The 72,089-nt window shown below is 39.7% G+C and overlaps 1 protein-coding gene across 1 annotated transcript; it reads right to left on the bottom strand.

Moving 5' to 3' along the window:
- Positions 1 to 38,168: 38,168 nt before the first annotated feature.
- slc22a5 (solute carrier family 22 member 5) lies at positions 38,169 to 57,047 on the bottom strand. Its single transcript, XM_051680592.1, has 10 exons — positions 56,658 to 57,047; positions 56,377 to 56,480; positions 55,711 to 55,865; positions 52,924 to 53,095; positions 52,651 to 52,777; positions 52,463 to 52,560; positions 42,910 to 43,124; positions 42,010 to 42,192; positions 41,274 to 41,409; positions 38,169 to 38,500 (listed from the first exon to the last, which is right to left on the bottom strand). The coding sequence occupies exons 1-10, from the start codon at positions 57,042 to 57,044 to the stop codon at positions 38,401 to 38,403; spliced, it is 1,677 nt and encodes a 558-aa protein (XP_051536552.1). The 5' UTR covers positions 57,045 to 57,047; the 3' UTR covers positions 38,169 to 38,400.
- Between the last annotated feature and the right edge of the window lie 15,042 nt (positions 57,048 to 72,089).

Raw genomic sequence — 72,089 nt, 5'->3', positions numbered from 1 at the left:
AACACAGGACAGAGACGTAATCATAGAAGCAGGCAAAGTAGTCGTTATCAAGTAATCAGTCCAACCAGGCAAACAGAGCAAAACAGTAATCCAAAAATCAATAATCCAATAAAGCAGGCACAATGGTCATAACAAGAAGGCAATGAAACAGGCAATGGGAAAAATGCTTGGTAAGACAGTGAGACTGGCAATACTTCGCAAAGTAACAATGGAAGGCATGGCTATTTATATAGTGTAAACAGGAAGTCACCATAGAAGAAATGGTTCAATGTTAGTATTCGGGAGAGGGCTTCCTCTGGTGGTCGGCTAAATGAATACCAGCCTCATTCGTTACAAGAATCTTGGCTGAGTTCGACCAGCAAAATAATGTAGGGAAATATATGCAAGATAGATGACACCTGAGTAGATTAGAAATCTGATAAAAATTCTCCACCATTAAATATGTAATACAACAGGCTCATTGTATCTTCTTGTCATGTATATTGTGTTGATTCATGTCTTTTATTTTGAAATTCTAGTTCCTGGTTCATGTCATGTGTTTCTGTTTCCCTTGTCATGTGATTCCTGTTTTCCCTCCATGTTCTTGTGTCATGCTTTCATTGGGTTATTGTTTAATTAGCTTGTTATGAGTTCTGTTTGTTCATTGGTTTATGTTCTCCCATGTCTTGTATTTAAGCCTCATGTTTTCCATTGTGTAGTTGTGAAGTATTGAATGTGAATGTGTATGTTTGTAGTCAAGCCATGTTTGTAGTCAAGCCATGTTTGTAGTCAAGTCATAGTCAAGTTCATGTTTATGTTTCACGTTTGTAGTTAGGGTTTATTGGTTATATTTAATAAACTGCACTTGGGTTCTTCATCTCATCATCATTTTCGTCATTGCCATCATTGAAAGCAGCCAGCATACGTTACACTTCTGATAATTTATATGCCAGGAATTTAGTTCAATAAGGGAATTAGCAATTAATTTTGGGAATATTAAAAGAATCAATGTTTACATCCAATCAAAGTCTTCAGCCAGCGATGAACTGATCAGAACGTAAGATTAATTCTTACAGTAATACTACTTTCATGGCCACTGAAAATAATATCACACATACTGTAGATTGAAATACTGTTTATGAGCATGTAGTTTAGGATCAACAGATTTCAAGGGACCAATATAATTTAATCAAATGCACAGTTAACTTCTCTTTGAATACAAACAAGACTTTATTAACTAAACTAAAACATACAACTAAACTAACAAACCACTAAACCAACACATAGACAAACAAACATAAACATGGATTGGTAAGTGAACTTTGACAGAAGATGAATGGAAAATTATCTGTAACAGAAAAATGAACTTTATTTATTCTATAGACCTTGCCTTGAACAAACCCTGAGAACTTAATTTAGTATGCCATGATTTGAGATTTGGTTACTCAAATTACAGTATATTAAAGAAAGCACCAGATTTCAGTGAAAGTCTGGAGGTCTGTACTTGCGTTGTGTGCGTTGTTTGGCATGTGGAGTTTGTTAAAGTCTTTTGGCTTGGTTCAGTTCCAGGAGGACTTTATTTGATTCAATGGATGGGTGATGGAATGATCAGGCAGAGCCTGTGAGGACTCCCTCAAGGAAGAACTCTGGACTTCCCAGGACAGAGGTCAAAGTGTGTGAAGGCCATTGAGAAGAGAAGAGAGAGAGAAGGTTGTCCAGGCTGGTCTTTTAACCCTTCGGTTTGTTCACACCCCAAAGAAGGCTCTAAGCCAATCAGAGAAGGCTTTCAGAGGGCCTGTGGTCAAAGTGTCCTCACCTCAAGACAATTAATTTATGGCCTTTTTTCTAAGGTTTGTCAGTTTCCTGCTCAAAATGTGAACATTTTAATCATGAATTTCATAAGAAAATTGTAGCTGCAAATGGCCCGAATATACTTTACATCATCATTCTGGAATTTAAGAGACAATCAATTACATAACAAACACTTGTACTTTCTTATTAAATTACAGTTATAATTCAGTTATAATGCATGATAAAACTTCCTACTAATTAGTTGTTAGTTTTAAACATGGATAATACATTACATGTTATGAGAAACATACTTGTCAGGGTTATCATCTGCTTAAGATGCATTTGTCAATTTTTGGTAAAATCCTACACACGGCTGTATATGTGGATAGTAGTGAAATAAGAAAAGTCCAAAGTCCATGTAAATTGTTCGTGAAATAAGCCAGAAACATGCATTAAGTGTCATGATTAGTATAATAATTTTAAGTGTAGAGAGTTATATTGAAGAACAACCGAATGTCTTTATTTTGAAATTCCCATGGCAACCATGGGGAAGTTTCTTCAGCAAATGATCTGATCAGTCTTATCAAAGAGGAGAGGTTTTGTTGTGATTATCACATTAGGAGTGTCAGGTTTTGTGGAGGAAATGGCAGAACTCAAACACAGAGTAGTGATATGGCCTTTTATTAATACAAAAATATAACAAAAACAAACAAAAAATGCCCCGAAAGGGAAAAACACAGTCCAGGGCGACAAACCAGATGTCGGGCTGGGCTGGAGTAGGGCTGGAATAAGACAAACAGGACAGGACAGGAACCAATTAACAGGCACCTAACTGGGAAATATCCACAGTGAAATGGCACTTGACAAAAAACACAATGGGGTTAAACAGGGAAGAAAACAAGGAGATAACGCGGAGGGCAAGTGAAAACAATAAACTAATAATCAGACAGATAACAAGGCAAACGAGAGAGTGGGGTTATCACTGAAGACAGACACGAATACACAAGGGAATGAGAAAACACAAACCCAAGTGCATTCACACAGCACGAGAAAAAACACAAGTACCTGGATTCAGCCACAGAGTAAATAAATCAAACCAACTGAAGTGGCTGAATCCAGACACAAGGCATAAAACAGACATAGAACACGTACATGTCAGGGCTCTGCCACAAAGGGGAAACAACCCAAATCTAAGGGCAGAACCCTGACAAGGAGAACATAAACAAATTGGAATTGGAAGGCGAAGTGGTAATTAAATAACGGGCCTACTGTATGATGTTGCAGTTACATTGCCAATAAGTCATTGAATTAACCAAATATTACGAATACTTTACATAACTTAACCATTTTGGGTAAGCTTGGGACTTTAGAAGGACATAAAGACGACATTGTGAATTGGTCATTAATTGGAAATTAAATTACGGGCCTGTGACGTTACAGTTAAGTTATCAGTAAATCACAGAATTACCCAAATATTACGAATACATGACTGGACCATTCTGGGTAAGCTTGGGACGTTAGGAGGATATAACAACGATGTTGTGATTGGTCATATATAGATTGGTAATGAAATAACGCGCCTGTGACGTTGCAGTTACGTTGCTATTTAGTAAGTCACGAAATTACCAAAAAGAATGAATAAGTTACGTACTGGTACGTCATGTGCTAGCAGGGATGAGGAGATTGTACAACTGAAGGAGAAGATGAGAATGCAACTTCAAATGGACTTTGATTCTATCCAAGTTTCCATAAATTCTTCAATTGCTAAATATTGTGAGAAACTACAAGAAATAAAATTGAAAAAATATAAACAAGACACCGAGGGGATGAGGGGATCTTCGTGTGTTAAATCATTATCTTTCTGGCTGAGGAGATGCGATTCCACCTTCAGAATTTCTAATAGATATGGCTTCACATGTTTTGAAATATAATTATTTTAGTTTTGATTATTATATTTATGTACAGTTGAGTGGGATGGCAATGGGATCGATTTTTGCCCCTAATTATGCTAATTTGTTTGTGTAGCATTGTTGTGTTTAACAGCAATGTTAATCCTTTACATCTTGAAATGGTATAGATACATTGATGATGTACTTTGTATTTTGGGGGGATCTAAGCAAAGTTCATGATTTTGTATAACTTCTAAATGGTTTTGTGGAAAATTTGGAGTTTAATTTGGAAGTGAGTTCGGAACGTGTCCATTTTCTTGACATGTGGGTTCAGAAAAACGAAGGGAGTCTCATTACCATTTTATTTACAAAAGACACTGACTGAAATACTCTTTTGCTTGCCTCCAGTTTTTACCCTAGTCCTCTGAAAAAAGTCTTCCTAAAAGTCAGTTTTATAGATTGAGGAGGATATGTCACTCTAATACAGATTTTATTGATAAGTCAGAGATAATGAAAAATACATTTCTTCAATGGGGTTATCTGCCTGATTTGGATTGAAGAAGCATTTAGGACAGCTCTTCATAAAACTTATTTACTTAAGATTTATTTCAAACAAATACAAAGAAAGGGAAAAAAATCATTTACTTTTACTATGACATATTCACCTACATCTTATTGTATAAGATCTATTTTCAAAAAACACTGGCATTTGCTAACATTTGATCCAGAGCTAAATGCTTTATTCCAGCACCCTCCTCTTATTGTGTTTAAACTGGCTAAAAATGTAAAAGATCACGTAGTCCATGCCCAACTCCGCAGTAGGGTTTCCACACCGTCTCCCAGGCTGTTTAGTCCGAATGGGAACTATCGATGTGGTAACTGCGCACAATGCAATAATACTTTTAAATGATCCTTTTTTTTGTCATCCGCGAACTGGTAAAAGGTATTCAATTAACTCTGTGATCACCTGTTCCTCTACCCATGTTGTGTATTTGATTCATTGTCCTTGTTGTCTTGGATAGATGGGTAAAAGATCACGTCAGTTAAAACAATGAATTAGTGAACATAAGTGTTTGATCGGGAGAAAAGATATAAATTATCCTGTTGCAGCTCATTTTGTTGTATTCAATCATGATGTCTCCTCTTTGTGTTTTGGTGGTATTGAGAGTGTTAAGATGCTACCAAGAGGAGGCAACATTGAATTGATTTTAAAGAGAAGTGAGAATTATTGGATCTATAAACATCAAACATAATCAGCGAGGGGACTTAATGATGAACTCTTGTTTAATGTCATGCTGTAGATATACTGTAGGTTGCAACAGGGCTAAAGACACCCCTTAAGGAAACTGTGCTTTTTTCTGGTCACAATATGTATCAAGGTAAAAGAAAAAAAGAAAAAAGAAAAAAGAATATATATATATATATATATATATATATATATATATATATATATATATATATATATATAATGAGAATTGATGGATCAACATTATTTGTGAGAAAATAAATAATATCAGAAAGTTGTTTTGATTGAAATTCTGTTTTAAAAAAAAGGTGGTGAGGGAGTTTTTTACCCCACACTGGGTGAAAAAGGCTCCCTCACTTGGGGTAAAAGGCCCCTAGGGGGTTTAAAATGATATTGTGTAGATAACGGGGCAATAGTTAAAGGGCACAATTTGTCAGCTTATGTAAATTATTTTGAGACAGCAAGATGCTTTTTTGAGTAACAAATTAAGATGATGCTCAAAATAACCACTTCAGAAAAAGTCAACCATTTCCTGTTAATTTCAAACACATTTGACATTTTATTACATCTCAATTATTCTATAAACAAACTAATCTCTATTATGATTGAGTCATTGTGAGCCCACTTTCAACATTTTTCATAACAAATCTATTCCCCCCACTTAAGAAAAACAATGTGTTTAATAGGGGCCTTTAGCCACTGCAACAGGGGGGCTTTTTACCCCAAATACTATCCTTTCACTTATTGGACATTTATTGAAAAATGTTTGGTTTAAATACATTAACCTATAAATACAGAAAAGAGAAATATATACATCACATATATACACATGCACATATAATAAATTACAACTAGAAGATAACCCACAACATTATATACAGATCCTTTTCTTTCTCATATTTATTTATTTATTTATTTTTACATAGAAAAAAAAAAAAAAAAAAACTATACATAGGGTACAATGGGACTAATTTTATTTTCTCTCAAAACACTAAACAGCAACAACAACTACCACAAGACTTTTCTAAACACCAGTTTGTCAATATACACTGGAAAAATTTCCTGATCCATGAGATCTTTGCATTGGTTGGTAAAGGTTGATTTTAAGGCAGTTTTATATAATTTTTTTTAAATGTTGCAAATTTATGTAGCTAATGAAATTAATTGAAAATACACATTTATTTGAGACAAAATATGTATTTATCATTTTCAGTTTTGTTTAAGTATTTTTCTTGTCCTATTTTTCTTTGTTTCAAAACTATTTTGGAATGAGTTCGCTAGTAGGTGTTTGTTGTTTTCTAGAGGTCCTCTATTTAATTGATTTTTATTGGTTTTATGTTATTTCATGGTCATCAGATGCATTGATTGGCTGTGACGTATTTTAAATTTGGTGTCATTGCACTGTGTTTGCAAATGCCTGATGAAGGTTGTGTGACCGAAACGCTGCCATAGATACATTTTGTAATACTCCTTGCAAGCTAAGATATTGTGTTGGATTTATTATTTTTTATTGACTTTGCTAAAGGTTGTACAAAGTAACATTTATCTTTAAAGAATTAGTTCACCAAAAATGACCTTTCTCTCATCATTCACTCACCCTCATGCCATCCCAGACCCAGACGTGTATGACTTTCTTTCTTCTGCAGAACACAAATAAAGATTTTTAGAACAATATTTCAGCTCTTTAGGTCCAGACAATGCAAGTAAACGAGTACCAAAATCTTGAAGCTCCAAAAAGATTTGTATTTGTATCTGTTTCTTTTTCAAGATGGTGCTTGCGTGTGATTTTCCTAGATGCCTCAACTTACTGAAAAAAGTTAGATTACATCCACAGGCATCATCACAAGAGGAAAGGCTAACTTTTCACAGATTCCCTATCAATAATCCCGAGCGACTGAAGCTATGGCTGTTAGCGGTTCAATGGGATATCAATACACCCATCGAGTCACTCAAAATATTGAGAGTGTGCAGTGAAAATGTTTCCAGTCGATTTCAGACCAGCTGAGGGATCTGATGATCCTGACATGCCAACACGCTTAAGTTGCAGCTTGAACTCGACCCTCTCATGAACGTGCATACCACAGCAGGCCAGAAGTGAAGAGTTATATATATATATATATATATATATATATATATATATATATATATATATATATATATATATATTTATTTTATTAATCTATTTCTTACACAAACCTAGCGTTTCACATCAGAAGACATTAATTAATCCACTGGAGTCGTATGGATTACATTTATGATGGCTCTATGTGCTTTTTGGAACCATTCACTTGCATTTTATGGACCTACAGAGCTGAAATATTCTTCAAAAAATCTTCATTTGTGTTCAGCAGAAGAAAGAAAGTCATACACATCTGGGATGGCTTGAGGGTGAGTAAATGACGGAAGATCTGTTCTTTTTGGGTGAACTATCCCTTTAACAATGCTATCAAAGAGGATATCAGGCACAACAATACAACTGCAACATGGGCTGCCATGGGCCGGAATTTATTGATGAGCAGAAAATGCTTCGATCTGAGAAGAGGGCCATGCGGTCTGCTGTAGGTAAGTGAATGTGGCCAAATGCAGGAAGAATTGTTACAGGTGTGATGTAGTAAGTGGCTGCTTATATGTGCTTGCATTGTGACTGACAAGCTTAACAAGATCTTCCTGAACCTTCGTTTAGAACTGCATTACAACTCTAACAAGTTTTTTTTTCTTTAAAGGGTATAAATATTTAATTACATAGACAGTAGCTGTATAAACAATACATACAGCAATTATCAGAAACACTTACAGACAATGCTTTCTACAAGTGATCACAGAAAGAATGGCTTCAGTAGTCTAGCTGTGAAAGTAATTTAAGTACTGCACTTTACTGATTAAAACTATCAGAATATTTGTTGGAAACCATTAAAAACTGCATGACAAGGTGTAGAACTGATAGCGACTAACAAGCAATAAAGCATTATATAAATTGTTAAATATATGACCCATAACAATACTCAAGTCTCATTCACAGGTGTTCTTATCATTTTTATTTTTCAAGTATAGCCTACAGTATGTACAATGACAAAAAAATCATCCACTGCACACACCAAAGGCATGTCCAATTCTGTATTATATATTATATAAATGTCAGTCCCATGAAATAATGTTGCCATAGCCTAATAATTGAGGAAGCAGCCACAATGAGCATGGCTCTCATTGGAAAGATAAGGAAAGCTTCAAAAACATTGAATGAAACACAAGATTAGCAAATGTCCCAGAAAATAGTTTATTAAAACAGGCCTTGGCACACTGGACAAATAAAAATGGCCTCCATATTTGCCTGGATCACACATTGCCAGCCACTGCAGCTCTCACATTCAATCTGAGTGTGCCAGAATGTTTGTGAGGGGTCGCGTGTGTGTGTGTGTGTGTGTGTGTGGTTAGTATGAGAGAGAGAAGTAACAGCCCTAAAGCTGGTTTCGCGATCGTGGGAGAGAAAGCAGCTGTTAGTTCATCGCTCAGAGATGCGGTGGACGGCTCGTAAAAGTCCCGTGTTCTTTGACTCTTTAATGGATGAACTCAGTTTACCTGTCTCACCCGCGATGGCGAAATTGCACAACAGTCCAATTTGGTTGGACCACAATACAGCAAAACAAATTTGTGATAATTAATACCCTGAGTATTAATAATGAGTCCGTAAACTGTACAAGCAAAAACCTTGAAACACAAGAATAACACACTATAATATTCTATCTCTGCCCAGACGTAAACCTCTTACTTGAATTGCATGAGGACACAGGTAGAATGTGTTTTCCTCCGTCCTTTAACTCTGAGCCGGTTCCTTGAGGCTCGGGTGATGACGGGAGGCCGTTTCCTCGCTCTGTCGGCGGGCGGTACGGCTGTTGATTCTCGGCGGGCTGGCGGAGAACTCAGAAATGTCGACTTGATTGAAGATGGAAGAGAAATCTTTAATCTCTTCACTTCTGTAGGCAAACGGATGAAGATGCAGATTGCTCGGCGGGCTCCTTCGGATCCGTTAGAGTGTTCGGTTGAACACAGAGTAATCTCAACTCATCCAGCGAGATGGAGATTGTATGGCCACAGTTTCAAGTCGGACGTTACTTCCTTGTGCCACGAGGTTGCACCTGAGAGCAGCGATGAGCTGTGTCTATACTCGGTGAACAAAGTTGCTGGAAGCAAATCCCTGAAGCATTTCAGAGGTATTTCAACTCCCTTTGTTTGATTTTGGCGCGATTTTTATCAGTATAATTTACGACTTGGAATGTGGGGGCCTGAGTTAGGTTTTTACGACTGTGTTAGGCCTGCCTTTGTCTTCTGTCTGAATACATGAGGCCCAACACAAGCAACAAAATGGTTTAAAGAACAGTAAAATGGAATCACAGCGTAGAATCAGTTTATATGTGTAAAATAAACTACTGCAAATGGGTAAATGACTTGTGTTTGTGGCATAAATATTTTCCAGAAATAATCCGATATACATTGTTCCATGTTCCCTTTTGTTACGCTCACACTTTTGGCACGAATTTCTCACTGAAAAGAGTTTTGCAAGCATGAGGGGGAAGGCGGTTCTACCTGCTTCTAGTAACCAATCAAATGAGGTTTTTCTTGACCAGTTTACTCTGACCTGATTGGTTTAACAACGTGACAGACAGCTTCTTCTTCATAAGGCTCAGCGTCATTCCTCAGGGTATCTTTCCTCTCTTAAATATTAAACTTAAATATTAATACATACACATTCTTTTTTTTTGTGAGAGTAAAGTTGAGCAGACACCGTTTATTGATATAAATATGATTCTCAATCTGGTGTTCAAATGTTTCTTCCTTGTTGCTGTTCATTATTTTAATTATATTTACTTTTAATTATCATTGGCAAGGCATTTTGATGGAACAGATGGAATTAGCTGGTATCATGGAACTCTTGTTAGAAAACAAATTAATAAAGTAAGCCATATAAAACTAAACTCTCTGAACAGATAGTGTTATGTGTATTTTGCTGATTCATGTTTTTCATGTCTTTTATTTTGAAAAGTTTAGTTCCTGTTTCATGTCATATGTTCCTAGTCATGTGATGTCCTGTTTTCCCTCCATGTTCATGTGTCTTGTTTTCATTGGTTTATTGGTTGATTATCTTGTTTAGAGTTCTGTTTGTTCATTGTCATCTTTGTCATGTGTTCTTCCATGTCTATTACTTAAGCCCTCATGTTTTCCATTGTCCCTTGTCAGGTATTGTGAATGTTTGAACTTTGTTAGATAGTTCATGTCAAGTTCATGTCAAGTTTATGTCAAGTCAAGTCAAGTTCATGTTTATGTTTTATTCACGTTTATAGTTAGGGTTTTTGGATTTCACATTTGTTAATAAAATTGCACTTGGGATCTTCACATCATCGTCATCGTCTCTTCGTCATTGCCAGCAGCCACACGTTACAGAATACCTGACCTACAATGAACCCAACAATCCAGCATACGTCAGGGAAATCATACCCTGGAGGACTATGTGGAGGACTTCTGCGCTCTGGCCTGCCGGGTGGACTTTAATGAGGTAGCCCTCAAGGACATTTTCCGGGCAGGTCTGAGTGAGTCAGCTTCCTCCCTGATGCCTGACGGTCAGAGCACCTACAGCCTGACTCGGTATATCGACCTTGCCCTTCTAATGAGTGGTTCACCATTCACTGTGGGGGAGGCGGATGCCGAGCCAGAGTTCCACGACATGGACGCCGAGCCAGAGTTCCACGACATGGCCGCCGAGCCAGAGTTCCTCGTCATGGTCACTGAGCTAGCACCATCTTTTGCTCCTGATCCTGAGCCTGCTCCATGCCACGTCACAGCAACGCCTCAGACTGCTCCATGCCATGTCACAGCAACGCCTGAGCCTGCTCCATGCCACGTCACAGCCACGCCTGAGCCTGCTCCATGCCACGTCACAGCCACGCCTGAGCCTGCTCCATGCCACGTCACAGCCACACCTGAGCCTGCTCCATGCCACGTCACAGCCACGCCGGAGTCTGTTCCACGCCATGTCATGGCCACATCTGAGCAGTTGGACTTGGAGATGGTTCCCACCCTTGTACTCACCCTTAGTTCTCCTGAGCAGGCAAGGGGAACTTTCAACCCTCCGACCCCGCCTGGACCCTCCGAGCCCTGGACTCCGCCTTGGCCTGTCGGTCCCTCGACATTGCCTCAGGTCTGCGTTCCCTCGGCTCCACTGCGGTCCTTCAGCCTGATGGCTTTGCCGGGGTCCCTCGTCCCTCCGGCTCCTCCTTAGTCTGTCGGTCACCTGGCTCCGCCTTGGCTGTCCAATCCTCTGGCTGCACCTCGTCCCTCCGATCGTCCCTCCGCCTTGCTCCACCAAGCCTCCAGCACCGCCTTGGTCCTCCCTGCCATCGGCTCCACCCTGGACCTTCGAATCTTTGGCTACTCTCCAGGCACCAAGTTCCATGGTGTCACCCTTCAAGTTTCTCATGGCTCTGCTTTCCATGGCTCCGCCCCTCAAGTCTCTCACAACTCTACCTTCCACAGCTCCACTCCTCGAGCCTCTCAGGGCCCCACCTTCCATTGACTCTGCCCTGGTCCCATGCCCCACGCCATGCCCTTCCAAGCCATGCTTCAAGACCACCCCAACTCCCTACAGAACTTTGTGTTGATTCAAGTTTTATGTGTTTGTTCATGTGTTGGGGCATCGGGAGCTGCCTCTTAGTGGGAGGGATATGTCATGTGTATTTCATTGATTCATGTTTGTCATGTCTTTTATTTTGAAAAGTTTAGTTCTTGTTTCATATCATGTGTTCCTAGTCATGTGATGTCCTGTTTTCCCTCCATGTTCATGTGTCTTGTTTTCATTGGTTTATTATCTTGTTTAGAGTTCTGTTTGTTCATTGTCATCTTTGTCATGTATTCTCCCATGTCTAGTATTTAAGCCCTCATGTTTTCCATTGTCCCTTGTCAGGTATTGTGAATGTAACTTTGTTAGATAGTTTATGTCAAGTCAAGTTCATGTTTTATTCACGTTTATAGTTAGGGTTTTGGATTCACGTTTGTTAATAAAATTGCACTTGGGTTCTTCACATCATCGTCATCGTCTCTTCGTCATTGCCAGCAGCCACACATTACAGATAGATAGAGTTTACTTATATACTTTTCTTTTCTTGAATTAGTTCTGTGATACCAGCAAGTTCCATCCACCCATCCACCCATTTACCATGCCAATGATAATAGAAAGTAATTAAAATATAATTAGAATAATAACCAGCAACAAGAAGAAACATTCGAAAACCAGATTGAGAATTATATTTATATCAATAAATAGTGTTGGCTCAACTTTACTCTCACAATAGAAGAACATGTATTAATATTTAGCAATTTAGAAATGTTGAAGTCCCCTCGCACCTGTATGTTATTCTAACTCTTGCAGTAATCATCTATCATAGTCATGCAGCCTGTTTTATTCAGTTGTGTGCTGAATGGAATGTCAAACCATTGACGAGACCTGCATCATGACCCTTTTAGTGTGTAAATGGGTAATGTTTTGAGAATAAAATAAATAAACTCACCCGCTTTGCGACAAACATTAAAAAAAATTATTATAACATTATGATTTTTTTATTTTTATTAAAACAGACCCCTGATGTAGAGAGTGTTAAATTGAATAATAAATTAACAGGGAAGTAGAGATGGTAAAATAATTTATAATAAGCTCAGCCTTTATTCGTTTTTTAATGCCTGATAGAAAGATATCTACCTTTGTAGAGCAATACAGTACTTTTTAGGCAATTGCAGAATAGTCCCATTAGTCACACATACACTTCAGAAAATTGAGTACACAACTATTTCTGGGCTTAAAAACTACAAAAACCAAATTAATGTGGAACATTGTATCTCAAAAGGAAAATAACGTGGCCCCCTATGCACTACATAAAGCCCAATGTGTCCCCTTTACCAAAATAGTTGCCTACCCCTGCTCTAGAACATATCATCAATTTCCCCGTACGAGCCACCAAGTTTGTTGCACACTTGAAGAAACTGCGTTCCAGGCTTGGATAGATTCTTTTAATCTTGACAAGTGTTTACATTGGACATGTATTCATTTTTGTTTTTCACACAACAATAGTTCTCTACTTGCTCTTATAGTAGATTTTTATATTAAAATACACTAAATTATAGAAAAGAACTAACATAGAAAACCTGGACTGTGTATGACCCAGGAAAGGGCATTTGAGGACACTGAAAGTGCTGATGTTGCAAGAATGCTCTGTGCACTCAGCTGTGGCAGAGACATTGGTACTAAGACATGAGAAAACTCTGGGAAATACAGCAAAGTTATAGATTAACACAACCAATAATCAAAATAATGCTCAGATTGTGATGTACTGATTACTCAGAATGTATACTTTCATAATAAATGAAGGTTATTTTTTAAAAAAGGAACTAAAGGCCAGGTTTCCACCATGAAAACGAAGTCAGAGGCTCTGAGAAATAATGGTGGCGAGCTGAATCCATTTGATACAATAAATATTTAGAGGGCGTAAGCATGAGGTAATGCTAGATAACAAACTGTATAAGACAGGAGGGTTTTGACTGAGCAAGTCAGATCTCAGCTGACATCTCAGGTTTGTTGTTTTGCTCAATACACCTGGAACTCCTGACTTCGAGAGTTTTCTTACAGAGAGGGGAGAAAGATCTTCCATGCTCCACAGCATATTTTGGCGACCATGAAGGGACTGGCACAGGACCAAGGGAACTGCTGTGGGCTTCCTTGCACTGACTGAACAGACTAACTGGCGCCAAAAAAAAAAAAAACCTGAGGTAAGCATTTTGCTTAAATGGTGTGTTTGTGCAGTCTGTTGCAAGGTTTGGCCCAGGTGGTAACTCTAAATAAGGCCTTTCCAGTCTCTAACTGAATTAAATGACTAATTGGATGAAATAGAGAACTGGGTTCCAGGTTTCAAAAACTATGCATGCAAATGTAAATATGTCTTGTAAACAAGTTGAAGTGCACACAAACTTTATGGATACCACTCTCAGTGGAGCGCCAGCAACGAAGGGGAGCCTGCAGGGAAAGAGGCCCCTGAGCTGGTAGAGAAGCAGTGAGCCCACTTTGATGGTTGGCACTGCTTGTCAAGATAGCAATATTGAGAGTGCTGAATAGGCAAGTTTGAAAAACCTACGGATACCGCACCCCAGGAGTCTGGAGGTGGGCTGAATTGGTAGGTCCTGTGGATACTGCACCCCAGGAGTCTGGAAGTGGGCTGAATTGGCAGTGTTAGATATCCTGCAGATACCGCAAGGTTGCAGCGACACCAGTAAATGATAAGGAGCCCACATATATGGTTGGCCTTTGACCTGGCTGAGAAACAGGGAGCCCACATTGGATGGTTGGCCTTGTTCTCAAAATAGCGCTGCATTTTGGGCTGAATTGGCAGGCACACAAGAGGCTTGGTTGCCCAAGAGGGGCATAGTGATAGTTAAGATATTTGGATATTTCAAATGATGTGCTGAAGATTATAAATATGTTTGTGTTGAATAAGTGGCTGTAAATACATATATTGGTTGTTAAGTTGTGTACAAATCAATTATATTGATGTTGCATGTTGGCTGTTTTTGTTGTTGTGTTTATGTTGACTGTATTGTGCTTATGCTGGTTGCACTGTGCTATGTTGTATGTGAATGAATGAGCTGATATGTGTCTGTGTAATTGTTTGTCTCCTGAGAAACGTGTTGAAAAATCACAAAAGATATGAGGTTTAAATTGATAGCTAGAAATGAATGATAAACAATATGAATAATAATTAGAAAATCATTTAAGCAGTAAAATATTCTGAGACATTGGTTTTGTTAATTATCTGACACCAGTCATTATAGTAAAGGTGATTCAGATAAGAAACACAATTGTTAAAAAAAGGAATGGAATATAATAAGAAAAAGCATTTGTTTTTCTCTCTCTCTCTTTCTCTCTTACACAGTGAAACGGAGCATTGTAAGGCTGCATTGTATTCAGTGGAGCCCAAGAGTTAAAAGTCGGGGGTTGAGTGAGGCAGACAGAGAGAGTGAGAAAGGGGGGCAGTGAGCAAGCAGACAGAAACACACAGAGACACAGACAAGGCTTTTTTCTCTGTGTTTTCCCCTAAACAGCAACCAAATGTGGCAGCAGACTAATACTGATTCTGAATTACAAAGCAACTTAATGAAACAGACCATTAATAATTTTGAATTAAGAAGCGACCTAATGTGGAAGCAGGCCCTTTCTTACTTTGAAATACAAAAACAGCTCATAGAAGAAAGAAAAGAACTAGAATTAGAAAGACTACTAATAGAAACACGGGGAATTAGTACTCATTTTTGGAGAGAATCTGAATACATATATTGTGCAGGAATAGATAAATGGGATCTCACAGAACAAAAGAAAAAAGCATTTATGCAAAAATGGACTACAATCACTAATTTGCAGGAAATAGAAAGGGAGTGGCCATCTGTAGATTGGAAAGCCATTGTGGATAAACATTTGACCTTTGAACCATTGGTTCACCACCTACCTGGACTTTATATGTTGAGTCCTTCTCAATTGGGGCAATTACGTGCAGAAGTAAAAATACCTATTGACCCAGTATATGTGCCTTATATCAAAAAGGACTCAAATATCCCATGGCCAAAAGGGATACAAAGAGTGACCATCTGAAGTGGTGGCTTCCTTTGGACAAGCACAGACATACGTCCAGTGCAGTGGAAGAGCAAGGTGTTGTTTCATAGAAACAACAATGGAAAATTAACACCAATTTACACAACAAATGGAACTGTGGGAAAAGTGAATGTAACAATTGTTGTAGGCAGAGATGCAGGGCGTAGCCAACAGCTGTGAGTGGAAGTATATTGGTGTTAAAACAAAAAGAAATAACACAGATGAGGGAAAGGGAGAAAGAGAGGAAGAAGAGGAAGGGGACTTTTAAACAAAGTGGAAAGGGAAGCCCTGATTGACTTCCTTGAACCTTTTCATTTAGAATATTGTGATAGAAGTGAATTAAATGTTTCTGTAACTGTATTGGGAGGGTGTCAAGTAGAATTAACCCCATCTCTCACTTTTATGCATTGGGAAGGAGGTGTATCTGCTACAGGTCGCTGGTTTGCTGCAGATGAACTTTGGAGTTTTGACACAATTAGCCCAGGAGGAGACATTATCTGGATGCAGAATAATTCACATTGGCCAATGTTAGATGAAGAGGGGGAAACGCCTGTAAAACCATTGAATAGAAAACAAATAAATACTATTCTGAAATACTTGAGAAAGACCAATAAAATACTTTAGCAATTGAAACAAGTCCTCCACCCAGCACAAGCCCAGGGGAAGTCAGGGGTCAGATAGTTTTAGTGATCCTTGTCTGACCAGCCTGGTGAAGACTAGTTAAGGGTAAACATGAGCTGGGGTTAGAGAGGTGCATTAAAAATACAATATGCACTGTCATAATAAAAGTAAGCAACAATGACATCAACACCAGTAGAACAGATGTGCTCAATGTATCCAATATGTAAAGACATCATAAGGGAGCATTGATTAAAAATCACAAAGCAAAAAATAAAAGTAAAAAAAGAGAAGATAAGAGAGAAAAAAACAAGATGTGTTGCAGTTGTTTAAAAATCATGGGATAAAATTAATAAAAGCTGAAAGACAGACAAAGAGACCAGCAGATGATAAGTGAAAAAATAGAGAGACCACCTCCCTATGCACCACCTCTTGACCAACCTGTGAAACAAATGCCTGCTATATCAGGAACTGTAGAAATAAAAGGGAACATAGACATAAAAGATGACAGTTCTGATAGGGACAGTGAAGGGGCAAGCCTGAGAGAAGACATGGGCAACATAGCTTCAGAAGGTATGGAGACCCTGAACGCCTATCAACATGTGACATCAGCCTTAGCTGAAATGCAAGAAAGACAAAAAGAAGAACAGCGAATGTCACAAAGACAAATAGACCTGTGTTCTGAACAAGGAACAGAAGAGGAAGAGAGGCCAAGGGCTAGAAGTACACCTAAGAGGGATTTAACAAAAAAGCTAAAGGCATTGGAGCATGAGGTATTAGAGGAGCAACTAGCTAAGGAGCAGCAAAAGAGAAGAGAAGAAAGCCATAAAGCACGCTCAACCAGCCCTAAGAGAGAATATAAATGTCACAGGCAACCTGGTCCTTGAAGATGTTCCAAAAGAAAAGCCAAGTTGGACAAGAGACCAACAAAGAAGACTGGTAAGAACAACAAGCATGCATCTCCCAAGTGCATACCCAAGCAATGTGCATCTGTCCAAGGAATGGTTAGACAGACTGAGACTGCCTAATGTCCAGCCAAGAGGTAGGGATATGTTTGATGAAAAGCAAGGCTATGAACATCAATTCAGAAGATATCCAAGCGACATGCAACCATACAGTGAAGAGCAACAACAACATTTCAGTGCACCAGAAATCTCCAGTTTCTATGAGCAAACAACACAGTGTCTAATTTTAATTAAAAAGGCACACAAGGGCAGTATGTGCCATGGGCCAATCAGGACCTTGATGGACTGATAGCTCACCTTCCAGACATCCATGAGGAGGCTGGAAAATGGATCAGAGTTGTTGAAAATGAAACAACAGGGAACCTCCTAGCGACTGGCAACATCAAAGCATTATTGGCCAAATGTCTAGGGGGATGCAAGATGAATGAGATCCTTAAAAAGGTGCATCTAAGAGGAGCAACTGATGATGATACGAAGATGGATGGATTTGCATTTGACAGATATCGTGCTGACATGTGGGGAGAATTGAGGAGAGAATACCCAACACGAATGGATCCAAGATCTCTGAATGGCGAACCAATAGGTGAAACTGAAAATCCTACAGCATACATTCAAAAACAGCTGAGAAGATAGAAACAAGAGCTGGAGAAAAACCCAGAAACAGACCCAGTAATGACTATATTATTCAGGACAGCTATAGTGGATGCTATGCCAACCCCAGTGAAGGAAAAACTGGAAGATGTAGTTGGACTGAACTCCAAATCATACAGGGAGTTCTGTGAACATCTGACTCATGCTGTAGAACAAACACAGGAGAAATTAGTTAAGATTGAAACATCAAGAAAGAGAACTACAGAGAAAGCTGACACAACTGCAGCTCGAAGAACTAACTGGGAAAAAGAAGATACAAGCCACAGTCAAAGAGAAAGAAGAACCATCAGTAATAATGGCTCCTGTAAACGTGCCTAGATCTACTGCCCAGCCTGCCCTGATATCACCTGTACCTGTAATCCAGAATACAATGTCTTCAGTACCTGTTGTCCAGAACACAATATCACCAGCAGGACATGCGTCACAGCCACCAGCACCGCTTGTAATCTATGTGCAACCAGAACAACCAGGAAACTGGAACAGACCACAACAGGGAGGAAGAGAAAGAGGCAAACAGAAGAGTGGCCCTAGAAATAATGGCCCACCAATAATATGTTGGGGCTGCAATCAGCCTGGACACAACAGAAGAAATTGCCCTATTAATCCATGGCAAAACAGTCAAACCCCTGGTCCGAGCAATGCCCCATGGCAGCAAGAATACCAAGCTCCAGCAACAGGTCCACTCAATCCATGGCGTGGACAACACCAGGGCTATGGAGGCTGCCCAGAGGATCCTACGGGAAGGGGTCAGTTTCCAATGATATTATCTGATGCTGATCAAGAACCTATGCTGCAGGTTAAAATAGAGGGCAAAACAACACCAGTCATACTAGATACTGGAGCTACGTTTACATGTATAAATCCAAATTATGCCTCTCACCTCCCCAAGTCTGGAAGATATGTAAAGACAGTAGGATTCTCGGGACTTACGCAGCTAATTCCAATGACAGGTCCAGTCAGCATAAAAGTAAACGACGCAGAGATAAAAACTCCCATTCTAATATCAGAACAAACACCTGTCAACTTGTTAGGGAGAGATGCTATATGTAAAATGAATTTACAGATTTGGTGCACTCCAGAAGGCATTTGTATAGACAATAGGGGCATCAAACAAATGAATGTCACAAAGTTTCAAGAACCTCAAGAGCCACAAGCAAACATATATTGGCTAGGAGATGTAGGAAAGGATGTAGAAAAAACAGTAAACAAATGGGGAAAATACATTAAAGAACAGCTCTGTGAATCAAGCATGCCAAAAACTGAGTTCCATTGTTCCACAATATATGATTCAGAAAGGGACCCAGAGCTTGAAAAGAAATGGTTAAATGACACCAAAGGACAAGAAGTGCTTTTGAGCTCACAATATATAATTGTAGGGCCAGAAGGTGCAGCACTACAAATTGAGACATGCAACTTTATTGAACAACGGTTTCAAGTACCAAATTCAGTTCCACGTGTTACATTATATGTAAGTAAGGGAAGTCAGGCAAAAGATTTATGACCAATGATGAAAAGAGCGGAAAAGAAAAAGTGGGAAGCCACAGAAAATCCTTTAATCTTTGAAACTGCAGAGAAAACATACCTAAAAATTCTGTTACACAGCTATGGAAGGCATTCCAAGGGTTGTAGTGACAACTAAAGAACAAAAGAAAAAGACAAATTTGATTCAGAAATGGAAAAACATGTGCCTGCTGAATTGTGGTCTCAACATGATACAGATGTAGGTCTAGTAAAATCTGGTAATCCAATTAGAATCAAACTTAAACCACAGGACTCAACGCTAAAGATTTTTTCTACTGGCCTGGTCGGGCCAGTGCTTCAGATTTTTACTGGCCCTGCCAACATTTTCACTGGTCCCAACACAAAAATGATAAATAGCTGTTTTTACCATCATGGCTTTAAAAATGTGTCCAAAGGGCCTGGGTAGCTCAGTGGTAAAATACGCTGGCTACCACCCCTGGAGTTCGCTAGTTTGAATCCCAGGGTGTGCTGAGTGACTCCAGCCAGGTCTCGTAAGCAACCAAATTGGGCCGGTTGCTAGGGAGGGTAGAGTCACATGGTGTAACCTCCTCGTGGTCGCTATAATGTGGTTTGTTCTCAGTGGGGCACGTGGTGAATTGAGCGTGGTTGCCGCGGTGGATGGCGTGAAGCCTCCACACGCACTATGTCTCCATGGCAATGTGCTCAACAAGCCACATGATAAGATGCGCGGGTTGACTGTCTCAGACGCGGAGGCAGCTGGGATTCGTCCTCCGCCACCCGGACTGAGGCGAATCACTATGCGACCACGAGGACTTAGAGCGCATTGGGAATTGGGCATTCCAAATTGGGAGAAAAAGGGGAAAATCCCCCCCCCCCCCCAAAAAAAAGAATGTGTCCAAAGATAAATATTTTTTACATATGTTTTTAAGACAATGCCCCCCAAACTGAATCACATTTGTAATTTGCAAGATATGATTTATGCCTTATGTAATCCCATATAAGCGCTTTACAGTTATAAATTCATAAATACATCATATTAACCTCAGCTGTTCTGCCATTTACACATAAGTTTTTAAGCCAAGAGTTCTGTGGAGGAGATGATGGGCTTTCGGTCACCCGTGTAGTCATGTTGTCATGCAACTTTTGCCCATGTGTACTGTATTCACACACAGGATCAAAGATTTAATCACTGAGTTAAAGATGTGATTATTGGCTGAATGTAATAAACATATGAATCCCTGAGAAGAGACTTGCTACCAAATCGGTTGTGATGTGTAATATACATTAGAGAGATATTAGACCTAATCTGTGAATTAAGAATTTGTATATAACATGAAATCAGACAACCTAAAGACCAACACAGACTGATGCACAAAGCACAAAAACAAAAATACCTGTACGGTCCAGAAATGAGAAATGTAACTGAGGACGATATGAAGTAGACCGTTTTGAATATTCATCTTCACCCTGCAACTGAACAGCTCTGATAATAATAGCCTAATAGCCATAGCGATCTTGCTTCTTTTCATATCAAACGCCATTATAATGTCGAATTAATAATTACATTTTGAAACTAACCTAATTAAATGTATACTTACATTTTGGATACTGAGCAGCTCGTGATTTCCAGGCACATGTATAACTGGGGTTTAACAAAATGTATTACGTTTCATTCAGCGCTTCATCTCTAAAGGCAAATTAATGAGAGAAAATTTGCTTTTTTTACAGTGGGAATAAAACTAGCGCTCTGTCCCTTTACGAGAGCACATGCATGTTAAACAGTCTACGCTGCACGGAGAGAGATGATGATGAGACATATGCACGGAGACATGGATTTTCAGTCCTATAGAATGAAACTGTTGATTTTTACCAACATGTAAAAATGAAAAATGTGGGGATTTCGCGCACTATGAACACGGAATGTGCGGGGATACTTAAAATGTTGCACAAGACGTGCAATCCCGCTACGAAATTCATTAAGTGTTTTCTTTTTTCCTTCTATTTTCTACACATTGGTAATAGCTGCTGCTAAGACAGTACTAGGAGAGTGCGCTCGGTGTCTGCACGATCTTGTTTTTTGATACCCTGGCAGAAATTGTGAAATTTTGGCATTGATTTTGAAAATATGACTCATCATGCAAAAAAAAAAAAAAAAACTGTCTTTTATTTAAGGAAAGTGATCATATGAAGCCATTTATTATCACAGTTGTTTGGCTCCTTTTTAAATCATAATGGTAACAGAAATCACCCAAATGGCCCTGATCAAAAGTTTACATACCCTTGAATGTTTGGCCTTGTTACAGACACACAAGGTGACACACACAGGTTTAAATGGCAATTAAAGGTTAATTTCCCACACCTGTGGTTTTTTAAATTGCAATTAGTGTCTGTATATAAATAGTCAATGAGTTTGTTAGCTCTCACGTGGATGCACTGAGCAGGCTAGATACTGAGCCATGGGGAGCAGAAAATAACTGTCAAAAGACCTGTGTAACAAGGTAATGGAACTTTATAAAGATGGAAAAGGATATAAAAAGATGTCCAAAGCCTTGAAAATGCCAGTCAGTACTGTTCAATCACTTATTAAAAAGTGGAAAATTTGGGGATCTCTTGATACCAAGCCAAGGTCAGGTAGACCAAAAAAGATTTCAGCCACAACCGCCAGAAGAATTGTTCAGGATACAAAAAATAAAAACCCACAGGTAACCTCAGGAGAAATACAGGCTTCTCTGGAAAAAGACGGTGTGGTTGTTTGAAGGAGCACAATACCTGTTGACCCCTCTCCAAACATAGCGCTTATGGTTGTGACCATAAAGCTCTATTTTGGTCTCGTCACTCCAAATTACAGTGTGCCAGAAGCTGTGAGGTTTGTCAAGGTGTTGTCAGGCATATTGTATCCAGGCTTTTTTGTGGCATTGGCTTCTTTCTGGCAACTCGACCATGCAGCTTATTTTTGTTCAAGTATCGTCGTACTGTGCTCCTTGAAGCAACCACACTGTCTTTTTCCAGAGCAGCCTGTATTTCTCCTGAGGTTACCAGTGGGTTTTTCCTTTGTATCCTGTACAATTCTTCTGGCAGCTGTGGCTGAAATCTTTCTTGGTCTACCTGACCTTGGCTTGGTATCAAGAAATCCCTGAATTTTTCACTTCTTAATAAGTGATTGAACAGTACTGACTGGCATTTTCAAGGCTTTGGATATCTTTTTATATCCTTTTCCATCTTTATAAATTTCTATTACCTTGTTACACAGGTCTTTTGATGGCCCAGTTTTTAGCCTGCTCCATGCATCCACGTGAGAGCTAACAAACTCATTGACTATTTATACACACTAATTGCAATTTAAAAAGTCACAGGTGTGGTAAATTAACCTTTAATTAACCTGTGTGTTTCATCTTGTGTGTCTGTAACAAGGCCAAACATTCAAGGGTATGTAAACTTTTGATCAGGGCCATTTGGGTGATTTCTGTTCCCATTATGATTTAAAAAGGAGCCAAACAACTATGTGATAATAAATGGCTTCATATGATCACTATCCTTAAATAAAAGACAGTTTTGTTGCATGATCAGTCATATTTTCAAAATCAATGCCAAAATTTCACAATTTTGCCAGGGTATGCAAACTTTTGAGCACAACTGTAAGTCAAAATGGTGCTTAGTGCATGATTTACGAGCATTTAATGAGGTAACAGAAGATTGGCCTGCTGAAGTTCCAAATCCACATACGCTGTTGACTAATGTTCCACCTGCTGCCAATTATTTTACTGTTATTGACCTCTGCTCTGCTTTTTTCAGCATCCCTCTAGCAGAGGAAAGCAGACACCTTTTTGCATTCACCTATCAAGGTAAACAATATACATACACAAGAATGCCCCAGGGATTTAAACATTTCCACACATGTTCAATCAAGTTTTGAAAACTGATTTGGAAGATCTTAGATTGGATAGCACACTGATACAATATGTAGATGATTTGTTGATTTGTTCAACAACACTAGAGCAATGCCACCAAGACTCAATGTGCTCACTAAATTAGCTAAAGGAGGTCACAAGGTCTCAAAGGAGAAATTACAATACTGCCTACCACAGGTTGAATATTTAGGACGAATCATTACGCATAAAACTAAAGCTATAACACCAAGCCAATTGGAAGGTATAAGCAAAGCACCCCAACACAAACAGTGGAAGAAATGATGACCTTTTGGGGCATGACAGGTTTTAGTGCAGATTGGATAGAAAATTATGCCATTAAAACAGCTCTCTTAAGAACACTGATAAAACAGACAGGGCATCAAAATCTCAGAGCTCGACTAACATGGGATACGGATGCATCGATAGCTTTCGAATCATTGAAAAAAAGAGCTTCAAACAGCTCCAGCATTAGCAACCCCAGACTATACTAAACCATTTCATCTGTATGTAGCAGATAGAAGAGATGAATATGCCTCAGCAGTCTTAATGCAGGAGACCTGCAGTGGAAGAAAAAAAGCAACCAATAGCTTATTATAGTACCAAATTGGACAATGTAGCACAAGGCTACCCACCATGTTATCAAGGACTTGCAGCAGTGTATTTTGCTTATGATAAAGCTTCCACTGTGACAAAGGGATATCCAGTGATAATTTATACACATCACAAAGTGACAGAGCTATTGGAACAAGGTAGATTTGTTCTAACGCAAGCCAGATGTTTGACATATTCGACACTATTGACTTACCCAGACATTACCATAAAACGGTGTACAACAATAAATCCAGCAAATTTAATTCCCCTATAAGGGGAAGGAACACCTCATGAATGCGTAATATACTCTTTAGATTTCACTCGTTTAAGACCAGATTTTGAATTAATACCAATCAAAGAGGCAGAAGCAGATTATTTTGTGGATGGATCATGTTTCAGAGACCATCTAGGAAATCATGCTGGATATGCTGTTGTCAAATGAGAAGACAAAACTTTTGTTCCAATTGTGTTGCAGCATTGTGAGCAACCATGCTCAGCACAATTAGCTGAATTAAAGGCATTGATTGAGGCATGTCTACTGGCTAAAAATAAAGCTGTTAATATTTATACAGATTCTGCATATGTACATGGAGTATGCCATTTATTTGGAGCAGTCTGGAAACAAAGAGGGTTCAAAAAGACTGATGGGACACCAATTCAACCTGGTGACCAAATAATCAAGATTATTTCAGCCATGATGCATCTGAAGAAATTGGCTATTATCAAATGTCAAGCACATAAAAAAGGCAATGATTTTGTTATTCAAGGAAATAATGCTTCAGACTTACATGCCAAAAAGCTTCAGGATGCCAAGTAGCAGTGATGGCAACTGTATCAGTTTTGCTTCAGCCTCAGCCACAATTAAATGACATTACTTGAATGCAACAGCAAGCAGGCCTTTATGAACATACCATATGGCAACAAAGAGGTGTGAGCAGGGATGTAAATGGCATATGGCGGTCTCATGAAGGACATATGATTGCTCCAACAGCACTCCTTACTATTTTAATCTCTGATGCACATGGTTTTGACCATTGCGCAAGGGGGGAGGTAATTAGGAAGATAAAAAGACAGGGATTTTGGTCCCCATATTTACAGGCCATGGTAGACAAATGTGAAATTTGTCCCCAAAACAATGTCAGAAAGGGTACATCAGCACCAATAGGCCACATACCAGTACCAGAAGGACTATTTAAACATCTGGTGATGGATTATGTGGACATGACAAGATCAATAAGAGGAAAAAGATATATGTTGGTGATAAAAGACAGATTCAGCAGATGGGTAAAGGCACTACCATCAGCAGACCAGGGAGCTCAAACTGTGATACAATTTTTGACCAGAGAGGTCATTCCAAGATTTGGTATTCCTTCTCAGATTAGCTCTGACAATGGTTTAGCACTCATTCAAAGAACAGTGAAAACAGTGATACAACAGTTGAGAATAAAACAAAGGCTAAGGTGTGTATACCATCCACAATCCCAGTGCATGGTAGAAAGATTGAATGGAACTCTCAAAGCTAAGATCAATAAAATTTGTCGTGACACCAAACTCAATTGGGTAGATGCTCTGCCCCTTGCATTGATGAAATATTGCATGCAGACCAATAAAATCACTAATCTATCACCACACGAAATGCTAAAAGGCAGACCCATGCCAGTACCATACTTGAGAGGTCCTTATGAAGGCCCACCTTTAGAACAACTACAGATGGAGTTAAGAGCCTACATGAGACAATTAACTGCTATACAAGAAGCTATTAATTCACAGGAACAGAACAGAGGGCCCAGGCAGGATGAAGAAGCGCCGTGTCCCGTAGTTCCTGGAGACCAAGTTTATTTGAGAGTTTTTAGGAGAAGATGGAATGAACCCAGGAGGGAAGGACCCTATAAAGTAGTGAGAGCAACCCCAACAGCAGTACAAGTAGAAGGTAGTACAACGTGGTATCATTTAAATCACTGTACTAGGGTCCCTCAGCTGAGGTTACCAAGACCAGCAGATCAGAGAGATAGAGCAGAAGATCAGGAAGATTTAGACATAGAGTCTCCTGAAGCTGAAGGAGAACCTGAAACCCATGACCAAGAAAGAACTGAACAAGAGGAAAGCCCAGAGCAGGAGGGAGAAAGTAGTGATGCTGTTACACCTCATTCTAGGGCAGCTGAGCATGCTGAAGCTAGAGATTAAGTACCGCTGCAGGAGGATGTACAGCAGCCAGTGGGGTCAGAACTGGAGGGTGAGAAAAGTTCTGCTATGGATCTTGGTGTTGGTCCACCTACTGCAATGATTTCCCCAGACCCAGGGTCTCCCAGCCTCTACTCCCCGAGACTCTCCGGTGACCACTCCCCAGACTCAGAGCAGGCAGGGCCTTCTCAACCTTACTTCTCCCCAGGGCCTGGAGAGTTTCGAACAATCGACTTCTCAGAGCTTGGTGATATCCACTTCCATTAAGTCAACTCAAGGTAGAAGGTCTTTAAATGCAGAAGACTATGAGGATCCATATGGGGGAATAGATTATCAAATTGCCACTGCCACTACGACCTACTAAGGAAACACAAAATCAGACTGCAGAAGTATTAGCAGCAATGCCCAATAATGACACAGATTATGAGACTGATTTGACATTGTCAAGAAGAATTATTAGAAAGTGCACATCATAATGATTGGTTCAAATGGGCAGACTACACAGCAAAACAATCAGGAATGTCTGTCTGTTATGTTCACCATCACCTTTGAAAGAACTTATGGTAGTGCCCAGTCCCCATGATTATACACACTGTGCACAGTATTATAAAAATTATTGCAATGCAACAGGTAGAATACCTTTCTGCCCAGCTGAGTGTTTGGTCATATTAAGCAATCCAGCATTTTTCTTATATTATGAGGCAAATGGGTGGGGAGATTAATGTAAAAGCCTAGATGTCCGAGTGTCTGCAAGCAAATGAGACAAACCTGTAGCATATGTGATAGACCCCAGACTGCAATATGAGTGCTTTAACAAAACAAAATGCAAGGTTAATGTGGGTAGATTTAGAGGCAACTGTACTGTAATCTGGCATTTGGATGAAAAACTGCATGACCCTACAACAAGCATCTATAATACAATATTTGCAAAACTTACACTACAAGGAACACTAATTACAGGACATCCGAGATGCCCAAATGAAACCTGGTGGTATGCAGGAGATGTAGACCAAACTGTAGTACCTCCTGTGATAGACCTGTATGCTGAACAAACAGTAGCCTTAGCAGATTATTTTAGGATTTGTGGTGGGAAAATATTATGGGCTACATTACTAGAGAATTGGAAGGGAATATGCACTAGAGTCAGACAAGCACAAGAAGTGACTATGTTAACATGGAACCCGGACGACTCTGAAATCCTGACTGCACCTAGAAAAACTGTGTAAAGCAAACATAGAGTGAAAAGGGCATATCAGCCTGACCCTAATGTAAAAATAGATGCAGTTGGCCAACCAAGAGGAATACCACAAGAATTTAAGGCCAGAGATGAAATAAAATCAGGATTTGAGTCTATATTTATATGGATAACACCCAACAAAAATGCAGAAAGGAACAATTACATTTATTATAACCAGCAGAGATTTATTAATTACACTGATGAAGCATTGAAGGCCTTAGGTGACCAATTAGCTGCAACCAGCTAAATGACATGGCAAAATAGACAGGCCCTAGGCTGGCTATTGGCAGAAAAAGGAGGGGTCTGTGTAATATTTGGAGCTGACTGTTGTACTTATATCCCAAATAATCCAGCTCCTGATGGATCCTTTACCATAGCCATGCAAAAGCTGAAAAACTTACGAGAGGAAGTGACTGCCAATGCTGGGAGAGATCAACATATTGGCAAATGGTTTGACAACCTATTTGGATCCTGGGGAGAATGGCTCACTAAAGTAGGAATAATAATGGCTGTAGCTGTTGTTATTTTTGTGGTGTTGTTGTGTTGTGCCTCTCCTCAGATCAATGATGGCCAATGTTGCAGCTAAGCAGAAGCTCAATGTGTCGGTGAAGCCACCTGGAGTTGATATAGGGCTTACCATAGGCCCTGGACTGGATGAGCTGGATGAATTCTAGTAAAACCCCTGGCATGACACAAAAATGGTAGGGCAGGGGTGCCTTTTATTTTGACTCTTTATTTTCAATTTTCTCTTGTTTTTGAATAGCAAGGTAGTCAGTATACTCATTGTATTTTCTTTTATACTAAAATTAGGTAGTCCTTTAGAATGGATAGAGTGATCAGAGGAACGTACATTCTATCAAGTCTTTCTGCTCTCCTGATCTGGAATTTCTCATGCTTCTGTGTCGACCATTCTGGCTACCGAGGGAATTCACAGTGGTCATTATCACTGCTGTGTACATCTCGCCACAAGCTGACACAGACCAGGCACTCAAGGAACTGTATGGGATTATTAGCAAGCAGGAAACCACGCACCCTAAGGCCACGTTCATTGTGACCGGGGACTTTAATAAAGCAAGTTTCAAATCAGTCACACCAAAATACCACCAACACATTAGTTTTAACACACGAGGGGACCGGGTTTTGGACCATTGCTACTCTCCCTTACAGGACGGCTACAAATCCCTCCCCCACCCAACATTTGGCAAATCGGACCACTCTTCCATTCTGCTTCTGCCCACTTACATGCAGAAACTGAAACAGGAAGCACCCACCCTCAGAACGATCCAGTGCTGGTCCAATCAGACTCTACGCTACAAGACTGTTTTGATCACGCGGACTGGGAGATGTTCCAGTCCGCCTCTGATGACGACATCGAGCTTTATGCTGATAGCGTAATGTGTTTTATCAGAAAGTGCGTTGAGGACGTTGTTCTGACCAGAACAATATGGATCTACTCGAACCAGAAACCTTGGATTAATAGCGATGTTCGCGCGGCACTTGATGCGCGGACCTCTGCTTGTAATTCTGGGGATGCGGAACAGCAAAACGTCAGTACAGGAACAAGATCGAAGGACAGTTCAACAGCAACTCTAGAAGCATGTGGCAGGGAATTAATATCATCACGGACTTTAAAGGGAATATAAACTCTGCCATGAACACCGCTGCCTCTCTCCCGTTTGAGCTAAATACTTTATATGCTCGTTTCGAGGGAAATAACACCGCCCTCGCGGAGAGAGCTCTCGTGGCCGAAGATACAGAGGTTAGTTCACTCTCCGTCTCTGTAGAGGTTGTAACCCGATCCTACTGACGGGTGAATATCCACAAAGCCACGGGTCCAGACGGCATTCCGGGCCACGTCATCAGAGCGTGCGCGAACCAACTGGCTGGTGTTTTTACGGACATTTTCAACCTTTCCCTCTCTTTGTCTGTAGTCCCCACATGTTCCAAAGCAATCCAAAATCACTTGCTTAAATGACTGGTGTCCTGTTGCTCTGACCCCCATCATCAGCAAATGCTTTGAGAGACTAATCAGAGATTACATCTGCTCTGTGCTGCCTCCATCACTAGACCCATTGCAGTTTGCTTACCGCAACAACCGCTCCACTGATGATGCCATTGCATCTACAATACACACTGCTCTCTCCCATCTGGAAAAAAAGAACACTTATGTGAGAATGTTGTTTGTAGACTACAGCTCAGCATTCAACACCATAGTGCCCTCTAAGCTTGATGAGAAACTCCGGGCTCTGGGCTTAAACAGCTCACTGTGCAGCTGGATCCTAGACTTCCTGTCAAGCAGACGCCAGGTGGTTAGAATGGGCAGCAACATCTCCTCATCACTGACCCTCAACACTGGAGCCCCACAGGGCTGTGTTCTCAGCCCACTCCTGTATTCCCTGTACACACATGACTGTGTGGCATCACACAGCTCCAGTGTCATCATTAAGTTTGCTGATGATACGACGGTGGTAGGTCTGATCACTGACAATGATGAAACAGTCTACAGAGAGGAGGTGCACACTCTGACACACTGGTGTCAGGAGCACAACTTCTCCCTCAATGTCAGTAAGACAAAGGAGCTTGTGGTGGACTTCAAGAGAAGAGATAAAGAACACAGTCCCCTCACCTTCAATGGAGCACCAGTGGAAAGTCAGCAGCTTCAAGTTCCTGGGTGTCAACATCACTGAGGAACTCACATGGTCCATCCACACTGAAGCCGTTGTGAAGAAGGCTCATCAGTGCCTCTTCTTCCTGAGACGGCTGAGGAAGTTTGGAATGAACCGCCACATCCTTACACGGTTCTACACCTGCACTGTAGAGAGCATCCTGACTGGCTGCATCTCTTCCTGGTACGGCAATAGCACCGCCCACAATCGCAAAGCACTGCAAAGGGTGGTGTGAACTGCCAGACACATCATCGGAGGTGAGCTTCCCTCCCTCCAGGACATATATACCAGGCAGTGTGTGAACAAAGCTCGGAGGATCATCAGAGACTCCAGCCACCCGGGCCATGGGCTGTTCTCACTGCTACAATCAGGCAGCTGGTATCGCAGCATCAGGACCCGCACCAGCCGACTTCATGATAGCTTCTTCCCCCAAGTAATTAGACTTTTGAACTCTTGATCTCCCACGATCAAAATACATCAGCACTGCACTTTATTACTCTTACTCTTATATCTCACACCGGACTGTCATAAATTATATTATTATTATATTATATTCTCTCTAAACAACACACTGGCAACTTACTATCAACCAACAGCCTGAATGTCAATACAGTACAATACAACCTACTGTACATTTTATATATACTATATATACTTTTTTATTGTATAATGTGTATTCTATATTGTGTGTATTGTATACTGTACATTGTATGTTATTATGTGTATATTGTGTTATGTGTAATTATGTGTATATTAGATTTTAAATTGTGTTGTAAATCTGATGTTTATTGTAAATTGGTATATGTCCCATCACTGTCACGACTACTATGTTGCTCGGAACTGCACCCAAGAATTTCACACACTATTGCACTTGTGTATATGGTTGTGTGACAATAAAAGTGATTTGATTTGATTTGATTTGGCAGGAAGTTAGAGGGTATTATGTTTATTATTTTGGCATATACCCCTTCCTGAAGTGATTATTTTCTTGAATTGATGTTGTTTAAGCAATCCAAATGATGTATGTTGTTTAATCAATCCATGAAGGGAATGATAAAGGTTTGAAGCAGATCATTATCCATGTTATGAGGTAATGTAACTAGGTAATGTAACCAGAATTTAAAATGAAAGAAGGTTTACTGTTATTATCTGCACTATATGCACTTATAATGTTTTGTTTAATTCATCTCTGAAGGTACTAATAATGAAGTAAATTACTATAGAGTGTATCTTTATGAACTCTAAAATCACTGTAAGTGCCATTGGTGATCCAGAGACTTGAACATCACAAAGACAGGATCGACGAGCACCTCAGTGCTTAGCATCAAGAGCAAGACTCTACTGGTGGTTTAAAAACCCGTTGTCTGCCCCAACACCACCAGATAGTGCTCCAGGTTACTGGGAATGTCTGTGAGTTCCTCTGGTACCATGGGATATATCATATGCTGAATGATTCATTGACATTGTCTAATCACTGTAGTATGTTAACCTACTGAAATAAGTCTAATCACTGATGTACTCTACATAACGCAAGGCCACCTTCGCATGCACATGCTTTATACAAGAATGTGATTACCCTCCAACATAGAACTTAGCTAGGGAGCAATGGGATTTTTTACTCTCTTCTAGTCAACTGTGGAGGGAGATGTTTGGTCTCGTTGTTCCTCTGGAGTGCAGTTTCATGAGTATAGGCATTGTTAGAAGAAGGTGTGACATATATTGGTCACTTGACAGGAATGAAGTAGCCTGGCTTGTGATATTGCACTCTGGGAAAAGGGCAAATAGAAGGTGAAACTTTTTATAAGTCTCAAAGGGGGGAATATATAGTAGATTTTTATATTAAAATGCACTAAATTATAGAAAAGAACTAACATAGAAAACCTGGACTGTGTATGACCCAGGAAAGGGCACTTGAGGACACTGAAAGTGCTGATGTTGCAAGAATGCTCTGTGCACTCAGCTGTGGCAGAGACAATGGTACTAAGACATGAGAAAACTCTGGGAAATACAGCAAAGGTATAGATTAACACAACCAATAATCAAAATAATGCTCAGATTGTGCTGTACTGATTACTCAGAATGTATACTTTCATAATAAATTAAGTTAAAAGGTTATTTTTTAAAAAAGGAACTAAAAGCCAGGTTTCCACCATTAAAGCGAAGTCACAGGCTCTGAGAAATAATGGTGGCGAGCTGAATCCATTTGATACAAAAAATATTAAGAGGGCATAAGCATGAGGTAATGCTAGATAACAAACTCTATAAGACAGGAGGGTTTTGACCGAGCAAGTCAGATCTCAGCTGACATCTCAGGTTTGTTGTTTTGCTCAATAAACTCTAACCTTTGACACCTGGAACTACTGACTTTGAGAGCTTTCTTAGAGAGAGGGGAGAAACATCTTCCATGCTCCACAACACTCTTCCCGTTTTCTTCTATTCTTTCACTCAACCCAATGCGCATCCCACACTGTTTTCTAGGCTTGAGCGCCCTCTACTAGTTGATCGCTAAAACAATATGCCAATTTGAGTATTACTCCAGTGTTGGGGCTTCGTTCAGGAGCAGGTTTGGTTATTAGCAATAATTAATAATTATCAAAGATAATTATTAATTATTAAAATCAATAGAACATTGATTAGAATCAACATTAGCTTATTAATCCTTCAAATCAACAATCATCAAAGATAACTATCAATTATCAAAATCAATAGAATATTAATAAGAATTAATATTGCCAGGGCACCACCCTGGAATCAGGGACTACTAACCAGACAGTATAGCAGTCTCAATATAGGATTGTTCTCTTAGGAAATTCGACGTCCGGAGAACATAGACATTCAAAAGGGAAACAATAAAGGCTTGATTCCGAGCACTGACATCCCTGCCAGCCCTTGGCACAGGTGCATGCAGAACAATACCAAAACACTTCTCTTTAAAGTATAACAAAGTTTATTGATGCAGTAATATCAATTAATAATCAATACAATGCAGTCGATAAACTTCTGACTTCCAACTACAAACTAAACAATAACATGATTAGATATGGAAACAGATAAGCCTATAATACATGAGAGGAAGGTAGAGGTGTGTGTGAATGTGTGTGTGTGTGTGTGTGTGTGTAAGGAGAGAAGGAGTGCACAAAATGGCGGGCGTGGCTCTCATGGGGAGTGCATCATACGAGGTTTCCAGCCAGAGAATGTAGCCGTGAATGTGGGCGGAGAGGCTGGTTAACGGTGTCTGCCCGTTTAACACGTGTCTCCGCTGGTACAATAATTTAGGGACAAAGCTGGGCTCTATCGCCAAGTTATCTGTTTGCCAAATGTGTGTGCAGGTATGTTTGTGAGGGGTCATGTGTGTGTGCGGTTAGTACGAGAGAGAGAGAACAGGGTGACAGCACCGAAGCCGGTTTAGTGATCATGGGAGAGATGGCAACCGTTAGTTTTATCACTTAGAGATGCGGTGAACAGCTCGTAATCTGTCTGCCATGGTCGTTGGTTCTTTAATAGATAAACTCGTGTGCCGGTCTCACCTGCGATGGCGTAAATGCACAAAAAGCCAACGTGGTTGGACGACAACACAGCAAATCTCAATCGTGGTAACAGTAAGTTACAGTAATACCTTGAGTATTATTAGCAGCAATGAGCAGACTCGGTGGTCCGTAAACTGTACAAGCAATAACCTTGATACATAAGAATAACACCCTATAATAATCTATCTCTGCCCAGACGTAAACATCTTACTTGAGTCACATGAGGATGCGGGTAGAATGTGTGTTTGTCTGTCGTTTGACTCCGACTCGGTTCCTCGAAGCTCGGGTGATGACGGGAGGCCGTTTCCTCACTCTGTCGGTGGGCGGTACGGCGGCTGATCCTCAGCGGGTTGGCGGAGAAATCAGCAAAGTCGATTCGGTTAAAGAAGGAAGAGAAATCTTCTTTCTTCACTTCTGCAGGCAAAAAGGTGAGACGCGGATTGCTCAGTGGTCTCCTTCGGATCCATTAGCATGCTCGGTGGAACACGGAGAATCTCGGCCCGTCCAGTGATATGGAGATTGTTTGGCCAAAGTTCAGGTATGTACATTACTTCCATGGGCAGCGAGGCTACACCTGGGAGCAGCAGGGCTGCAACTAGATGTGGCGAATACTGTTGCTGGAATAAAAGCTTAGGAGGAATCTCCAGGGTTGTATACTCTCGATGACGACGTGGTTGAGGGATGCATTCTGTCGTGCGTTTCATCCAATAGGAGTTGAGAGTTCAATCCTTCAGAATTTCACACCTATGTGTATAGTGAACAAGGCTTGATGGGATCTGCAGTCTGTTTGGACTCCCTTTGTTTGATTTTGGTGCCGTTTTTGAGTTATCAGGCTTTGAGTGTTACTACAGGCCTCAGTCAGGCTTTATGACTGTGTGTAGGCCTTCCTTTGTCTCCTATCTGAGCACATGAGGCCCAACAACAGTTTTTTACAAGATCTATGATTTCCTATCAACTATGAATTAAACTGTGGCGAGGGCATGGTTGAGTGTCCATCCAGGGGAAGCGGAAGAGGTAAGGATTCATCCCTGGGTGACAATTTGGTCTAACAGCTGTTACTTTTTGCAGTAATTCGGGAAGAGCGATAAGAGGAGCCCACACCAGATCCCAGAAAGGAGAGAGAGCTTCATAGCTATACCACGCATTAGTGTTTACAAGCCTTATAGAATGTTTATTTTGAGTTAATAAAATAGTGTGACGTTACCTGGACCTCGCTTCCTCATTCCTACAACGACCAGTCCTGTTACAGTGGTGCCGAAACCTGTAAACCTTAAGGAAGATAATACGCCATCATGGAGTCCTCACCGCTGGCTGAAGCCATCAAGTCCCTCACCAGCATGCACCAGGCACAACACCAGGCCAGGACCAGGACTGGCATGTGCTCCAGAGATTCATACACCAGGAGCAAGGCTCGGCCGCACCTCGGACCCAACACCTTCCATTCCCCTGCTTACCATGATGAAAATGGGCCCACACAATGAACCAGAGGCTTTCATCGACTTGTTTGAGCGAACGGCGGAGCTCTGGAAATGGCCGAAATCACAGTGGGTAGCCCGCCTCCTGCTGCTGTTGTCCGGAGAAGCTCAGCTGGCAATCCAATACATGCCTGCAGCGAACCTCCTGGTGTATGATGACTTGAAAAAAGCCATCTTGCAATGGGTTGGCTGCAGCCCTGAGCAACAACGACAGCACTTCCGCTCGCTGACGCTGATCGAGCATGGCCGCCTGCATTTGCCCAACAGCTCCATGATGCCTGCCGGAAGTGAGGCAGAGGGAATCGTCGATCTAATGGTGCTGGAGCAGTTCGTCCTTCGTCTGCTGACCGGAACAGTAGAATGGGTCCAGTACAACTGCCCAGCATCGCTGGAAGAGGCCGTCTAGCTGGCTGAGGACCATATGGCAGCGTACCTGGGGGAGGAGCAGCCCTCAGTTTCTCTCTCTCTTCACCCTCCCTCTCTCTCTCGCTTCCGTGTCTGGTCCCCGCTCAACCGTTTACTTCCAAACCGGTTCCCAGGTCACGGGGTTTGTCCAGGTCCCCCCTGTCTCTTCTCGCTCTTCCCCACAGGTTGGTGAATCCACTGCTGCGGGTGCAGGCATAACGTCTGGGCCGGCTTGTTGGAGTTGCGGGGAGCCGGGGAACTTCCAGGATTAATGCCCCGTGATGGAACTGGGAGTATTGGTCCCCCGACATCTCACAGGCCGCACCCAATCAAGCTGGAACGTACCACATACCTGTGAGTATCAGGGGAAGTACATATCAGGCCTTGGTGGAGACTGGTTGTAATCAAACCACTATCCACCAATGTTTGGTTCAAGACAAGGCTTTGGGCACTGGGCGAAAGGTGAAGTGTGTTCACGAGAATATTCAAAGTTACCCTATAGTGACAGTCACTATTCAATTTCAGGGACAAAATCATAGTGTCAAGGCTGCGGTTAATTCCCGCCTCACCCATCCACTAATTTTGGGAACGAATTGGCCGGCATTTACTTCTTTACTGAGGGGAATGTGTGTGGATGGGTCCTGCGACAAAGCTTATCAGTGTGGTGGGCGACTTGCTGGCAGGGGAGGCGGAGCCAGGGCAGTCTACGTCAGCTCCACGTCAGGATAACGCAAGTTAAATTGTATGAATACAGCTCTCCATATACAGTTAATTTAGTAAAAAATTAGAACAGAAAAAAAAAACATTTGCTACAATTGATCAAAATTAAAATTTCACATTCCAAAGGTTGCAGTAGGCTCCGAGAATACATGACTTACTACAGGGCATATTTTGCCTGTATGTCATACTATTCAGTATCTATACAGTATTAAATTATTTTAGATAATTATTTTTCCAGTGTGTGTAAATATATATATATATATATATATATATATATATATATATATATATATATATATATATATATATATATATATATATAAACACAGGATTCAATTGTTTTAGAAAAAAATGCACAAAAATGCACAAAAATTGTACTTAATTGTGATGAATTGTAGTTAATTGTTGTGTGCCTTTCCAAATCATGTCCAATCAACTGAATTTACCACAGGTGGACTCCAATCAAGTTGTAGAAACATTTCAAGGATGATCAGTGGAAACAGGATGCACCTGAGCTCAATTTTGAGTGTCATGGCAAAGGCTGTGAATACTTATGTACATGTGATTTTTTTCATTTTTTATTTTTAATAAATTTGCAAAGATTTCAAACAAACTTCTTTCACGTTGTCATTATGGGGTATTGTTTGTAGAATTTTGAGGAAAATAATGAATTTAATCCATTTTGGAATAAGGCTGTAACATAAAATGTGGAAAAAGTGAAGCGCTGTGAATACTTTCCGGATGCACTGTATAACACCCATCCACTGATGTATAGATGCTATCTTGGTTTATTAAAATAAAAAGTTATATTTGGGCGACTTAGAACACGGAACCTCTAAAAACTATAGGCAAAAAGTTACCAATATCATCAGTCATGTTCTTAATTAAAGTGCTGATCTATGTATTCATCTACTGACTAACAAAATCCCAAGCGGACAGTGGCAGATATAGAGATGAAATTTCTATATTATGTAAAATATTTAATTGAGGGCTTGAATCGGTCATTAAGAAATACTGAATGTCAAAACAGGTCAGGTCAAAAGAATCTTTTACTGTGCATAACATATATACTGTATATATATACCAAGAAAGTTGTTCCTTGTACTTAAAAATTTATTTCCTGCTTTAAAGATTGAATTTTTTTCTTCCTTCATGTTGACTGTTGTTTTCCCTTCCTCCAAGATATAAAGATATATATATATATATATATATATATATATATATATATATATATATATATATATATATATGCTCATATACTGAGAGAGAGAGAGAGAGAGAGAGAGAGAGAGAGAGAACGAAAGAAAGTTGTTCCTTGTGCTTAAATGGTGCTTGTTTAACAAAACTGGAGTAGATTATTTTTGCGGCTGTGTTTATTACATCATATATTCAGGTCACGAGTCTTTACTTACATCCCCGGATGAAGTATTGTTTTGTTTTGGGATGTTGAGCAAGATTAGCTGATTACATGGCCAGATCAGTTTAAAAGGCTTAGGATGCATATCTGATCATAAAATCAGTATAATCATGACAAGGAGCACAGCAGCTAGCCAATCAGATTGAACTCTTTTCAGTAAGTTTTGAGCAAGTTCTTGCCATTTTTATGTGTAATATGCATCAGCACAAATGAGCATAAACTACTTTTGGAAAATGATGCTAATGATGTTTGGGCTACTGTTTTTTATTTATTTATTTATTTATTTTCTACTATTGCTTATTGCAAGTTGCAATTAAAAAAACAAGATTCTCTTATGATAAACATAAAAAAAAAACAGAAAACATATATCTGTTATTTTTAAGTATGTTAATACATATCTTTTGATCAATAGACATGAAGTCCATAGCTGTCTTATCTTTTCAGCTTATAGTGATAGTTTACACTTGTAGGGATAGATTTTTCAGTCTTTTTAAATTTGTGGGATCCCTTACATCTCTTCACATCACCACCAGAGGTTGTATTCACCACATGTTTGCCCATAAAAAAGCACCATATTTCAGGCTAAACTCAAGGCCCAGCCCCATGTCTTCTTAACCATGTTTTCCTCTGTTTTGTATTGTTTTTTCTTTTCATAAAGGAAGGCTCCACACTGGCACATAACTTCAGTGGTTTATTTGCTTTGAGCAATAGCAAACATGAAACAGCAAGGGATGATCATTCTCAAACGTAGAATAGCATTCACAGACTCTAGAATAGCTGCTCACAGATTGGCAGAAAAAAAGAACACCAAAATATACAATGATACTAAAATACTCCCATAAAACTCTAAACCAAAACTATACCTGAATGAATATTTTATTTTTGTTATGTACATGAATATAATAGTTGCCAACAAAAAGGTTAAGCCATTCCCTTAGAAACTTTGACTTTAATCTGTCTCTTTGAAGATTTAATCATGTATTTATTTCCTGCTGTGAAGATTTATTTTTTTCTTCTTTCATATTGACTGTTGTTTTCCCTTCCTCCAAGATATGGTCATCTCTCTTAAGAAAACTGTTAAAAACAAAAAACAAGCAGTATTCAGTGAACAGTTTTACTAAAGATCCTGAATATGTTTATTATTATTGTTGTTCAATTCAATATGTGGAGGAAGGCTTGAGTGATTGGAATGTTGAGGCAGATGGACAAGGAAGCAGATGATTAAGAGACTTGAAGAGAGTGCAGTTTAATATGAATCCAAAGTGAAAAAAGAGAGAACTAAACAAAAAGGCAAAACTAAATAAATTAAAAAAAATAATAAAACATGACTTGATTATAACTTGACTATGGCTTGACTTAGACAGTTAACAGACAATGAAACAGTGTTACAATCACAATACTTGACAAAGGACAATGGCAAACATGAGGGCTTAAATACACAGATATGGGCTAACAAGTTAAAAAGACAAAAGACAACAGCAATAACAAGACAGAACTAATAAACATAGAACAAGACTAATAAAACAAAAACCAATAAGAACATAACACATGAAACATTAGGGTCACATGACAAGACAGGAACTCAAGGAAGTAGTGACAACAACTATGGCAATACTAAACTTCAAAATTAAAGACATGAAATCAAAACTAGAACAAAAACCACAAAAATAAGTAACAAATCCCCTCTCAATGGGCAGCTCCCGATGCCCTAAAACAAAAAACACAAATTTAACTAGAGCTCTCTAAGGAGCTTTGGGGGTCTTGGCTAATGACCAGGAGATTACGAGAAATCTAGCGGACGACCAGGAGACCACAGGGAATCCGGTGGACGACCAGAAAACTATGGGGGTTCTGATGGAGCAGGGCATGGGCTTGGCTGTGTGAAGGTGTGGCCTGGCAAGCAAACCATGGTGGAGCATGGCCTGTTGAGGCAGGCCGTGGGGTGATGCCTGGCAGACCTGGCAGCGTGGCCCGGTAAGACAAGGCATGGGGATGCAAACATGGCAACATGGCATGGTGAGGCAGACATGGCAACATGGCATGGCGAAGCAGACATGGCAGCCTGGCATGGCAACACAAGGCATGGCAAGACATACTTTACAGTATGTCATGGCGAGACATGGCAAGGCAGATGGGGCAGTGTGGCACCTCTGAACTCTGGTGCTGACTCTGCACCCAGCGAGACCTCTGGTGCTGGCTCTATGATTGGTGAGACCTTGTTTGTGGCAGGAGTGGATGTAGGCTTGTGGTCCATGCCAGGCATGGGTGCAGGTTCGTGGTCCATGGCAGGCGTGGGTGCAGGCTCATGGTCCGTGGCAGGCATGGGCACAGGCTCTGATGTGGTGGCCACTGTAAGAGTTCAGAGTTCCTCATCAACCACTTCAACAGTAAATGATGAACCATTCAAGAGAAAAGCAAAATCAATATACACCACCAGAGTCAAACCAACTGTGCTTCCAGGTAACAAAAAATATAGTGGCTCATCAAAGCCACAATGGAAAAAGTCCTTCAGGGTGATTTCCTTGAAATCCGCTAAATGAAGCAGTCCACAATAGTTCACAACATACTCCTCAACGGGTTGATTCTCCTGGCAGAAACGCATTAGCTTACAGTAACTGCTGGGTTCATATCGGAGGTTGAGTATTCTGTAAAGTTAGGGCAAATGAGGAAGCAGATGATGACAAGACTTGAAGAGATGTGGTGAAAGTGAACCCATGTGCAGTTTAATATGAATCCAAAGTGATGAAAGAACAAATGCAAGAACTAAACAAGAAGGCAAGACTGAAAAAACAATAAAACATGACTTGACTACAACTTGACTTAGATAATGAACAGACAGTAGCTGGGTTTTCATCCAAGTATTTTTGTGTGCATTTTGGGATATCACATAGAAACTGCTGGATGGAAACACCAAGATGCGAATAAAATTTCCAAAATGCGCATTAAAAAAAATTATACGCTCGCTTGAGGTGGATAAATTTTTTATTCCATAAGAAGAAATGTGCATAATGTATGATGGAAATACATTTACAGAATAAACTCCTATTTAACTTATTAGGAATACAAGATATGCATCAAAAATGTAATGTGACTGAATAACTCTTTCATAACTGGACTAAACAGCGGGCCAATCTTTGCATCTGAAATGTTGCTCCAGTCATTCTAAAATAACGGTGTCTAGAAAATCCAAAGCCTGCACAGAGTCTGCAGAGCAAATACGATGAATACAAACTAGAACTGTACTGAAGAGCAGGTTTATTGACACTTTTGAAAAATATATTAAAGTTCCACACGGCAAAGACATAGGGAAGGAGGAACGCACACACATAGTTCTCCCAGAACTGTATGACGCGCTGTCGCTCCCTGATACACTAGGGTCACATGATGACATTAGTGTCATATGACACACAACACATCAAGAGCAGAAATCCTCCTCCAATGCTGAGGAAGGCAGAGAGCAGAGGTCTCTGTGGACAGTTCCTCAGGAGAAAGGTGGCCACAATACAGGCAAGAACCTAAGTAACATCTGATAGAAAACAGCTGAGGAATGGATCGCCACTAAGATAATCCAAAATATCCAATATTGATGGTCTTCCTATCCGACAGACAAAGGGAATGTGGTGAATAAGACTCTATAATATACAACTTGCCCAAAAGGTATTTGGATACTTAACATCTTCAACTCTGAAGCATACTCTGACATGACAAGACAGGAACTCAAGGAAACAGTGAACTATGACAATACATGGCCTAAACTTCAGAATAAAAGACATAACAAAATAAAAAACATTAACTCAAAACTAGACCAAAAACCACACAAATACGTAACAGCGATTAAAAAGCTAACCTTTTACAAGTTTGCATTTGTTCCAAAGTCTCTGGCAGTAATTTTCCAAATGTCTCAGGCAAAAACATGTTGGATATTGATGACACAATTGTTAGACTTCCCATCAGGATGTAAGGTAGATATCTGTTGAAAGTACCTTGAATAGAGATGAGAATTCAATGTCATCACTAAAATCTATCAACAAAACAGAACAACAACAGAAGTAAAAAGTAGTTTTGTCATGAAAAGGTTGACCTATCCAAAAGGGTCAATCAGGGGCCTAGGTAGCTCAGCGAGTATTGACTCTGACTATCACCCCTGGAGTCATGAGTTCGAATCCAGGGCGTGCTGAGTGACTCCAGTCAGGTCTCCTAAGCAACCAAATTGGCCCGGTTGCTAGGGAGGGTAGAGTCACATGGGGTAACCTCCTCGTGGTTGCTATAATGTGTGGTTCTCGCTCTCGGTGGGGCGCGTGGTGAGTTGTGCATAGATGCCGCGGAGAATATCATGGGCCTCCACACACGCTATATCTCTGCGGTAAAACACTCAACATGCCACGTGATAAGATGTGTGGATTGACAGTCTCAGGCGCGGAGGCAACTGAGATTCATCCTCCACCATCTGGATTGAGGCGAGTCACTACACCACCACGAGAACTTAGAGCGTATTGGGAATTGGGCATTCAAATTGGGGAGAAAAGGGGAGAAAAAAAAGGTCAATCAGTTGGTGTGAAGTGGAGGAATGGAAATAGTTTTACCTAAGAATATGACATAAGGTGCAGTGATGCTGCCGATGCGGGCAGCTGAAGAGCATATGCCGATACCCAGGTTTCTCAGGACAGTGGGATAAAGCTCTACTGTGTAAATGTACACCACAGCGAAGGACATGGTAAAGCCAAACTTGCAAACCATCTCTAAAGCCAGTGACAAAGCATGAAGACCTGTGAAAGAGCTATATCTTTAGAGTTTTATTATTACTTCCTTATTTCATCATAATTTCTCTAGCATTTGTTAGTAACATTTTTTTGTAGACATATTTCAACATAAATATATTTCAATATATCCCACCTAAGAAATAGCAAAATTACAGCTGAGAAAAGTACACTACTACTCTCATACTGTATGTAAGAAAAAGCTCAGACATGAATGTGACCTGAAAACTTTCTCACAGTTCTCTGTATAAATGTGTGAGTGTGCATGACTACTTTTTTCTCTGAAAGGGTCAAAGTCCTTTTTACTTGAAAAGAATGTATGCTACTCTTGACCCACAGTAATCCTTTATTAAACTGATATCAATAAACTGATTGCAGGCACATTGTTCTGCAAAGTATGCAACAGATGTGACTGCAATTGTCACACTTCCTAAATTTTTGCTGCATTTACAGTCCTAGCAGTGACTCTTACATTAATTCTATGCTCTACCAAATATTCAATATTATTAATTACTTTCAGCATTATCACCCAAAGCTATTGCAGTATGAAAAAAAAGATCAAGTGTTCTTTATAATTCTTTATTCTGTAGGATCTCTTTTAATCTGAAAATGTAAAATTTAAGGCTGTTTAAAAACCTGAATCACAAGTAGGATTTAGTAATCATGCCAAAGGAATATTCAAGACTGAATTGTTTCTTTTAAAAAGCTTTTAGCAGAGCTTGTTACTTTCAGGAATCAGCTGGATCAAGAGCAGAAATCCTCCTCCGATGCTGAGGAAGGCAGAGAGCAGAGGTCTCCGTGGACAGTTCCTCAGGAGAAAGGTGGCCACAATATAGGCAGGAACCTCAGTAACAGCTGACAGAAAGCAGTTGAGGAATGGATCACCACTAAGATTAGAGGTATTCAAGGACAATCCAAAATATCCAATATTGATGGCCATCCTATCCAAAAGACAAAGGGAATGTGGTGAATAACACTCACTGATATATAGTATAATATACAATTTTCCCAAAAGGTATTTTTTGCTACCAATTATTCATAAATAATATTGTATACATTTACAATCTTATGATAAATAAAATAATATATATATATATATATATATATATATATATATATATATATATATATATATATATATATATATATATCTTTTTTTTTTTTTTAGGTGGCACTATACCGCATTTTAGCCCTCGCAGATGTGCTCGTCCATAGACATTCAGTCTATTTTTCAGTTCATGCACTACTCCCAATTTTTCATCAGATATCTCAGCCTCTGAGTGGACTAGATGTTCAGTCTAGTTGTCAATAGAAAGCTAAGATCCTCCCCTTTCTGGATGACATTTTATCATTGATAGTCAATAACATATTATTCTGATTATTTGTTTAGCATGCTTTTCCTGTATATTTTGTTCTGGACATTTAAAATATAACATTGGTTTATTCACACAAGCAAACTCAGAGACAAGTAAACAATTGCAAATTTTTTAGAGAACTTTCTAAGCTAAAAGCAGATATAAAGTTTTTAGCTATTTGGGGCTTACAGCAGCAGTGATTGGCACATAAAAGAGACGTTTGTATTTGATGTCTTACCAATTTCACTTTGTGATTCTTTTTATAATCTTTTAAACTGTGGTGTTATGGCAACAAAATAAATAATAATACAGTCACATTCCTGAGAATGAGAGCTTTCATATGATGTACGATTTGTCTATTTAAGTGCTATTTTAAAGACTTTTATATTCATATTAATATTTCTACCACATTACCACTAGGTGGCGCTTATTTGCGATGCAGATGTTTTAAGGCCTTATTTTGTAATTTTAAGTAACATAAATGCAGAAGTGATGGATATCTGAAAAGTTAAGATTCTAAGCTTTCAAATGATACCCCATATGCCTGACTTATATATACGATGACTTGAGCATTTTAAGCGTAAACTTTTTTCGAGATATAGCCCCCCCTTTTGGAACCACCGGCGGGTCCAAAGAGTTAAAGAGGTTTTAACCATCAGCCTTAAAAGTGTATGAATGCCGTCTTGGTTATTGTCGTAACCTCCGTTCCCTGATGGAGGGAATGAGACCTTGTGTCGATGTAGTGACACTAGGGGTCGCTCTTGGGAGCCCCAAGCATCTCTGATCTTTGAGAAAAGGCCAATGAGAATTGGCGAGTGGAAACTGCATGCCAATCCCCCGGACATATGGGTATAAAAGGAGCTGGTTCGCAACCACTCATTCAGGTTTTGTGCTGAGGAGCTGAGACAGGGTCCCGGACATTCCAGCGGGTATGTAAAGCGTTGTGGCAAGAGGGACACAACGTCTCATTCCCTCCATCATGGAATGGAGGTTACGACAGTAACCAAGACGTTCCCCTTCTGTCACTCACTCAACATTGTGTCGATGTAGTGACACTAGTGGTCCCTATGCCAAAACGCCATAACAGCTGAACTGTGTTACATGAACTGCTGATGCAGGTGCAAGCAAGCTGCTGCATGCGTAATAGCAGGTGCATCAGTCTGCACGTAGCCTCCCCCAATGCCCCAAAAGACGTCATGTAGTTCCCCACACCCCTGAGGGGGGGAAGCAACGTAACTAGCATGGGAGCAGGCCATGCCAGCAACGTCCTTTTCTCTCTATGTTTTCTCTCCACAGAGTATTAGATTCGGCTGGGGCCATCTAATGCTATTATTCGCGCCGGGGAAGATGTTCTTTTCCTTTCCTATTCTTTCAGGGGGAAAAGACCCCGTGGAGACCACATCCTGCCTGACGGGGAGGTAATGTGGCAATACGTCATGTGGGCTCACCAGCCGCACATGGAAGAGGCACGGTGGTAGGTCCTGCCTCGAAGGGGAGGAGCTCTACAAACACTGCAACCAGGGGCAGAGAGAGCTCTGCCCAAGGGAGACACGGATCTGCCAACAGGGAGACCGTACCGCGGAAAATACGTCACAGGGGGTTACCGGAGTAACCGGCACCTGTGGAGCACCTATCCCAGTACAGGGCATATTAGCACACATACTGGGTCCGGCTGCGAATTCCTCCGCTGAATTCGCGAGCCACAAGGCTAGGGAGGAAGGACATCCAGGGTTCACGGGTTCATGAACTTGCATGGGAGACGAGCGCATGTCTTCGCCTCACGGAGGGGAAAGGCGCTACATGCAAGCGATACACCCGACCAGCTGTTCCGTATTCCCAAACTTGCCTGTTCATACCTGACAAAACACGGGACAAAACCGGCTCAACCCGGATATTGTGAAATCTCGCAAAGGTAATGGGTGTTGCCCAGCCTGCTGCTCTGCAGATGTCTGCTAGAGAGGTGCCATTGGCCAGTGCCCACGAGGATGCCACACTCCGTGTAGAGTGTGCTCGTATACCCAAAGGGGTGGGCACGGCCTGGGCCTGGTATGCCAGAGCGATGGCATCCACGATCCAGTGGGCAAGCCTCTGTTTGGAGACAGCATTGCCTTTCCGCTGTCCGCCTAAGCAGGCAAAGAGCTGCTCAGAGCATCTAAAACTCTGCATGCGATCCAAGTAGATGCGCAAAGCACGCACCGGATACAGCAATGACAGGGCTGGGTCTGCCTCCTCCCGGGGCAGCGCTTGCAGGCTCACTACCTGATCCCTGAAGGGGGTCGTGGGAACCTTGGGCACATAGCCCGGTCAGGGTCTCAGGATCACGTGAGAGTCTACAGGACCGAACTCCAGGCAAGTATTGCTGACAGAGAACGCCTGCAGGTCCCCAACCCTCTTGATGGAGGTGAGTGCAGTCAGGAGGACCATCTTCAAGGAGAGGGCTTGCAGTTCGACTGACTCTAGAGGCTCAAACGGGGCTCTCTGAAGGCCCAGGAGGACCATGGAGAGATGCCATGAGGGGAAGAGGCGTGGCCTAGGAGGATTCAGCCTTTGGGCGCCTCTGAGGAACCTGATGATCAGGTCGTGTTTCCCTAGGGACTTACCCTACACTGCGTCATGGTGTGCTGCTATGGCAGCCACATACACCTTCAAGGTGGAGGGGGACAGCCACCCCTCCAGTCTCTCCTGCAGGAAGGAAAGCACTGACCCAACTGCGCATCTCTGGGGGTCTTCGCCTCGGGAAGAACAACAACTCGCAAACAAACGCCACTTCAGGGCATAAAGCTTCCTCGTAGAGGGAGCCCTGGCCTGAGTGATCGTGTCTACCACTGCCGTTGGCAAGCCACTTAGGTTTTCAGCATCCCATCCAAGGGCCAGACGTGGAGGTTCCAGAGGTCTGGGCGTGGGTGCCAGATGGTGCCCCGTCCCTGAGAGAGGAGGTCCTCCCTCAGGGGAATTTGCCAGGGAGGTGCTGTCGTGAGGAGCGTGAGGTCTGAGAACCAAGTCTGGGTGGGCCAGTATGGGGACTTGTTCCTCATCCTCCCTGACCTTGCACACTGGGGAGAATGCATACTTGCACAGCTCCTGGGGCCAGCTGTGTGCCAGTGCGTATTTCCCGAGGGGGGCTCCCATCAGGCGGGCATTGGGAGGATTCCCGGGAAGCAAACAGGTCCACCTGTGCTTTGCTGAATCGACTCCAAATCAGCTGGACCACCTGGGGGTGGAGTCTCCACTCTCCACTGAGCGTCGCCTGCAATGACAGCGCGTACACTGTGGCATTGAGGCTGCCTGGGATGTGAGTGTCCCACAGCAATCTCAGTCATTGCTGACTCCAGAGGAGGAGATGGCGGGCGAGTTGCGACATGAATGTAAGCCGCCTTGGTGATTTATATACGCTACCATCGCTGTGTTGTCCATCCGGACCAACACGTGCTTGCCCCGGATCAATGGCAATAGCCTCCGCAGGGCGAGTAGTACAGCCAGCAACTTGAGGCAGTTGATGTGCCAACACAGCCACGGTTCTCTCCAGGAGCCAGCGGCTGCGTGCCTGTTGCACACGGTGCCCCAGCCTAACTTGGAGGCGTCTGTCGTGACCACGACGCGCCTGGACACTTGCTGTAGGGGGACTCCTGCCCACAGAAATGCAAGGTCTGTCCAAGGGCTGAACAAGTGGTGGCAGACCAGCGTGATAGCCACGCGATGTGTGCCGCAGCCCAGACACGTGAGGCAGCGCCCGTAGCCGTCAGAGGCAGAGAGATAACGACCGCATCCAGGAATCACACAAAGATGGAAAGGCATCTTTAAAAAGACATTCACATCAATGTGTTGCTCTAATAGAGAAAATATACTCTTTGCAGAAATATATACTCTTTTTAGCACTGTCGAAGCACCCAGGGGCGTACTCTGCACTAATCGTGCAGAAGGAGAGAAAGCCGCTGGAATGCGCTGTATATCCAACAGCATATGCTTCTTCGAGGTGAATGGACCAGCAGTGGAATTCAGCTCGCTGACACACAACCGCTCGGCTCCGAAGAAAAAATCTGAATGAGTGGTTGCGAGCCAGCTCCTTTTATACCCGTATGTCCGGGGGAGTGGCATGCAAATTCCACTCGCCAATTCTCATTGGCCTTTTCTCAAAGATCAGAGGTGTTTGGGGCTCCCAAGAGCGACCCCTAGTGTCACTACATCGACACAACGTCGAGTGAGTGACAGAAGGGGAACTTTGCTTTATATAATAAAATATGAAACGAAGTGGCATTTATTTAAACAATATATATAGCACAAGTACATTCATAAAGCAAAAACATTTCATAAAAATAAGTCTGTTTGGATTAAAATGATAAAACAATAGATATAGTGTTCAAAATGAAGACAAAAATAATTTGGACACTTTCTGGCTGTTAGACGTTAATGGAACATGTCTGTAGTTAATGTGATGAACTACACTTGTGATTACTCTGCACACCTGTGTGAACTTGAAGGCAACTGACTTTGACCCCAGGGGCAGTGTTTGCGTATGGCTGAGTATGGCACTTGCCATACCCCAGCATGCAGATGAAACTGGGAAAATATGCCTCATTAAGATGCAGTTTGCTCATCACTTCAGTCTGTGTCGGCCTTGTTTCCCCAAAGCATTATAAGCCCAATTATATAATAGAAACGACCGTATGAATCATCTTAGAATTATGGGCTGTTTCCCAAAGGCATCATAATTGAGGTAATAGAAAATTGTTGTAGATCTCGTGTTCTGGAGTAAGGACATATCTGACCATGCAGACACCTGCAGGACAATTGCGAAATTACACCTCATACATTTTAATACAGTTAATGTCTTACACTTTATGCACTATGTGCAGACGTATACAATGTGACCATGATAATTCAATTTTTTATTTTATTTATATTTTAATAGAATAAAGCCTAATTATAAAGGTCTACTTATATCCAATAGCCAGCATATGCCTATTTTTTATCTAATATATAATAATATATAGTTTAAAATTAAGGCATAAAATAGATAAATGAAAGAAAACAGAAGAATGTTTGATCAAATAATTCAATAGCATAAATCAATAAATTACTGACACATATTTGTGTGCAGGACCAAAGTGGCCACATAACTGAATTACAAATTAAATTCAGAGGGCATTTTTATTTAGTTTACTTGCAAAATCCAAGGGTTGGTTATCCAAGGGTTTTTTGCCATACCCAAGGTTTCTGTGAAACGCCGCTACTGTTTGACCCTGTCCCAAATGGTACACTCAGAGGTGGGTAGAGTAGCCAAAAACTGTTCTCAAGTAAAAGTACAATTACTTAAAAAATAATAATAATAATAATTACTCAAGTAGAAGTAAAAGTACTATCATAAATAATTACTTGAGTAAGAGTAAGAAAGTATCCAATTAAAAGAGTACTCAAGTAGTGAGTAACTCATTACTTTCACGAATGACATAATAGACGTTAACTCCCCTATATTCCATTACATAATACACATTTAACATGTATTACAGAATTATTACTTTTATTATTATTATTAGTGGAAATTCTGTCATCATTCATCATCATGTTGTTCCAAACCCATATGACTTTCTTCCATGCAACACAATAAGGAGATTTTAGACAGAATGTTAGCATTGGTCACCATTTATCCAACTTTCAGAGAATGTGTGTGTGTTTATATATATATATATATATATATATATATATATATATATATATATATATATATATATATTTTGAAAGAGAATGATGACCGAGACTGTCAGTCCCTGACATTGTCTAACATATTTTGTGTTCCACAGAATACAAAGGGTCACATGAGTTTGGAACAACATGAGGGTAAAGAGAGGAGAAATTATGATGGAATATTTAATTATGGCCAGGCTATCACTTTAAAGGGGTAGTTCACCAAAAATGAAAATTCTCTCATCATTTACTCACCCTCATGACATCCCAGATATGTATGACTTCCTTTCTTCTGCAGAACACAAATTAAGATTTTTAAAAGAATATTTCAGCTCTGTAGGTCAGTACAATGCAAGTGAATGGGTGCCAAAACTGTAATGCTCCAAAAAGCACATAAAGGAATCATAAAAGTAATCCATACGACTCCTGTAGTTAAATCCATTTCTTCAGAAGTGATATGATAGGTGTGGGTGAGAAACAGAGCAATATTTAAGTAATTTGTTTGCTAGAAGTTCTTCTCCCAGCACAGAAGGGGGCAATTTGCAGAGAAGAATGTGAATTACCAAAAACACAAGAAGAAAGCAATCTGTTTCTCATCCACACCTATCACATCGCTTCTGAAAATATTGATTTAACCACTGGAGTCTTATGGATTACTTTTATGCTGGCTTGATTGATTTTTTTTTTTGAGCATTAAAATGTTGGCACCCTAATGGATTAAATTATACTTGCATATATATGGATCAAAAGAGCTGAGAAATTCTTCAAATATCTTAATTTGTGTTCAGCAGATGAACGAAAGTCATACACATATGGCATGAGGGTGAGTAAATGAGAGAATTTTCATTTTTGGGTGAACTATCCCTTTAAGGGCTTTTGTCAGATCTGGATGAATTTGTCAATAAGAAGAGAGGTTTGGAAAATGTTCTAGTAATTATTATGGTGAAAATGTGAACAATGTCCCACAGGGACATTATATATAATGCTGAAATATAAACCAAAGTAAGACCATGTTTTATTAATGCCTACTTTCACTATTTCATACTTTTAATTCTTATTTCAGTTTAGTTACAGTTTTAAGTGTCGAAAGAATTTAGATCATTAGTTCTGTACACAGTACCGCTGCCCCCTAAATGCAGAGTACGCAGCCTGCGTAGGGCATCACATGCAGAAATGCTGTCTGTTCGTGCTCCAGTTGTCATTTACACGTCTGGCACATCAAAAGGCATTTACACTTAACTTGGATGTTTACATGGATTTATTCAGTTAATCAGCCCGAAGTAGATGCAATAGTTTCCAGTACACCCGCGAGGGCACGGGGTAAATGCGTAAATACTGCTCGTGACATGTGGGATGCCGGACAATGCACGCTGATATACTGCTGCAGATTTAAAAATGTACACTTAAAAACTGATGGCACAAGAGCCCATATTTACAGAATCACCCTGAAAATGACCATTACAATGTCACAGAAAAGCCAGCGTTATCATTACCTCACTTACCTCAGCGTGCTGCCTTAAGTTGGAGCTGCAATTTTAATCTTGAAATATCCGCTTGACTTGGTGTTAAATGAAGACATTGCATAGAGTGAAGAAAGTGTTTTACTTTGAAGAGCATGATGCTGCAGTAGTGAATGACTAGGCTTGAGTGACAGTCTGTGACAGCACGTGCAGCTGTGCGAACATCCACTGTCGTAAAAGTCCCATTCAATAATCTCTCAATAAATTACGCATTAATTAAAATGAAACCCAGTAATGTAACGACAGCAACACCGCCCATTGTAACAAAGTAAAAGTAAATTTTTTTCATTAGAGATTTACTTGAGTGAGAGTAAAAAGTACTCACTTTTAAACCTACTCTAAAAGTTTTTTTTTTTTTTTCAAAAACGTTACTAAAGTAAATGTAACGGAGTAAATGTAGCGCATTACTACCCACCTCTGGGTGCACTTGATGTAGATTTGCAGTCTTGTGGCTTCATTTGTGCCTGCCCATGAAGTCAACAAAATCATACAGTGGGCACAGCATGGACTATGCAGTAGTTCATGCTGCATATTCTCTCGACCAATCACAGTGGACTGGATTTACACACGGGAGGAACAATCATGGTGGAAAAGATGATTTTAAGTATGTTTTAATATTGATTTGAATAAAAAACATAAATAAAAACATTCTAATTGTGAATGATGGGTCACTTGATTTTCTTGTGTTTAGAGTATTACTTTTAAGTGTGATGTGTACTGTAAAATTGTTTAAAAAACTGTTTTATTTAGTTTACCAGAGACTGAATTAATAATATTCAATTTTGATTTCATAAAAATAAGTAACTTTAAACCAAACCTTTGTAATCGCTGTTTTTATCAAATAGAAATGTTCGTCTACTGGTGATATATACCTAAAAAAGTGTGGCTGTGTTTATAAATTTAATGAATTTTGCAAACTACACCGTGTGTGAGACGTATGTTCTCCTTTCTATACATTTGACTGTGTTCTAAGTATCTGCCTGCAACTATTCAGGTTTGTGAGTAGTGTTCATTTGTTAGATAAATATTTAAAAAGATTTTTTTTGTCTCAAACAGTTTTTTTACTTAAAAGCACTTCCTGCCAGCAGTTGATACATCATGTAGCTGTCGCGTAACGTAAGCGCGTCAGTGAATTCACACGAAAATTCAGAAGCAGAGCTTATTTACAACAGAAGAACGAACGCAATGCAAGAGTTCGGCCATTTCAAACAGCATCAAAGCCCTGGATGGAAGCGCCGATTTTAAGTTAAAAATGTTTTAATTATCTACTTGTTTTTACATAAACCTATCGATTTGCTTCAGAAGACATTCATTGATCGACTGGAGTCATGTGGATTACTTTTATGCTGCCTAAATGTGACTTTTGGACCATCAAAGTGCTGGCACCTGTGTACTTGCATGATAAGGACCTGAAAGAGCTCTGTCTTCTTCTAAAAATCTCCATTTGTGTTCTGCTGAAGAAAGACAATCATATACATCTGGGATGGTATCAGGGTAAGTGAATAATGAGAGAATTTTCATTTTTGGGTGAACTATTGCTTTAAGTGTTCAAAAGTCTCTGAATATATTTTTGAAGCCTTATTCATTTGAAGATGATGACAGAGTTTTCCTTAAAAACAATTTAAATGATTTATAATAATAAATTTAAAACAATATAATCTTTGTTTAAAGCATATAGTCCCATATGGGCATATTTATAATTGTATGAAATGAATTACTCACCACAATAGTAGACACATAAAAGTTGTTTTGCGGATATTGCTGGTCCTCAGAATATCAAGTATGCTGTACTTGCCAATCTGTAATGTAGTCTCTTTAACCTAGTAGTAATCATACAACATGGATTTTCTTTTTGTAACACTTCCCTTAACACTCAAAGTCTCAAAACTCAGCGGGTGCAGAAGTCAAACCTCAGACTCTTTGAAGATGACATCTGGTGCTGTGACTTTATTTTTCTTTGCTGCTTGCCTCACTATGGCCTCAGATTCCATAACTCGCCCCTGAGCAAGAAGCCATCGAGGAGACTCTGGGATCAACCTGTGGGTTTAGTTACAGCAAACAGTGAAGTTTAAAGGTGTGCAAATCAAAACACATTATGAACTATTGTAGGGAAGAGGGAAGATTAAAAGCTATTCCCCTTCCTGTTAAGAAAATCTAAGGAGTCATATGAATGTGTTCCTTACCACCACAGTGGAATGTACACCACAGTTAGTACAGACAAAATCCTGAGTAGATATCTCCAGTCTCTGACTGCAAAAGCAATCCATGGGAGCACCATGTAACCAATGCAGTAATGTAGAAAGGCTCCCAGTGTAGTGAAGAGAACTCGAAAGGATTTACTTAATACTTCAGTACCTGATCAAATGCATGGTCACAAATGAATATTATAGAGTTCATCATGAGTTGTGTTGTTTTTAGAATCTTTTAGAATCTCCAATATTTTTTTTTTTTTTTTTGTTATGACTATGAATAAACATTGGCGGCCAAAAGTTTGGAATAATGTACAGATTTTGCTGTTTCAGAAGGAAACTGGTACTTTAATTCACCAAAGTGACAGTCAACTGATCATGAAGTATAGTCAGGACATTACTGATGTAAAAAACAGCACCATCATTATTTGAAAAAAGTCATTTTTGATCAAATCTAGACAGGCCCCATTTCCAGCAGCCATCACTCCAACACCTTATCCTTGAGAAATCATGCTAAATTGCTAAATTAAGACTAGAAAATGACTTGCCATTACATCAAACACTGCTGAAAGCTATTTGGTTCATTAAATTAAGCTAAACATTGTCTTTGTGTTTGTTTTTGAGTTGCCACAGTATGCAATAGACTGGCATGTCTTAAGGTCAATATTAGGTCAAAAATGGTATAAAAGAAACAGCTTTCTCTAGAAACTCGTCAGTCAATCATTGTTTTGAGGAATGAAGGCTATACAATGCTTGAAATTGCCAAAAAACTGAAGATTTCATACAAAGGTGTACACTACAGTCTTCAAAGACAAAGGACAACTGGCTCTGACAAGGACAGAAAGAGATGTGGAAGGCCAGATGTACAACTAAACAAGAGGATAAGTACATCAGAGTCTCTAGTTTGAGAAATAGATGCCTCACATGTCCTCTGCTGACAGCTTCATTGAATTCAACCCGATCAACACCAGTTTCATGTACAACAGTAAAGAGAAGACTCAAGGGTGCAGGCCTTATGGGAAGAATTGCAAAGAAAAGGCCACTTTTGAAAGTTCTAAGGATACAAAGTCAATTGGTCTAAATCCAAAGCTTTGGCTCTGACAGCGTACTGTCCAGTAATGGTTTTCCAGCCAGATGCCTTCCAGTGGCCCAAACTAGGCATTAAGTATTTGGGGATTTTATTCCCAGCAAATTTGTCTGATTTAGTTAGTTCATTTTGACCCTTTAATAAAAAGGTTTTCGAGCAATGTGGGCAGGTGGGCTTCATTACATTTATCGATGATTGGGAAGGTTAATGTTATTAAAATGAATTGTATTCCAAAATTTAACTACCTGCTACAATCCCTCCCTGTAGATGTCCCCCTCTCTTATTTCAAGCAATTTGATAGCATAGAGAAGTCCTTCATTTGGAATGGTAAGTGTCCCAGATTGCATTTCAATAAGTTACATAGGCCAATTGGCAAAGGTGGGCTAGGCCTACCCAAGATTTTGTTTTATTACTATGTGTTCAGTCTCAGACATTTGGTCACTTCCAACTGAGAGAGCCCCTCCCTGGTTTGTTATTGAACAGGAAGTTCTTGCCCCTATTTCGCCATTGCAAAGCCTCTCTATCAAACTAATCGGAGAAGTTAGGTTACACCACATTATTTCGCATTTACCCTCGGTATGGACAAAAGTGTCCAGAATGTTTAAATCGGACATTTATTTAAATGTTGCCTCGAGTATATGGCAGAACCCAAGATTGTGTATTGGTAAGTCCCCTTTCTGCTGGTCAGAGTGGATTGTGAGGGGGGTTGCTACACTCGGTGACCTATATGAGAGTGGAGTGTTGAGATCCTTTGAAAATTTGGTTCAACATTTTGGGATTCCCAGATCTCAGTTTTATAGGTATTTACAACTGCGCCACCTGCTTTGTACTGTTTTTGGGAGTAGCACACAACCTTCTAAAGCGGCAGATAACTGCTTTTAGGAAAGGTTGTGAGGCATCAGTGTATTACTCCCTGTTAATTCAGAGTCTGGTGGATGGAGCTTTAACTTCTCTCAAGAGAGTATGGGTGAAAGATTTCAACTTGGAATTGGAGGAGGGAGTGTGGGTTAGGATTCATAAAAACGTCAAGTCTGCATCTAGAGATGCAAGGGTGCGTCTTATGCAATTCAAAATTTTGCATAGATTTTATTGGACCCCCTTTGATTGTATAGTCTTGGTCTTAAAGACACACCCAACTGCTGGCGATGCCAATCGGAGGATGGAGACATGGCCCGTGTTTTTTGGTGGTGTGTCGAGATCCAGAAATTCTGGTTGAAGGTTCAGAATATTGTGTGTGATGTGGTAGGCACTCGGGTTTCGTTTTGCCCCAGACTTTGTGTTCTGGGTGATGGGGTGGTCATCGATGTGGGGGATAGTCATATAGAGAACTGGGTTCTGGCCTGTGTGATGATAGCCAGGCAGGTTATTTTGAGGGGTTGGAGGTCAGCTGGTGCGCCATCATTTGGGTTGTGGGGTTTAAATGTTGATTGTATGTATATATTTTGCTTTTCTTTGTGATTTAATAAAAAATGTAAATAATAATAAAAAAAAGAAGTTCTGAACATTTTTTTCAAATTGTAATAGTAATTTTATTAATGTCCTGACTATTCATTTTGATCAGTTGAATGCCACTTTGGTGAATAAAAGTACCAATTTCCTTCCATAAGAGCAAAATCTGAACATTATTCCAAACTTTTGGCTGCCAGTGTACAGTATATGACAAGATTTCTAGTATTACTTGTGATTCTGCTTACCAAGTACAAATGCTGTGATGTACAGGGATATTTGGAAAGCACCCACAAAAAAATACAGAATGCAAAACAGCAGCCATGATGGAGAAAAAGACTGTGCGAGGATCACTAGAGCTTCTGCTGCCAGAGATGTGAAGAGAACCTTCTTCCTGCCAAACCTGATACACAAGACACAAGACATCAATCTACATCAATTACACTGTTTTGATGAATCCATGTTTAACAGATACACCACAACAACTACAACAACAATAATGTCCCTGTATCTTTAGTTTTGGAGACTAAAATTAGAATGGTGGAGGATGGCTAAAATGATTTTCAGTACTACGGGGTAAATGCATATCAGCAATGACAAATATCAAACTTAAGTCTTCTTATTATTGACGAAATGTAGAAAACATACAAAACAATTTATAAACCAACAAAATATGTAGTAAAAATTAACTATCAAGAACTATTTCACTTTACACAGATTAGTTCCTCAGTATAGCAAACAGCTAATATCATATTGTTACTTATGCTCAGTTATTTGGCATAAATGGTCAGTAAATTCTGCAAAATAATAACAATAAAATAATGCAGTAAATGGTAAAATTAATAATTGCAAGGACCAGAACTATGACAGAAATTCTTTTTGCATTGATTAAGATATTTGGACATAAACAATACCTGTCAGAAAGTTGACCAGAAACAAAAGACCCCAACAAGTAGCCCATGTATAATGTTGAGGAAGCAAAAGGAACTTTCCACTCACTGTCACACACCAAATTCCACTGTGCAAGGAAATAGCATACTTTTATTTATTATATTCTTTTATTTCAAAATAACTTTGTTACATTTTATTTGGTCTAATGTGTCATCTTTATGATGTTGTGAATTGAGGAGAATGCAACAGACTATTAGTATTAGCAGTTTCTAATCAGGAGCTTGCAAATCTTCAGTTTACTTACCTCTGAGACAATGGTTGAGTGGTAGATATCTGTGCTATAGGTCCATCCATCCACACATTTCTCTTGCATAATGTCTGTGAGGTTAACATCCTGGGGTGAGTAACCTCGTGCAGACAAGTTTTTAACAGTGTCTAAGTTGTATCTCCAGCACCGACTTGGCTGTGTCTTTCCATCCTCCATTTCCTTTGGTATACTGGCCGTTAACCATTCTTTACTTAGATTTCCATCCATTACCTGACAGTGATGCAAAGGTGAAGCTCCAACAAAAACAATGTAGAGACCATGAAACCCAGTGGAAATGTAGATGGCATTCAAGAGAAAGAAAAGGGTGATGAAAAATGGTCCCTTTTGCCCCAGGAAGGCAGTGTCATCGTCATAATTTCCCATTCTCCTTGTGCTTGAGATTATAGAAGAATCAGCTAACTGTAAAATCCCTTGTCTGAATCATAACATGTTGGAGAGCCCAGCCTACTGGAAGTACTGTATCTATGGAACCTCCTCTTCAAATTCATAGGGTAGCAATGGGATCACACTGTAACAGCTATATACCAATTAAGAGCAGTATAAAAATGGAGAATGGTGCTATATATTTCTGGATAGATTAGAAAAAAGAAGGTTGTGAGTCTCGCCATAAAGCTTGAAAACAAAAAAATCAAACAAACAAACAAACAAACAAAAAACAGAGACAAACGTGTGCTGTTTGACTGACCTTAAAACATAATGCCAACTACTTCAAGCCACATTTTTTTCCCATGAGAAAGACCCAAAAGAATTACACATACTTGCACTCTGATTAGCTGCAATGGTATTTAAACTTCAGAGTAAGCTAAACATTCAGAGGTGGAGGAGCTTAACCCTGTCCTGCAGGAGATTTTTTTTTCCTTCTTTTTTTCAGTTTTTCATGCTTCAAGTTTTCAGTCTTATAAAGCAAACTGTCTGGTACATTTACAATAAAATAGCATATAGAGAAACTATGTACTGTATGTTTTTAAGATAACATGGATTTTATTCATATCCACTGCTGGGTCACAAACAATATAATACATTCATGTGTTTTCTATATTTGTTCCTGGTTGAAACTGAAGTGTAGAGTCGAAAGTATTTATTTTAAAATATACTGTAGTTGTTTACTGCAAATGTATTAAACAACATTTGAATTTGAAACAAATTTGATAGAATCAGGAGAACAAAAAGCCAATGGATGGACATTTCCTCATAGAGATGCTTTATCATTAAAAAATTCTTAAAGTTTGCCACATCTTGGTTTGATTGTAAAACATCAATCACTGGACTTTTACACCTTTAGATGGAATTACACAGCAGTCATTTGATTGTTTAAGGCTACATTCATCAAATCTTATCACAAGAACAATCAAGACAAAATATGTTTCATGAAAAACATTGACCAATAACAAACAAGCTGTAAAATATGGGATGATAGGAAAACATGTAATAAATGTAATATCAATGACAGGTATGAATATAAAAAGGAATGATGAAACATTAAAATATATCAAGAGTGGAAAAAGGGAATACAAATAAAAGTAAATGCCATTATGAGGATAAGAACAAATGTCTGCAGAACACTCAATTAAAGAAGCTGTGCTTGTTGGATATTTGATTGGGATATAAGTGAACATAACTTAAATGACAACAAAATGAATTATCTCCATAAGATGAAAATAAACCACAAACCACAGTAAAATGATTTTTAATAATGTAATATGTCTTGTCCATATGTTTAAATTTACAAAGCATAAATTGGGTACTGTTATATAAAAGACATGTATGATAGCATGAGTATTGAGGTGAATTACTGTCTATGGGTTTGATTTATTGATACAAATCATGGCAAGTTCCAGTCTAGTTATAACAATTAGCATCTTTGAAGACATAATCAAATAACATATTAAATATTAAAAGGTCTTCAGTCAATGATCAAAGACTCTAAACAGGTAAAGCAACACATAGTTCTGTAAAAGGGTAAAATTGTGATATTCTGTACTGTGATATACTGAATAAATAAATAAATAAAATAAAATAAAGTGTGACCACCTTGCATTTCAAGCAAGATGCCAGTATGTCTCTTGATATAGCTGGCAAATTTAGTCAGACTGCATTTTAGCATCAGATCTGTCGGTTTAGTTGGCACTGACCATATACAGGTGCATCTCAATAAATTAGAATGTCGTGGAAAAGTTCATTTATTTCAGTAATTCAACTCAAATTGTGAAACTCGTGTATTAAATAAATTCAGTGCACACAGACTGAAGTAGTTTAAGTCTTTGGTTCTTTTAATTGTGATGATTTTGGCTCACATTTAACAAAAACCCACCAATTCACTATCTCAAAAAATTAGAATATGGTGACATGCCAATCAGCTAATCAACTCAAAACACCTGCAAAGGTTTCCTGAGCCTTCAAAATGGTCTCTCAGTTTGGTTCACTAGGCTACACAATCATGGGGAAGACTGCTGATCTGACAGTTGTCCAGAAGACAATCATTGACACCCTTCACAAGGAGGGTAAGCCACAAACATTCATTGCCAAAGAAGCTGGCTGTTCACAGAGTGCTGTATCCAAGCATGTTAACAGAAAGTTGAGTGGAAGGAAAAAGTGTGGAAGAAAAAGATGCACAACCAACCAAGAGAACCGCAGCCTTATGAGGATTGTCAAGCAAAATCGATTCAAGAATTTGGGTGAACTTCACAAGGAATGGACTGAGGCTGGGGTCAAGGCATCAAGAGCCACCACACACAGACGTGTCAAGGAATTTGGCTACAGTTGTCGTATTCCTCTTGTTAAGCCACTCCTGAACCACAGACAACGTCAGCAGCGTCTTACCTGGGCTAAGGAGAAGAAGAACTGGACTGTTGCCCAGTGGTCCAAAGTCCTCTTTTCAGATGAGAGCAAGTTTTCATTTGGAAACCAAGGTCCTAGAGTCTGGAGGAAGGGTGGAGAAGCTCATAGCCCAAATTGCTTGAAGTCCAGTGTTAAGTGTCCACAGTCTGTGATGATTTGGGGTGCAATGTCATCTGCTGGTGTTGGTCCATTGTGTTTTTTGAAAACAAAAGTCACTGCACCCATTTACCAAGAAATTTTGGAGCACTTCATGCTTCCTTCTGCTGACCAGCTTTTTAAAGATGCTGCTTTCATTTTCCAGCAGGATTTGGCACCTGCCCACACTGCCAAAAGCACCAAAAGTTGGTTAAATGACCATGGTGTTGGTGTGCTTGACTGGCCAGCAAACTCACCAGACCTGAACCCCATAGAGAATCTATGGGGTATTGTCAAGAGGAAAATGAGAAACAAGAGATCAAAAAATGCAGATGAGCTGAAGGCCACTGTCAAAGAAACCTGGGCTTCCATACCACCTCAGCAGTGCCACAAACTGATCACCTCCATGCCACGCCAAATTGAGGCAGTAATTAAAGCAAAAGGAGCCCCTACCAAGTATTGAGTACATATACAGTAAATGAACATACTTTCCAGAAGGCCAACAATTCACTAAAAATGTTTTTTTTATTGGTCTTATGATGTATTCTAATTTTTTGAGATAGTGAATTGGTGGGTTTTTGTTAAATGTGAGCCAAAATCATCACAATTAAAAGAACCAAAGACTTAAACTACTTCAGTCTGTGTGCATTGAATTTATTTAATACACAAGTTTCACAATTTGAGTTGAATTACTGAAATAAATGAACTTTTCCACGACATTCTAATTTATTGAGATGCACCTGTATATCTACTCAGTATTTACATCTGGAAGTACCTTAATTAGATTTTATATGTAAAAGTTTAGATCTAAATTTTAGCCTTACATTAAGCTTTAACAATTTCTTACTTTATAATAAATGTAATTAAAATCATTAACAAACAAACAAATTAAAGTTTTTGAGTCATGGTAACACATATAGCCTACATTCGATTCAAATAGTTGATAACACGAAACCTTGACACATACTGTATATTTTCATATCTTAATGCACATGAACTACAGTAGCCTACTGATGTTTGTCAATGACTGATTACTGACAATTACTATGCAACTTCACTGTAAAAAGTGAAAATGTGCTGTTTCTATCTGATCTAACTATGAACAATGACCTTCTTTGGTGTAATGTAGTCAAATCGATACGGCCATGTTAAATAATATGATAATAATAATAAAACTAGTTAATTTAGGATTTGCTGTGGATATCGTTAAAGATGTCATACATTGCATTTTTCTTAAATAATGTTCACTGATGTCCATTTATAATGTTAGTAAGTTTTTTCATCAAAAATATTCATAATTTAGAAATAATTGTCCATTTTCTATCCTGTTTTTGGCCATCTGATTAAAAAGCGAAATTTTCGGGTCATGTCCCCTTTAAGACTTCAATGTAAATGCCCACTGCTATGATTGGGTAACATCTTTACATATTAAATAAGTGTCAACGCCCCCACCTTATGGAATTGTTTTGAAAATCTTGTGCAGTATAGCTGCTAAAGAAAATGTACATTGTTTTAAAGGAGTTTTAGATATTTATATTGGAAAACAAGCCAAAACAAAAACAAATCAAAAACGTATTTTGTTGCAGTGTATAATGGGTTGAAGACTACCTTCTCTCACCTTTCTGTTCACTTAAATTCATCTTTAACTTACAAAAAACTCTCTCTTATTAATAAAGCTGCGTTTTGCCAATTTTCTTCACGATAAGAAATGCACAGTGACATATATTATGATTCAATAAGTTGCGAACCATCACATTATAATCTAACTGCATTAAGCGTGCGCGGTCAAGGGATGAGCGTCCCCGTGCCAGAGTGTACCTCGGCCGGGTGCAGTTTCAATCTCTCCCCCTTAGATCGGGACATTCGCGCAACTCATAGAAGAGGTGCTGACCGCACAGAGAAATGCCAATTTCGGAGTTTGTAGTTATTTACATGATCTGCTTCCATATTATTTGAACTTTAATTAAGCTATAACGTATTAAATATAAATGCATTTATGACGGGGTGTTTCCTTAAAGAGCTCCAGCTTCTGTATTTACTTATTTGGTATTTTTGTATAATTCCCTCATACTTTGCGATCTACATCACCTAAAGCTGTGAATGTTTAAAGTGCATCTGGACTGTGAGCTGTGTAATTCTTCCTTTCCTCAGTCAGGCGCGAGCTGCAGTGCTGCTCTCACTCGTCGTCATTAGAGTTTAATGTGATCTCATGTTACGTTAAATGAGATCAAACGACTATTTGACAACAAAAATTTTTGCAGACAATTTTTCAGCCCTATCTAATATTAAGCTTGGAAATTTTGGTGAAAACATTCAAATACTCAGTACACACAGTATCTAACAGTCTGTAACATATGAAGCAATACAATTAACATGGATACTCACACTTGTCTGTTGCGACATTACTGATATAGTTGGCACTGCATCAACTTTTAATTTAAGTCTCTATGCAAAGCCTGAGTTGAACTGTGTCTTGTTTAAAAAAGAATCTACAGTAAAATGAAGCGAACAAACAAACCGGACTTCATTAAACATAAACGTCAGCCACTCTTTCCTAATGTTAGGATCATCAGGAATCAAATGCAAAGAGTCTGTTTTTCCACAACATGGCTGTAGAAGGTTCATTGTCTGGGCAATGAAGGAGTCAGGAGGCAGTGAACTGTCAAAGTGAGTATTTTTATTAATCTTCAGCATCGTTCATAAAACATAAACAAAAAGTCACTCAGTGGCCAAGTAGTCACACACACAAATGAGTAAAGGCTTTTATCGAGCACACACAGGTACAGTCTCTCTCTCTGGTCTCTCTCTGTCACTCAGAAGGGGGATGATCTGTATAGAGGGTGAAGGCCCACCCCAGCAGGTAGTAGCAGAGAGTGAGGATGGCCCACTTGATTGCTAGACACTCCTTCTCCATAGTTCTGTACTTAGTCTCTCTCAGCGAGAGCTTACGACTAATGTACAGCACCGGTCGCTCCTCCCCCTCCACCTCCTGTGAAAGCACTGACCCCAGCCCTCTATCAGATGCATCCGTCTGCAAAATAAAGGGGAGAGAGAAATTAGGAGCATGTAAAAGCGGGCCCCCCACAAAGTGTGGATTTTATTTTTAGGAAAGCCTGTTGGCACAAATCCGTCCACTGGACTGGATCGGGGGCCCCCTTTCTGGTAAGATCAGTCAGCGGGCTGGTGACGTCAGAGTAACTAGGCACAAACCTTCAGTAGTAGCCAGCCAGCCCCAGAAACTGTCTCACCTCCTTTTTGGTCTTGGGCCTCGGACAGGCGGCAATTGCTGCGGTTTTGTTAACCTGGGATGCACCTGCCCATGACCCAAGTGGAACCCAGATACCATACTTCCACCCACCCAATTGCGCAATTTTTTGGGTTGGCCGTAAGCTCCACCCGTCGCAGTGACCTCAGGACAGCTCTCAGATGTTTCATGTGCCGCCGCCAGTCATTAATATAGATAATAATATCATCTAAATATGCAGCGGCATATGCTGTATGGGGTCTGAGAATTTTGTCCATGAGATGCTGAAATGTGGCCGGGGCCCTGAACAAACTGAACAGAAGGGTTACAAATTGGTGTAAGCGGAACAGTGTGGAAAAAGCAGTTTTTTCTCGGGAGATTGGAGTTAAAGTTATCTGCCAATAACCCTTTGTTAAGTCCAGTGTCAAATAAAATTGAGCTGCGCCCAACCGATCGAGCAGTTCATCAATCCTAGGCGTTGGGTACGCGTCAAATTTGGACACCGCGTTCACTTTGCGATAGTCTACACAGAACCGGACCGTCCCGTTGCTCTTAGGTACTAGAACCACCGGGCTGGCCCAATCGCTGTGCGACTCTTCTATTACGCCCATATCAAGCATTGCCTCTAATTCTTCCTTAACAATATTTTTTGTGTTCACGAAGGTGACAGGGGTGGCTATGAACCACCACCCCTGGAGTGGTCTCGATGTGGTGCTCTATGAGGTTCGTGCAACTGGGGAGAGGCGAGAACACATCTGTAAATTCCGACTGCAACTTGGCCACGTCTGTGAGCTGCGACGGTGAGAGGTGGTTTCCACATGAGACCAGGGTGAATGAATTTGGTTTGATAGTCACTTCCGGCCCAAGCTCCGCCCTCTCGGGGACTACTGTCACTAAGGCCACAGATTTTAGGAGGTAAACTTGACGTGCTCCGCCCCATCCATTCGCTTAACCTCATAATCGAGATCTCCAATTCGCTGTGTGACCTCAAAGGGCCCTTGCCACTTGGCGAGTAATTTAGAGCTTGAGGTGGGCAAGCACTTTATCTCCCAGTGTGAATTCCCATAGTCGAGTGCCCTTGTCATACAGCCGGCTTTGACGTTCCTGAGCTTGGCAAATTCTCCTGTGTTAATGGACCCAAAGTGTGGAGTTTTGCTCTAAGATCAAGAACATACTGAATTTCACTTTTACTGTTTGAAGGTCCCTCCTCCCAAACTTCCTGTATGACATCGAGCACGCTGCACAGCCGACGCCCATACAGCAGCTCGAATAGGGAAAACCCTGTGGAGGCTTGCGGGACCTCTTGCACTTCAAATAAAAGGGGTTCGAGCCACTTATCCCAATTCCTAGCGCCCTTGTATACGAACTTATGAATCATATTTTTAAAGGTTTTATTAAATCGTTCTACCAACCCATCTGTTTGTGGGTGATAAACACTGGTGCGAATCGATTTAATACCTAACAATTCATATAGTTTGTGTAGTGTTCGTGACATAAAAGTAGTGCCTTGATCAGTGTGGATTTCTTTTGGAATCTTTTGGAGATTATTCTAAGAGTGCCTCCACAACACTATGTGCTGAGATGTTGCACAGGGGCACTATTCCGGATATCGCATTGCATAGTCCACCAGAACTAACACAAAGTGATGCCTGTGTGTGGTCCGTTCTAATGGCCCAACAAGGTCCATGGCAATTCTCTCGAAGGGGAACACGATCAGTGGTAGGGGCGCTTTTGGGGTGGCTGGTGGATTCACAGCACATTGCACACCACTTGCGAACGTCCCCGTGAATGCCCGGCCAAAAAAACATGGGCCATTATTCAGTTCAGCATTTTCTCATGACCTTAATTGCCAGCCATTGAATTATAGTAAGCCACCTGGAAGAGGGTTTCCCGACGGCTCTTCAGTACTAATAACTGGGTTGTATTTTCTTTTGTTTGAGTGTCCTGCGTCACTCGATACAACCAGTCTTTAATAATCAAAAAATATGGGTAAGTGAATGCGACGCCCGGCTAGAGCTGTTGACCATCTATGACTCTCACTTCGTAAAATGTGTGTTTGAGTGTTTGAGGGACTTGTCGCGTGACTGCTCCAGAGGGAAATCCCCCTCAGGGAACCTCCTTTCACTTTCACATTCTTCTACTTGTGTTTTTGGTGATTCACATTCTTCTCTGCATATTGCCCCCTGCTGGGCTGGGAGAAGAACTTCTAGCAAAAAAAAAAAAAAACTTAAATATTGATCTGTTTCTCACCCACACCTTTCATATCACTTCTGAAGATATGGATTTAACTACAGGAGTCGTATGGATTACTTTTATGATTCCTTTATGTGCTTTTTGGAGCATCACAATTTTGGCACCCATTCACTTGCATTGTACTGACCTACAGAGCTGAAATATTCTTCTAAAAATCATAATTTGTGTTCTGCAGAAGAAAGGAAGTCATACATATCTGGGATGGCATGAGGGTGAGTAAATGATGAGAGAATTTTCATTTTTGGTGAACTACCCCTTTAAAGTGATAGCACAGCCATAATTTAATAATCCATCATTGTTTCCCTACCCTCATGTTGTTCCAAACTCATGTGACCCTTTGTATTCTGTGGAACACAAAATATGTTAGACAGAATGTTAGGGACTGACAGTCTCGGTCAACATTCACTTTCAAAATATATAGGAAAAAAAACACATTCACTGAAAGTAAATGATGACCAAGGCTAACATTCTGTCTAAAATCTCCTTATTGTGTTGCATGGAAGAAAGAAAGTCATACGGGTTTGAAACAACATGATGATGAATGATGACAGAATTTCCATTAATAACAATAATAAAAATTATAATTCTATAATACATGTTAAATGTATAATATGTAATGGACTTTAGGGAGTTAACGTCCATTATGTCATTTGTGAAATTAACGAGTTACTCACTACTTGAGTACACTTTTAATTGAATACTTCCTTACTCTTACTCAAGTAATTATTTATGTTAGCACTTTTACTTCTACTTGAGTAATAATTTTTTTAAGTAATTGTACTTTTACTTGAGTACAGTTGTTGGCTACTCTACCCACCTCTGGTCATTTGCCCTGTCTTATATTATGCCCAGCATGAATCTAAATTTGCCTTCTCCCCTGTAGCGTGAGGCTAAGACAAAGCTGCTTTGCTCACGGTTTTTGTCAGGACCACACCGTGCAAAAACTAATGCTCCTCCAGCTTCAGCCCCGTCAAGCGGCGCCGAGCTGGTAGCAAGGCTACAGCACCCATAACCGAGACGCAAAGAGAGACAACCCTAATATACATATATACATATATATATATATATATATATATATATATATATATATATATATATATATATATATATATATATATATAGTTGAAGTCAGAAGTTTACATACACCTTAGCCAAATACATTTAAACTCAGTTTTTCACAATTCCTGACATTTAATCGTAGAAAACATTCCCTGTCTTAGGTCAGTTAGTATCTCTAATTTATTTTAAGAATGTGAAATGTCAGAATAATAGTAGAGAAAATGATTTATTTCAGCTTTTATTTCTTTCATCAGATTCCCAGTGGGTCAGAAGTTTACATACACTTATGTAAGTATTTGGTAGCATTGCCTTTAAATTGTTTAACTTGGGTCAAACAAATTTTGGGTAGCCTTCCACAAGCTTCTCACAATAAGTTGCTGGAATTTTGGCCCATTCCTCCAGACAGAATTGGTGTAACTGAATCAGGTTTGTAGGCCTCCTTACTCGCACATGCTTTTTCAGTTCTGCCCACAAATGTTCTATTGGATTGATGTCAGGGCTTTGTGATGGCCACTCCAATACCTTGATTTTGTTGTCCTTAAGCCATTTTGCCACAACTTTGGAGGTATGCTTGGGGTCACTGTCCAAACTGGAAGACCCATTTGCAACCGAGCTTTAACTTCCTGGCTGATGTCTTTAGATGTTGCTTCAATATATCCACATAAATTTCCTTCCTCATGATACCATCTATTTTGTGAAGTGCACCAGTCCCTCCTGCAGCAAAGCACCCCCACAACATGATGCTGCCACCCCCATGCTTCACGGTTGGGATGGTGTTCTTTGGCTTGCAAGCCTCACCCTTTTTCCTCCAAACATAACAATGGCCATTATGACCAAACAGTTCACTTTTTGTTTCATCAGACCAGAGGACATTTCTCCAAAAAGTAAGATATTTGTCCCCATGTGCACTTGCAAACTGTAATCTGGCTTTTTTATGGTGGTTTTGGAGCAGTAGATTCTTCCTTGCTAAGCAGCCTTTCAAGTTATGTTGATAAAGGACTAATTTTACTGTGGATATAGATACTTGTCTACCTGTTTCCTCTAGCATCTTCACAAGGTCCTTTGCTGTTGTTCTGGGATTGATTTGCACTTTTTGCACCAAACAATGTTCATCTCTAGGAGACAGAATTCATCTCCTTCCTGAGCGGTATAATGGCTGCGGTGGTCCCATGGTGTTTATACTTGCGTACTATTGATTGTACAGATGAATGTGGTACCTTCAGGTGTTTGGAAACTGCTACAAAGGATGAACCAGACTTGTGGAGGTCCACAATATTTTGTCTGAGGTCTTGGCTGATTTCTTTTGATTTTCCCATGATATCAAGCAAAGAGGCACTGAGTTTGAAGGTAGGCCTTAAAATACATATACATATACATACCTCCAATTCAGTACACCTCCTATCAGAAGCTAATTGGCCAATTGTCTAAAGGCTTGACATCATTTTCTGGAATTTTCCAAGCTGCTTAAAGGCACAGTTAACTTAGTGTATATAAACTTCTGACCCACTGGAATTATGATACAGTCAATTAAAAGTTTGTAAACAATTGTTGGAAAAATTACTTCTGTCATGCACAAAGTAGATGTCCTAAACGACTTGCCAAAACTATAGTTTGCTAATATTAAATATGTGGAGTGGTTAAAACATACCTAAGTGTATGTAAACTTCTGATTTCAACTGTATATATACAGTATATATAAGTGAATTAAGCCTATATATATATATATATATATATATATATATATATATACACTGGCGGCCAAAAGTTTGGAATAATGTACAGATTTTGCTCTTATGGAAAGACATTGGTACTTTTATTCACCAAAGTGGCATTCAACTGATCACCGTGTATAGTCAGGAAATTAATAACATGAAAAATAACTAATGCAATTTGAAAAAATGTTCAGAACTTCTTAAACTACTTCAAAGAGTTCCCATCAAAAAATCCTCCACGTGCAGCAATGAAAGATTTGCAGATCCTTGGCATTCTAGCTGTCAGTTTGTCCAGTTGTTCAGGTGACATGCTTCCTGTAGCACTTGCCATAGATGTGGTTGTCTTGTCGGGTACTTCTCACACACCTTACAGTCTAGCTGATCCTACAAAAGCTCAATGGGGTTAAGATCCATAACTCTCTTTTCCAATTATCTGTTGTCCAATGTCTGTGTTTCTTTGCCTACTCTAACCTTTTCTTTTTGTTTTTGTTTCAAAAGTGGCTTTTTCTTTGCAATTCTTCCCATAAGGCCTGCACCCCTGAGTCTTCTCTTTACTGTTGTACATGAAACTGGTGTTGAGCGGGTAGAATTCAATGAAGCTGTCAGCTGAGGACATGTGAGGCATCTATTTCTTAAACTAGAGACTCTGATGTACTTATCTTCTTGTTTAGTTGTACATCTGGGCCTTCCACATCTCTTTCTGCCCTTGTTTGAGCCAGTTGTCCTTTGTCTTTGAAGACTGTAGTGTACACCTTTGTATGAAATCTTCAGTTTTTTTGGCAAGTTCAAGCATTGTATAGCATGATGGCTGCTGGAAATGGGGCCTGTCTAGATTTGATCAAAAATTACTTTTGATGGTGCTGTTTTTTACATCAGTAATGTCCTGACTATACTTTGTGATCAGTTGAATGCCACTTTGATGAATTAAAGTACCAATTTCCTTCTGAAAGAGCAAAATCTGTACATTATTCCAAACTTTTGGCCACCAGTGTATATATATATATATATATATATATACACACACTGCCGGTCAAAAGTTTTGAAACACACTCATTCTTTATTATAATTTTTTTTTCTTCACATTTTAGAATAATGGTAAAGTCATCAAAACTATGGAATAACATAAATGGAACTGTGGGAATTATGTTGACTAAACAAAATCCAATCTAAACAGAATGCACTCTTGCATAGGCCATATTTCTTTTTTTTTTTATAGGGTTGATAAAAAACAAAAGGCATTTGGTCACAATCAGCTACAAAACTGAAAAGCATCTCTTGTGTTATAAAAGTACAAAATAAATAGAATAATGAAAAATAAAACTTGTGCATTAGGAGAAGCCATTCTTGTTTTGGGTTGGTGCATAGATGGTCTCTTCTTCTTCTGTTCTTTTTCCTGTTGTGGCGGTTAGCAAACAGCGTTCCATTACCGCATGCGCCCCCTTCTGGATTGGAGTGTGGATCGCCTGTGTCAGATGTATTCTTCGTCTGACTGCATGCACCGAACCGTGACATCAGTACCGTGATATCAGTACCGTGACGGTTCGGGACGAATACATGTACTGTTACACTCCTAATATACATATATATATATATATATATATATATATATATATATATATATATATGTATTGTATAAAAATTTTTAAGAAAGACTAGCTATATTGACCTAACTAAAGTAATGAGGAGCCATTGTCTCACCTGTGCTTATATGGTATTTTACAGTAAATATACCCTCCTGAGACACCCTCATGACTGCTATATGCATTTTTCATTTCCCTTTTTGATTTGTAACTAGCAGCACCAAATAAACAAGCAAAAAATATATATTTTCTTGAGCAAAAAGTTCCACATATGTGGACAGCAGGACAGTTTGAAGCTATAGAATCAAATAGTTTATTATGTGTATGAGTGTTGATTATTCATGTTTTTGAGACGTTATAGACATTACAGCTGATTTTCTACAAAGCTGAATAAATAATTCAGATTAAAAGTAATGGCCAGCATCATCAAATCACTGGCAACCATGTTAAAGTAAAATTTTGCATTATAAAATTCTGAATTTATGTACTGATTATCATTGTCCCATGTCTGTCAAACATGTTGAGTGGTCCAAACATCATCTTAGCCTGAAAAAGAAAAAGATTTTAGGAGTGAATGCACTTGGCTGCATAGAAAGCTATAGGATGCACCATTGCTCCCTATTTAGTGAATGACTTAACCTCCAGGGTACTGTCTGTCTGCACTGGTCTCAGAACAGTTTGAAATGCACCTTATTTTCATCATAACTCCATATAAATCCATATAAATATAGGCATGTTCTTGTATTTATTTATTTATTTATTTCATTAAGTTTAAACATCTTTGTACTTGTTTTTGTTTGCATGTTTATTTTTATACATTAATGGCTTATTTTTATACATTAATGGCTTAAGTGAATTTTGATGAGAAATGACTCCAAACAGCTTTTTGAGCTTTAAAAGTTGCTTTTGGGCCTTTGAGAACTGTTTCATGAAGTATTCACTTTTCCGTGTTAACATTCTGATTTCTTCATTAAATTGACTGTTTATGTCTTATAATGCATGCAAACATGTTGTAATGATGCATTTTGACTTGTAATGCTTTTTATTTTTTATTTTTTTATTTTTTTAATGCATAGCTGCCTATGAGTGAAATTATTGAAAAGTCATGTTTCATTGAAAAAGCACAAAATTCTGATGAGAAATTACTCCTAACAGCTTTCTGACCTTATAAAGTTGCTTTTTGGCCTTTGATAAATGTTTCATGAAGTTTTCTCAGTTCTGTGCTGACAGTTTTCTTCATTAAAATGGCTTTTTATCTTTTATAATGCATGCAAACATTTTGTAATGATACATTTTGACTTGTAATGCTATCTTTTGCCATGCATAGCTGTCTGTGAGTGAAATTAGAGAAAAGTTATGTTTCAATGAAAAACCAGTGAATTCTGATGAGAAATGACTCCAAACAGCTTTCTGAGCTTTAAAAGTTGCTTTTGGGCCTTTGAGAGCTGTTTCATGAAGTTTGCACAATTCTGTGTTGACATTCAGATTTCAGACATTCTAGCTCGAGTCTGTGTTTGTAGCCTGCTAGCCTTCTAGCTTTTTTAGCATCACTTATCTATCTGTTTTCATCTTTTAATCTTTAATTTCTGCCGTTTTTCAGCACGCATCAGGTTTTCCACTGTATTATTCTCTGTGACGAGGAGGAGGGCGAGGCCGGGCCGTGACTTCGCACACCTGGCCCCCAATTGGGCTAATCAGCCGAGGAGAGGGATAAATGCAGCAGAACGCGGCAGTTCAGGAGAGAGAGAGAGAGAGCCACATGCGCAGATTTTTTCCTCATAACAGCGGAAACAACTTAAAATACTCCGTCATTTTTGGGCATACAGATAAGTGTAAGACATCATTAGAAACTATAAAGGGTCTACTTTTATTTGTGTACACTCACAATAACAACAAAACCTTGTGCTTTTGTAAAACAAAGAAAATAAACAGGGTGCGCTTTCAGCCGTCTCTGTCTCCGCAAGCCTCTTTCTGAAACACGTCACAAAAATGAACTGAAACTCCGCAAATACTTATCAGACAAACATGAAACATATGTCTAAAGAAAGCTTAAAATGTCTACTTTTAAATAAAACAATTCAAATTTAAAACAAATATTCTCCTGCAATATAATCTGTATGAAACAAAGTGATGTACAGTTTCTCCTGGCTCAGCTAATTATCGCTAATGTGATCCCACCCACGGGCAGAGGGCGCTATTCATACAGTAATGTGCTGAGGCGATCAATGCAAATGGTAAACGCCCCCAACAATGCCTTAAAAAGCATCAAGTTCATTCAATTTTCTGCGTGTTTGGAAGATGGCAATCTACACAGGTGAGGAAGCTACTGGATAGTGATGAAGAGTTCACATTTTCCTCAGAAGAAGAGCGGGTATCCGACGATTGCATTTTGAAGAGCGACTTGATCCAGCCGAGGATACAATTTCGGATGAGTAAGTCTTTTAGTTTTACGTACATTAGTTGACATGCTATTTTATATAAACATATTTTACTAGTTGGACTATTTCCAGACTTGCCAGCCAGTATTCAAAGTATTGAAATTTGAAATATATCCTAATAGGCAAGATTTAGTTACATTTAAATGTTG

The sequence above is a fragment of the Myxocyprinus asiaticus genome, chromosome 40 (genome assembly GCF_019703515.2).
Source record: "Myxocyprinus asiaticus isolate MX2 ecotype Aquarium Trade chromosome 40, UBuf_Myxa_2, whole genome shotgun sequence".
NCBI lineage: Eukaryota > Metazoa > Chordata > Actinopteri > Cypriniformes > Catostomidae > Myxocyprinus > Myxocyprinus asiaticus.
This window is presented reverse-complemented; position numbering and strand designations above follow the sequence as displayed.

What these genes read in the sequence shown, in the direction of transcription:
- slc22a5 (XM_051680592.1), bottom strand. Translation starts at nt 57,044, where the DNA reads ATGGGAAATTATGACGATGACACTGCCTTCCTGGGGCAAAAGGGACCA. An exon ending in CATCACAGCATTTGTACTTG is followed by an intron (nt 53,096 to 55,710) that starts GTAAGCAGAATC and finishes GCATTTGATCAG; the next exon opens with GTACTGAAGTATTAAGTAAA. An exon ending in GTGTACATTCCACTGTGGTG is followed by an intron (nt 52,778 to 52,923) that starts GTAAGGAACACA and finishes CTAAACCCACAG; the next exon opens with GTTGATCCCAGAGTCTCCTC.